We start from the raw sequence: 71633 nt of genomic DNA, 5'->3' as shown, positions 1-71633 counted from the left end.
AAGGGTGCTCCGTTCCAGTAAATAGAGGAGTGCGGGGCGAGCTTTCAGAATCTCAAGACAGCTTTGACTACAACCCCAATATTGATACTGCCTACAGGTTCGGGGTCTTATACGGTTTATTGTGATGCCTCTAGGGTTGGCCTTGGAGCAGTGTTGATGTAGGATGATAGGGTGATTGCCTACGCATCCAGACAGTTGAAGGTACATGAGAAAAATTACCCTGTCCACGACCTTGAGTTAGCTGTCATGGTTCACGCCCTGAAGATCTGGCACCATTACTTATACGGGGATCCTTGTGAGATATATACTGACCATCGGAGCTTACAACACTTGTTCAAGCAAAAGGATCTAAATTTGCGCCAGAGGAGGTGGTTAGAGTTGCTGAAGGACTATGATATCACTATTTTGTATCACCCGGGCAAGGCCAATGTGGTGGCCCAGGCTTTGAGTCGTCGTGCAGATAGTTTAGGGAGTTTGGCTTATTTACCAGCATCGGAGAGACCTATGGCGATGGATGTTCAGGACTTAGCCAGCTAGTTTGACAGATTGGATATTTTGGAGCCCAGTCGGGTTTTAGTTTGTGTGGTTTCTTGGTCTTCCTTATTTGATCATATCAAGGAGCGTCAATATGATGACCCTCATTTGCTTGTCCTTAAGGACAAGGTTCAGCACGGTGATGCCAGAGATGTAGCTTTTGGTGATGATGGTATATTGAGGATGTAGGGTCGGATTTGTGTACCCAATGTTGATGGGCTTCGGGAGTTGATACTAGAGGAGGCCCATAGCTCGCGGTATTCCATTCATCCGGGTGCCGCGAAAATGTATCAGGATTTGAGGCAGCACTACTGGTGGAGACGGATAAGAAAGATATAGTTGGATTTGTAGCTCGGTGCCTCAACTGTCAGCAGGTGAAGTATGAGCACCAGAGACCGGGTGGGCTACTTCAGCAGATAGAGATTCCGGAGTGGAAGTGGGAGCGAATCACCATGGACTTTGTAGTTGGGCTCCCACGGACCTTGAAAAAGTTCGACGCTATTAGGTGATTGTGGATCGGCTGACCAAGTCTGCTCACTTTATTCCTGTGTGTACTACTTATTCTTTGGAGCAGTTGGCGGAGATTTACATCTGGGAGATTGTATGTATGCATGGTATTCCAATGTCCATCATTTCAGATAGGGGTACTCAGCTCACATCACGGTTCTGGAGAGCCGTTCAGCATGAGTTGGGTACTCGGGTAAAGTTGAGTATAATATTTCATCCTCAGATGGACGGACAGTCCGAGCGCACTATTCAGATTCTTGAGGATATGCTCCGTGCATGTGTGATCAAGTTTGGAGGGTCTTGGGATCAGTTCTTACCATTGGTGGAGTTTGCTTACAACAACAGCTATCAGTACAGCATTCAGATGGCACCGTATGAGGCTTTATATAGTAGACGGTGTAGATCCCTGGTGGGTTGGTTTGAGCCGGGTGAGGATAGATTATTGGGCACAGACTTGGTTCAGGATGCTTTGGAGAAGGTCAAGGTGATTCAGGATAGACTCCGTACAGCCCAATCCAGACAGAAGAGTTACGCGGACCGGAAGGTTCATGATGTTTCCTATATGGGTGGAGAGCGGGTTTTGCTTCGGGTTTTACCTATGAAGAGCGTTATGAGATTTGGGAAGAAGGAAAAGTTGAGTCCGAGGTTTATTGGGCCTTTTGAGATATTGAGGCGTGTTGGGGAGGTTGCTTATGAGCTTGCCTTACCTTCCAGCTTGGCAGGAGTTCATCTGGTATTTCATGTCTCGATGCTCCGGAGGTATCATGGCGATCCGTTGCATGTGTTGGATTTCAATTCGGTCAAGTTGGACAAGGATCTATCTTATGTTGAGGAGCCAGTGGCAATATTGGACAGGCAAGTTAGAAAGTTGAGGTCAAAGAACATTGCATCGGTAAAGGTTTAGTGGCGGGGTCAGCCGGTCGAGGAGGCGACCTGGGAGACCGAGCAGGCTATGCACAGCCGTTACCCTCATCTTTTCACTACTTCAGGTATGTCTCTATGGTCGTTCGAGGATGAACGAATGTTTAAGTGTAGGAGGATGTGATGACCCAGCCGGTTGTTTTAAGAATTTACGCCCCGATCACCATTTAACTGCTTTCCCCAAGTTTATTTTTCCTATTTTTATTTTTCGAGATGTTCGGTTTTGAGTTTCGGAGAGTTTTGGGACACTTAATCCCTAAATGAGAGCTTAAGTGTTGGGAAATTGACCGTAGTTGGAACAGTGTGAAGACAGCCTCAGAATGGAAATCTGATGGTTCTGTTAGCTCCGTTGGGTGATTTTGGGCTTAGGGGCGTGTTCGGATTGTGTTTTGGAGGTCCGTAGCTAATTTAGGCTTGAAATACCGAAAGTTGAATTTTTGAAGTTTCTGGTTCGATAGTGAGATTTTGATCCAAGGGTCGGAATGAAATTCCGGAAGTTGGAGTATCTCCGTAGTGTTTAATGTGACGTGTGCGCAAAATTTCAGGTCATTCGGACGAGGTTTGATAGACTTTTTCATCGAAAGCGTATTTATAGAGTTTTTGAAATTATTAGGATTGAATCCAATGAAACATAGGTGTTTTGATGTTGTTTTGAGTGTTCTGAAGGTTGGAACAAGTTTAAATGATGTTTTAGGATCGGTTGGCAGGTTTGGTTGAGGTCCCGGGGGACTCGGGTGTATTTCGGATGCTCAACGGGTCATTTTTGGACTCAGAGGATTGCAGAAAATGCAGCAGGTCTCCAGTTTTGGTTTCCTTCTTCACGTTCGCGAGTAGGGTATCGCGATCACAAAGAGGAATGGGGCTGGTGGAAGCTTAACGCTTTGCGTTCGCGAAGAGGGTCCCGCGTTCGCGAAGCTGAGAGGTCGTATGCCTATGCGTTCGCGAAGAGGGTCTCACGTTCGCGTAGGAGGGGGAAGTTTGCTACCGCGCTCGCGACAGGGGGCGTCGCATTCACGATGAAGGACATCTGGGCCAAGCAAAGTTGTGCTTCGTGAACGCGAGGGTCCTTCCGCGTTCGCGAAGAAGGATTTACCTGGGCAGATATAAAATTTCAAAGTCGAGGTTTAGCCATTTTTGTGAAAACTAAAGCTTGGGAGCTCGGATATGAGCTAGGTTTTGAGGGATTTTCAGAGATATCAATTGGGTAATGATTCTTAACTCCTTTTTTCTTGTAACCCATTAATCCAAACATGAATTCATCATTTAATTTCGGATTGGAGATGAAAATTGGGAAAAAGTTGGAAGAAAGTTCTTAGACCTAGAATTCGACTTTTGATTGGGAATTTGACCTTAGATTTGGATAATATTGGTATGCATGAACTCGGGAGAGTGTGAGGATTCTGAAAATATAAATTTTACCCGATTCCAAGATGTGGGCTCGAGGGGCATTTTGGTCATTTTACCTAATTTCGCTTATTAGCTTAGAATTATTTTGTAGAATCAGTTACTTGAAGTGTTATTTACATTATGCAATTGAATTGAATAGATTTGGGCCATTTGGAGTCGAGTACTCGTGGCAAGAGCGTGGTTTCAGTTGATTTTGAGCTGGTTCGAGGTAAGTAGCTTGCCTAACCTTTTATGGGGGACTTTCCCCTTAGGATTGGTATTGTGATAATTAAAATGCCTTGTCCATGAGGTGACGAGTGCGTACTTGTGTTAATTTTTGAAAATTCGGTTTTCATTAAGTAACTTTAATTGTGCTTTCCCTCTCTATTTATCTACTTGCACTTTTAAACATGCTGTTAGTTAGAGAAGCATGTCTAACTGACTTAATTGTTTTATTTGCTTTAACTGCCTTATTTGTATTACATGAAGCATGCTAGGTTAGAATTGTCTGTGTTACCTTGTTATGGAGTTGAGTTTATTTGAGTATTCCTTGTGTCATTGTTGTGTGTTTTACTTTGGGACTACGGGACGATATCCCAGGAGATCCCTTGTACGCATTTACGATTTGAGCTGAAGTGCGGGATACCGAGAGATCCTCAGCACGTATATTTAGGATACCAAGAGATCCTCGGGATACCAAGTGATCCTTATCATATATTGAGGATACCAAGAGATCCTTGAGATACCAAGAGATCCCTAGCATACATTGAGGATACCGAGAGATCTTCAGGATACCAAGAGACCCCTATCATATATTGAGGATACCAAAATATCCTCGAGATACCAAGAGATCCCTAGCATACATTGAGGATACCGGGAGATCCTTGGGATACTGAGAGATCCCCGGCTTTTCCTTGTGATTGTTTTGCCTCTGTTTCAGTTATTAAATTCCTTGTTTTCCAGTATTAAATTTGTATTGTTAGCTTTCAACTGTATTGTTTATCTTATACTGTCATAACTTATATTTTTATTTTTATCTCAGTAGGGCCCTGACCTTCCTCGTCACTACTCGACCAAGGTTAGGCTTGACGCTTACTGAGTATCGATGTGGTGTGCTCATGCCCTTTCTGCGCATGTTTTTCATGTGCAGATCCAGGTACTTTCACTCAGTCTTATCATCCTTGAGGCGAGGTGCTTCTGTAGAGACTTTGAGGTATATCTGCCGCGTCCGCAGATCGAGGAGTCCCTTTCTATCTTCCTATAATAGTATAGTCCTTCAGTATTTCCCTTTTGTTAGAAAAATTCTGGATTTAGAGCTTCTTATGCATCTCTTAGCTTGTGATTCATGGGTTTCCGGGTTTTGGGAAAAATATATATTGGATTGGAGAGTTATATTTTGTATGTTGAGCGGCACTTTTTAAACGCTGTTTTATTATATTATTTCTGTTTTAAATTGTATTCTTCCGCAAATTGGTTTATCTTCTGTGTTTTAGGCTTACCTAGTCGTAGAGACTTGGTGCCGTCACGATGGTTCACAGAGGGCGAACCGGGGTCATGATAAAGGTGCACCAAGTCTAACTAACCCGTCGAGCAATCCGTACGATTTCCTTCAATCAATCTATAATCACATCATATCGATCTCGTATCAGTTTTTCTATTTAGGCTAATCCGTAACTAATTTACAATATCCAACTCTTGGAGTTTCACGTTGATTCTCAATTATTTTTCTTGGATTTGTCCAGACCATGGGATAATTATTTTATATCTTAATCATGCTCCTTAAGCCATATGTAAACTTTTGAGATTTGACTGTAGAAAACGTAATTCCATATTGTTTTTAAAAACTTCTAAAACTTGCTTAAGTTAAATAATTGCACTATGTCATCATTGAATCAATTTTCTATAAGGAGTTCTTCACTCAAATTCATCTATAAGCTGTCAATTTCAACCGTTTCATAAAATATATTCATCTGATTTTGAACCTGATAGGCGCAAAACTCTAAACTAAATAGAACTACTATCCATAGTAAAAAATTTCCCAACACCCTACAATGTTTCATAGGGAATGCAACTACTAAGACAACAACTCAAACAAAGTCCCGAGAGAAAATAAAAGATTAGTGAGGTAAATCAAAGAATACGGAAAACAAAACTATAGAGAAGAACTTACCATTCTTTAGTTGAAAGAGACCTACCACAATTTACTTAAGCTTGAAAATTTCTTGTAATTTGGTTTTGATTATTTGATGAATCTAAAACCTTTGCCGATAGGTTTAGTTGCGGCAGAAGCTTTGGCTTCGTTCCTTAATCCCCTTTTCTCTTTTTGTTTAGTTTTTTCTATTGGGCTTTTATCCTTATCCTTATCCTTATTATTATTATTAGTATGATTATTATTATTATTATTATTATTTTGTTAAACTATTAAATTACTAATATGTCCTAACTTAAATATGGGGTATTACATTTTCGATATCATTATATCAACTTATCTTGCTCTATAGTTTCTTACCCTTTGATTCTGCTACTATCTATTGTTTCTTTTACTTTGATTATTTTATTTATATGTGATAGTTACTGCTCCATTTTAGACTGTTTTATCATGACTTATTTATTCGCTTTCGTTACTTTTATTTTCATACTGCCTTGAATTGATTGTCTTTATCTGAACTTTTTTTTGTCATGCTTTCTCTTAAGGTGAGGGTCTTTCAGAAATAACCTCTCTATCTCCTAAGATAGAGGTCACTCTACCTGCTTAGACCCCATTTTCGAGTCAGAAATCAAAATGTGGGTCTTTTGGACTTAAAGAACCAAAATGTGTAGGGGAAAAATTAGTGACCAAAGCTAAAGGCGTTATACCTTAACAATCGTTTGCCCAACCAAGTATAGCGCCTTTATCTAAGGAGTTATATTTGAACTCAAACGGGCGGAAAATATAGCGCACTAACAAAAGGCGCTATAGTATAACGCCTTTTGTCAAGTCACTATATTAACATTTCATAAACAAACAAACAGCGAATCTCCATGGCAAAGAGCAAAGATCCCTTTGTGAAAGGAGAGATAAGACATGTCAAGAATCTCCATGGCAGTAGGTACAAGATTATATCATTATTTTGGTAAAAGTTTCAGAAAAAGGACCATGAGAAACAGTAAATGAGCTGTTGGAGTTGAGGTGATGAGATCATAAAGTTAAAATTAACATAGCAAAGAGGAGAGTGCATGACCATGGCGTGTGAAGTAGTAATTCCCTAAAAGAGGAAAAGTTTTCTCTTGAAAATTGGAAAGAATTTTAAGACATGATTTTGTATTAAAAAATTGAAAGATGAGTATTTTGAAAGCTGGAGTTTTGTGGAAGGAGACTTCAGACTTTGACCAGTTCTTAAAATTTGAAAATTGTGGGACACTCTAGTCTTTGGAATAGTTTTGCAAAATATAGTTGTATTGACAATACAGTAAAATATGGTTGAGTTGGGTAAAAAAAATCATAAAAAAATTATGCTATGCAACATTTATGACAATAAAATAACACTTGACTTTGATCTTGAATAAATAGATTTCTAAAGTTAAATTCAAAAATTGTGATAAATCATATAAATATTATGAAAATACAGTAGTTTCTCGTGTAACAAAATAAAATAATTCTTTGTGTGCTGAATCACAACTAATGCCTTTTTCCAGTACTGTTTTTTTGTTTGTCAAATCACTTCTGGTCCATTTCATATTTATGTTAGTATAGCACATGTCATGTAGCACATACAGGAAATGTGAAGTTATTAGAAGAATTGACACTGAAAGATATACTACATGTTCCTGACTTAAAATTCAATGTAATGTCAGTGCCTAAACTAACTAAGGAGTTGTCATATTGTGCTGCATTTTCCCCTCATTTCTGTGTGTTTGAGGGTCGCTACAGTGGGAAGGTTCTGGGGATTGGTAAAGAACACAATAGTTTATATCTGTTGAAGAAAGAGATCAATAAGGAATTCCCAACTATAGCAGGAAGTATTATGCAAGTGCGGGAAGATTCAGCACTATGGCACCTCAGATTAGGTCATCCTTCAACTGTTACAATGCAACATATTCCTCTACTGAAAAATAAGGTAAATGCCAAGATATAACACAGTTGTGAAGTATGTCTTTTGGCTAAGAAGAATAGACTTCCTTTCCAACTTAGTAGCAGTAAAACAGAATAGATTTTTCAACTATTGCATGTAGATATTTGGGGTCCTCACAGGATACCAACATATGACAAAAAATTACTTTGTAACACTAGTTGATGATTTTAGCAGATATACTTGGATATGTTTGTTGCAGTCAAAGTGTGAAGTATTTGTTGTGTTGAAGGACTTCTTTACTATGGTGCAAAACCAATTTGGCTTGAATATAAAAAGATTAAGATTCGACAATGGTACTAAATTCTTTAATTCAAAGTGTAATGATTTATTGAGTTCATTAGACATAGTGCATCAAAGTAGCTACCCGGATAGACCCCAACAAAATAGGGTGATGGAGAGGAAATACATGCATATACTGAAAGTAGCTAGAGCATTGAAATTTCAGAGATCTTTGCCAAATAGATTCTGGGGTGACTGTGTTAAGACAACAGTTTACTTGATAAACAAATGGTCAACCTCTGTTCTATCAGGGAAATCATCTTATGAGGTCCTCTATAATAAGCCAACAAGCATTGAGCATCAGAAGGTTTTGGATGTTTATATTTTGCAAGCACTCTACCCAGTGGAGACAAATTTTCTCAAAGAACTAGGAGAGCTGTATTGATAGGTTATTCAGAAACTCAAAAGGGTTACATATTATATGATTTGGAGAACAGTACATTTCTAACAAGCAGAGATGTTTTTAGAGAACAAGTATTTCCTTTCAAAGGAATGGCTTCAGACTTAGATGCCATATTCCCACAAGATCCTCCTGAGCTAACACCTATTGAAATATCCTCCAATCCCAATGCTTCTCAGTCTCATTCCCCTAATATCCTTGCACAAGCTGAAGATATATCTCCAAATATCACACATACAGAACCACAAGGGCATTTACATGAAGAATTGGGTGCAGAAAGTATTGATCAACTACCATCGCTGAATAAGGAAGAAGTAGACATCAACATGAATTCAGATCCTTTAGTTGCAGATGCAGTTGAGGAAGCTAAAGGCATATCACCAGAAGAGGATGCAGTGGATGTTAGAAAATCAGGAAGGATCTCTAGACCACCTATATGGCTGAAAGACTATATGACACCAGGGAAATTCACAGGAAATAGTTTATATCCCATTTATCAAGGACTCTCATATGCTAATCTCACTGCAAGATATCAGTCATATTTGAAGGCTTTCTTAGCATACATTGAGCCTAGTTCTTTTAAGGAAGTTGTCCAAGATAGCAGGTGGATTGAAGTAATGCAGTAAGAGATAAATGCATTAGAAGAAAATAACACATGGGAGCTGGTTGATCTACCACCAGAAAAGCAGATAATTAGATCAAAATGGGTTTATAAGATAAAACATAAAGCAAATGGAGGGATGGAAAGATTTAAGGCCAGATTAGTGGCTAAAGGCTACAATCAGAAGGAGGGATTAGACTACTATGAGACATCTCCCCAGTGGCAAAGATGGTAACTGTTAGAATTATCATTAGCATTGATGTAGCAAAAGGATGGAATTTGCACCAAATGGATGTGAATAATGCCTTCCTACAAGGAAACTTGTATGAAGAAGTGTACATGGGATTACTACAAGGCTTCCACAAATAAGGGGAGAACAAAGTTTGCAGGTTACTAAAGTCACTCTATGGGTTGAAACAGGTATCAAGACAATGGAACATTAAGTTGACAGATGCATTGGTTACATATGGTTATCTGCAAAGTAATTATGAACATTCCTTGTTCAGCAAAAGGCAGGGTTCAGATTTGGTCATCATACTTGTTTATGTAGATGACCTGCTGATCACTAGCAACAATCCTAAACTAGTTGATGATGCTAAGAATACATTGCAAAGTCTGTTTAAAGTGAAAGATTTGAGTGAGATAAGATACTTCCTTGGTATTGAGGTCATTAGATCACAAAAGGACATTCTACTGAATCAAAGAAAATAAGCACTTGAATTGATTTCAAGTGTTGGTTTGAGTGGGTCTAAACCTGTTTCAACACCTCTGGAGATGAATCAAAAGATCCCCATAGTAGAATATGATTCTCATATGGGAAAGCTGGGAGATCCAGATTTGAAGGACATTTACTTCATACCAGAAGCTAATTGGGAAGCTCTTATATTTGACAATCACACGACCTGACATTAGTTTTGCAGTACAAATATTGAGTCAGTTCATGCAAAGTCCAAAATATTCTCACATGGATGCAACTTTGAGAGCGGTTAAGTACATCAAAGAAGCACCAGGCCTAGGAGTTCTTCTACATGCAAGGCCAGTTGACAAATTAATTTCCTACTGTGATGCAGACTGGGCTGCCTGTCCTAATACTAGGAGGTCAGTGACAGGTTATATTGTCAAGTTAGAGAGCTCCTTGATCGGCTCCAATACTATACCACTATAGAATGACAAGAGTGGTTGATGCATCTTTTACCCGAAAAGTCGGGATCGAATCCACAGAGAGCTAATATTGGTTTGGAATTGGAATTCTATCTAATCTAGCTATGTGCGATGTTCTTAATTGCACTTTCAATCATGCTTTATTTTGGTTGCTATTCTACTTTTAATACTAATGAAGACTGAAATTAAGATAAGTACGATATTTTTGTAAGGATTTTCTCAATTGGTAAAAAGGCACTAGGGAAGTGACTTACACCTAGGTGGGTATCTAACGGGGTCTAAAACTTAGGGAAAACTTGTTATAATTGGGATCATGATATAACCATTGCCCATAATTACTCACTTTATACCTCTCGGTAGTTTGAGTGACTTTGCCCTAATTGGCCTTCTCAAGCCCAATTGGGTATTTACACAATACAAGCAAGATTGGTTCAAGTTGGGTATTACTATATCTAGGTTTAACCTTTTAATTGGGGCTATCAATCTCTTGAATGCACCCCAATTCCTTGTTAGCTTGAATTTCCTAGACTTAGTCTCTCTTTCTCAAGAAGAGCCTAAGTAAAAAAGGTACAAATCAGTGTTTGCAACCACCAATTCAACAATTAAAGCATGAATCAAGCTAAATATCATGGACCCATAAACATTTAAACCCTAAAATTGAATACCCATTAAATACCTACACTAGGGTTGGGCCACAACCCTAGCTAATGGGTTTAGCTACTCATAATCAAAGAAGAAATCAAAGATGGAGATGAAATATATGCCATAAAAAGTAATTACAAGAGTAAAATCTAAGATTAATTGCTAAAGATATTCTAAAATTACTCTAAAAAATAAAAAGAGGTTGTTCACGTGCTCCACAAAACAACAGATGCCCTAAAAATATGAAAAAGAATTATTTATACATAGCTACATTTTCTGGATAAAATTGCCCCTACATTCCGCTGATAGCGGAAAATGGGTCGTCTCAGCGCTTGGACAGCTGCGGGCGCGCAAAAGCAACGCGGACTGCGGTTCTTCTCCTCTAAACTTTGTCTGAACTCTGAGTCCACTGGGAGCGAAAAATGTACCATCTCAGCGCTCCTCCAACCGCGGCAGCGAAATATGTGCGCAAACCATGGTCTTCAATTTAACCTCCAAACTTAGTTCTCTGATTCTCACTTCCGCTGAGGGCGAGAATTTGACCGCGTCTGCGTCAGATGACACCGCTGCCATGCAATTTCACCGCGGGCAGCAGTAACTTGTTAAGATAAAAGGACATTCTCTGAATCCTCAATCCGCTGAGAGCGGCATCAGGACCGCCTCAGTGATAGACCCTGCATGTCACTCCCAAAACCTAGGGAGGCGTGACTGGCACCCAATGCCGAGATGGCTCGAGCGAACCATTCTGTAACTCATGATCATTCGACCAAAACTAGAACATACATAGGTCAAGTTGGCTGAACTCATTCCTTTTGTAACTATCATGGTCCAACATGGCCACAACTCATAATGTACAACTGTAAGTGGGCCAACACTATATCAATGAACCATCGTTCTTAAAGCTTAAATATATATGGGCCGTCAAGGCCTCTGACATACTGTACAAAATGAACCTCTTTCTACAAAGTATCTAAGATTATTTGATATCAAATGGGACAGGGTACCGACCTACCCATAAATGTGTAGCAAAATTCTGACACGTGACTCATAAACTCGGCTGCACTCCGAATGAGGTGGAGTCTTACCTATCCTTTGCTGAACTCCAATCTTATCTACTATGAGGGCTCGTCAAACTGATTATCTATACCTGCATGCATGAATGCAGCGTCCCCAATAAAATGATGTCAGTACGAATAATGTACTGCGTATATAAGGCAGAATTAACATAACAATAAGTCAACATTAATTAAAGACATACAAAAATCAACCTGAATCTCTGAAGTGCCACCATATATGCATACTTATCATACTCATATATATACAATGCTTCTCTTTGAGACTATTATCCATATCTTATGATGCATGACTGCCCAACTGATCAATGGTAACTTCTCGACCGACAGTCACACGGTGGTAAATGTATGACTGCCCAACCGGCGGTAAATAATAATACATAACTGCCCAACTGGTGGTAACTGACCGATTGACCGTAGTCGGGTGATAAATGCATGTCTGCCCAACCGGCCGTAGCACGATGGTAAATATGTAACTGCCCAACCGGCCGTAGCTCGATGGTAAATGCATGTGCATGAAGATGCATGTATTACTATATTATGAACATTGACATCTTTATCAAATACCTCAATAGAGACTTAGGAACATACTTAGACATGCTTGAATATTATTTTACAAGAACGAATAACATAGACGTCCTTAACTGCTAAGGGTATAACCACTTATGGAATAGTATTATGTTTACGTATCGTTTCTTGGATCATGCCAAAAGAAAGAAGGATTAGCGTTAACATACCTGAGCCGATTCTCTTGAGAATACCTCTAACATACGTCCTTTGAAAAACACGTAACGACGAATCAAAGTAGGAAAATATCCGTATTGAAAATCCTACAAGTGCCAGAACATTGATATAATTACTTGTTGCTCTCTTTTGCAGCTCTTTGGGTTGTTCTTTTGCTATATTCCCATTTCACCGAGATCCATCCTTATTAATATTCCTTAAATTGCTTTTTAATTGATGTTCATTGTCTCACTCTCAGGAACTAGAAATGGAGGATGTTCTAAAACAATTGAAGTATATAGAGACAATATATCATGAAACCTTGTTATTGCATTCTTTTCCTGTTTTGGCAAAGAAATCATCTTACTTATATACTTTCTTTTGAAAGAGGTGTAGTTATAACTAATGTTGCCAAGATTAGATCCAATCAGCGACAATTATATTTACTACAAGAAAAATTTGTTGTGCCATATTCTTCTAAAACCAAAAGATTTTTCAACTACAGTTGAATATCTCAAATATTTTCATTACACTATCTTCTTAGTATATGTGTTAATGCAAATTCATGGAACTTTTCTAATGTGTGTACTCGATGTGGTTTTTGCTAGCTATCATTTTCTGAATTCTGTTGTCTTATACTTAGCATTTTAGGTTGTCACCTAATCAAATGACTAAGAGTCATTTTCTTAAGATGTGGCTTTCTGCCACGTGGGGATGGGGTGGGGATTTTAAACATTATCTAAACTTATTAGTTAATTAGGTAATGTCCCATTATCCGAAAATTAACCAATTACCCACATAATTAAGAATTATCTCAAATTACTTAAAATACTACTCATTTTTAATACACTTTATATAACTTATTATCATGGTAATGTGATACCATATAAAATAAATACATACATTGTTATTTTATTAAAACGTCCATATAAAAATACATATATTTTCTCAATTTTTAATTTTTTAATCTCATATAAAGAGTATAAATTTTTCGTACGCTTAATTCTTAAAATGTAAAAATACCATATTAAAATGTATTTAACAGTATCAAGGTTGTTAAACTTACGGGGTCTTACGGTCACAAATCCTTTGTCGAAAAGTACGGGATGTAACACTCCGCGTCCGTTGCTATTTCTTGTTGTCAGTGCCCTTTGATTTCAACATTTAACTTGTGTAGGTTCCACTCTTTTTTGAGTTGATTGTGACTTCCTTGTCTCTTTTTGACCAAACACCGCAAACAAGCACAAATAGTTAGCTTTCAGGACTACTTGTACATACTTTTAATCCAAAACTTAAGCAAAAAGGAGCATAAAATAGGGTAGAATCCCTAGATATCAACTCTCCCAAACTTAAGCTTTTGCTTGTCCTCAAGCAAACAAAGTAATTCCCACATCCTTAAGATAAAAGAAAGGAAAATTTCAGCTTTCCTAATGTAACCTCATCAAGAATCAATTGGGACTAACAATTACCCTCAACTCAAATGCATTATTAACAATACACAACCTTTTTAGCACCATGGCTTTAGTGCGACACAGAAGTATCAAGAGTTGACTCAACTCATCAAGGAAACTCTTTCTACTACTTTGGTAATTGTGGAACCCAAACTCATACTCCTCGAATCTCCATATGCAAACCTAACTTTTAGATTGTAGCACTCAGAACGAGGATTGTGGAAAACACACTCATCTCTCTCAAAGAAAGGTCACAAGTTTGGCTCTAAGTACCATAAGCTTGCCCCTCATGTGAGTCACTACTAATGTAATCTCACTCAACTCAAGATCATATAGGACTTTTGCGGGAATGTAATGAAGGCTTTTGGTTCAAGGTATGATATATTAGTCTATGAAGGTTTCATCTTTCCTTAAGCACTTTATTTTCTTCATTTTGGCTCACATTTTCTTGACTCTTTGAGTCATTTACTTCTTCCTTAGGGGCTAGAGAGACACACTATCACTTTTTCTTGTTCATTTCAATTCTTTTTCTCCTTTCTAATCTTTCCAAACCTTTCATCTTTGCTTTTATTGAATCCCTTCATTTCTTCCACATTGTTCACTTTCTTTTTCTTTTCTTTTTTGACTTTTTGGCTTTTCTTTCTCTTTTTTTTTCTTTTTGCCTTTCCTTTTCTTCATTTTGTACCCTTTATCACTTTTGCATTCCTCGTCTCTCTATCCAAGCTTATGCTTTTGCATTGTGCTAAAGAAAGATCAGGTGCCAAATATATTGCCGCACTGCTAGGGGTAACTTGATTTGTCCTCGTCCCCTACACCGGGAGGACTATGCTTTCCCTTTTTATTTGTCCTTGCCACCTTTTGTTTTAACCATTGTCTGCATATATAATAAGTGAAAGATTGTTAGTACTGGTGCTAGAAGAAGAAATGAAGAACAACAGAGAATAGATGACAGTATTTTAAAAACTTGCAGACCCGCTGACAGCGGATAAAGAGGCGCGATCGCGGAATGAGCACCGCTGACAGTGGAAAACTGGGCGCGACTGCAGAGGTATGGGGATCAGTCTACCCATCCTTTGATTCTATGGTCCCGCTGAGCGTGGAAAATTCGGCGCGATTGCGGAAGTTACACCGCTATCCGCGGAAAAACAACCGCGGCCACGGACCCATATTATTACTTCTATGAACATGCGCACTGTTGATCGCGAGAAATGCAGCACGACAGCGGAGGTTTGGCTGTTGTCAGCAGAATTTACCACCGCTGACCGTGGTTCTCAAAGCTTCTAATTCAGCTTTTGCACAAACGCTGACCGCGGAAATACATCTGCGGCCGCGGAATTCAGAAAACGACTAAGTTAACCTAGGGTTTCAATTTTTCTTGCCATTAGCAGATAACATCTATGCTCTTAACCCCAACTAGCTATTAATTGATCAACCTTATCTATTTAAGCCTAATTTAATTAATACAAAAGAACCCTAAGTTAAAATTAAAAGAAAAAGAGGAAGAAGAGATTAAAACTAACAAATAAAAGAAAAACAAGTACAAATCAAAGAACAATTAGGAAGTGAGATTACCATATGTATAATGAGTAACGGGAATAAACTTTAATCTTATGTTTGTGTAGATTAGGGCTCAGATGAACAGTAAAATTTTAGCTTGAGAGTGAAGAGATCGAAAAAGGTAAAAGGTCTCTAGACCTTCTCACAACCAGTTAGTTCAATACAAATCCTACACTAAGAAGAAAATCAAAAAGAAGAAAAACACATGGGTTGCCTCCTAAGAAGCGCCTGATTTAACGTCGTGGTACAACACAGGTTACTATCAATCATTTGAGATGGATCATTGCCACCACGTAGCTGTCATCAAACTTGCCAAGATGATGTTTCACTCTGTGCCCACCAACTCTGAAGATTTCACCATTTTTGTTTTTCAAATCAAGAGCACCAAATGGAGTTACAAGCACCACCTCGAAAGGTCCACTCCATTTTGACTTGAGTTTTCTCGGAAACAGTCGTAACCGAGAATTGAATAAGAGAACCAAGTCACCTTCCTTGAATTCCTTGCTACAGATATACTTGTCATGTAAGTACTTCATCTTGTCCTTATACAAGAGTGAACTGGAATAGGCATGAAATTGGAACTCATCAAGCTCATTGAGTTGCTCTACCCGGAGATTTGCTGCAACATCCCATTCAAGATTGAACTTCTTCAAAGCCCATATGGCCTTATGCTCTAACTCAATCGAAAGATGGCACGTTTCCCAAACACCAACCAGTACGGAGACATACCAATTGGAGTCTTGTAAGCAGTCTTGTAAGCCCACAAAGTATCATCTAGTTTCTTTGACCAGTCAGTCCTATTTGTATTGACAGCCTTTGACAATATGCTCTTAATCTCCCTGTTGGAGACCTCAACTTTCCCACTAGCCTACGGATGGTAAGGGGTTGAAACCTTGTGATTGACACTATACCTTGCAAGCAAAGTGTCAAATGCCTTATTGCAGAAATGAGAACCCTCATCACTGATGATTGCTCTAGGAGTACCAAACTGAGTAAAAATATTCTTCTTGAGAAAAGCCACCACACTCCGGGCCTCGTTGTTGAGTAAAGCCACGACCTCAACCTACTTGGAAACATAATCAACGACCATCAGAATGTACGTATTACCACATGAACTCACAAAAGGTCCCATGAAGTCAATGTCACACACGTCAAATATGTCAACCTCTAGAATAGTGGTGAGAGGCATTTCATCCTTCTTTGAGATTCCACCAGCTCTCTGACACTCATCACATCTCTTCATAAGCTCACCCGCATCCTTGTACAATGTATGCCAATAAAATCCATAGCTAAGCACCTTTGAAGCCATTCTCGCACCACCATGATGACCATCGTAGGGAGAGGAATGACAAGCATCAAGAATACTTATTTGCTCCTCTTCCGGAACACATCTCTGGATCACACCATCATTAAATATTTTGAACAAATAAGGCTCATCCCAGTAGTAGTCCAAACTATCCCGTTTAAGCTTCTAACTTTGGTTAGAAGAGAGCTCACATGGAAAAATGTCGGTCACAAGAAAGTTGGCAACATCCACGAACCAAAGCATGCTATTCACATATACGGAGAGGATTTGCTCATTAGGGATTAATTTTGAGGCCATCACAGGGCCTTCCCTCCTCCTCCAAGCGGGACAAGTGGTCTGCCACTTGGTTTTCACTTCCTTTTCGATCAACAATCTCAAGGTCAAACTCTTGAAGCAATAGAACCCATCTCATCAACCGAGCCTTAGAATCCTTCTTTGTCATCAAGTAGCATAGTGTTGCATGGTCAGTATGAACTATCACCTTGGCACCCATGAGATAAGGCCTAAAATTCTTCATTGCAAACACATTCGCTAGCAACTCTTTTTCCGTCACCGTGTAATTTACTTGAGCATCATTCATTGTCTTGCTTGTATAATACACCGGGTGAAATATCTTGTTTACTCTTTGACCCAAGACCGCTCCTACCCCAACATCACTTGCATCACACATGAGCTCAAAAAGTAAGCTCCAATTGGTTGCGGTAATAATGGGAGTGGTTGTCAATTTGTACTTGAGAAGTTCAAAAGCTTTCATGCATTCATCATTAAACACGAACTTTGTATCCTTTTCCAATAATTTGTACAAAGGATTCACTACCTTATAAAAGTCTTTGATGAATCTTCGGTAGAACCCCGCATGCCCAAGAAAACTTTTAACCCCCTTGACTGAAGTAGGAGGAGGAAGCTTTGAAATCACTTCAATTTTTGCCTTGTCCACCTCAATACCGTTCTTTGAGATCTTATGGCTAAGGACAATGCCCTCCTCGACCATAAAGTGACATTTTTTCCAATTAAGCACTAGATTTGTCTCCTCACATCGAGCCAATACTTTGTCAAGATTCTTCAAACACTCATCAAAGGAGTTACCCACAACACTCAAATCATGCATGAACACTTCCAAGAAGTCCTCCACCATGTCGGTAAATATAGCCATCATACACCGCTGAAAGGTAGTCAGTGCATTACACAAACCAAATGGCATCCTAGAAAATGCAAAGGTGCTATACGGACATGTGAAGGTGGTTTTATCTTGATCTTTCGGAGCAATAATAATTTGGTTGTAACCTGAGTACCCATCCAAAAAGCAGTAGAAGGCATGCCCAACAAGTCTATCCAGCACCTGGTCAAGAAATGGCAATGGAAAATGATCTTTGCGGGTCACTTTATTCAGCTTTCGGTAGTCCATGCACACCTCCATCTAGTGACAGTCCTGGTGAGAATCAACTCATTTTGCTCATTGGTGACCACAAGCATACCACCTTTCTTCGACGCACATTGCACCGGTGAAGTCCAATAACTATCCGAGATGGGGTACACAACCCCTGCATCTAACCACTTGATCACCTTTTTTTTGACAACCTCTTACATAGCTTCATTCAATCTCCTTTGATGTTCCACGGAGGGCTTGGAATCATCCTCAAGTATAATCTTGTGTATGCAAAAGGCGGGGCTTATACCCCAAATATCAGCTAGAGTCCATCCAATTGCCTTCTTTCTTCTTTGGAGCACCTCCAGTGTGGCATCTACCGGCACGTTAGTAAGATAAGAAGAAAGAATAACAGGTAAAGTTGAATTAGGGCCCAATAATTCATACCTGAGGTGTGAAGGCAAAGGCTTCAACTCCATAATGGGAGGTTCCTCAATTGAGGGCTTTGTTGGCGGAGTCTTTCTGTTCTCAAGATCCAAAGAAAGCTTACGGGGCTCATAAGAATAAGAACCCATTCCGTGCAAAGTATTGACACACTCCACCCTGCCTTCATCCTCATTCACATCAATGTTCAATAATACCGCTTCTAAAGGATCCTCCATATTGACCATGGCACTAGTATCATCAACTATCACCTCTGTGACAAGATCCACAAAAGAGCAAACTTCAGTACTATTCGGCTGCCTCATTGATTTGCACACATGAAAGACAACTTTTTCGTCACCCACCCGGAAGGTGAGCTCCCATGCTTCCACATCAACCAATACCTTCCTAGTTGCTAGGAAAGACCTTCCCAATATTATAAGCACCTCCTAGTCGACTTCGCAATCAAGAATCACAAAATCAGCAGGCAAAATAAACTTGTTCACCCAGACAAGAACATTATCAATAATACCAAGCGGCATCTTCATTGTTCTATCCGCCATTTGCAATCTCATTGAAGTAGGTATTGGTTGACCAATACCCAAAGTTTTGAACACAGAGTAAGGCATCAAATTGATGCTTGCTCCCAAATCATGCAATGCCTTTGCAAAATCGCACTCCCAATGGTACATGGAACGGTGAAAGAGCCAGGATATTCAAGCTTTGGAGCCATCGAGTGCACAATTGCACTTACTTGATGAGTCATTTTGATGGTCTCACAATCCATAGATCTCTTTTTAGTCACCAAATCTTTCATAAACTTGGCATAACCCGGTATTTGCTCAAGAGCTTCCATCAAATGAACATTGATCGACAAGCTTTTCATCATCTCAATAAACTTCTTAAATTGGTTTTCATTCTTTTGCTTCACAAGTCTTTGAGGGTAAGGTGGAGGAGGCCTTGGCAAGGGAGCCTTAGCCTTGGGTACTACTGTTTTCGGCATGTCTATCATGTGTTCCCTAGATGGGTTCACGTCATTTTGAGTCTCCACCTCACTATCAGAATATCAATTCTCACTTATGCATTTAAATTCTCTTCATTCACTTGCTTATCAACTATAGGAACATCATCATCTTGTACTTCAACCTCATCACTCACTATTTCCCTTTGCTTGAAGGTATTCACTTCACCACCTCTACCACTTTTTGTGATCACCGTCATTACATGCCTGGTATTATTCCCACCCTTCAAGTTTACTACCGTATCACTAGGTAGAGCCCCCTTGGTGCGAGTATTCAAAGATTGCGAAATCTGGCCAAGTTGAACCTCCAAGTTTCGGATTGAAGTATTATGGGATGCCAACTGAGTATCAGAGTTGGCATTCTTATTCATCATTTGTTCAAACATCATCTCGATCCTTCCTACCTCATTGTTTGACGAGCTAGGACCTTGGGACGGAAATGGAGGCGGGTTGTTTGGTTGTTGATACATCGGAGGTCTTTGAAAGCCTTGCCCCCGATTCCCTTAATTGCCCTTATTCTAACCCCCTTGATTGTTGTTTCCTCCCCAGTTATTGTTTTTGCCACTCCAGTTGCCTGGTTGTTCTGGTTGCCCCAATTCTGATTATTGTTCCCCCAGTTGCTATTTCCCTGTTGGTTTTGATTCCCCCAGTTTCCTTGGGATCTCCACTGTTGTTGTTGGTTAGGAGCATTGGCCCTTTGTCCTTGGTAATTGTTCACATACTGGACTTCTTCACTTTGCTCATCATACCCATCATCTTGGTTGAAACCACTGCTACCTTGCTCATATTGATCCAGATTTTCTTGACTTTGTTGACCTCTTTGCCGCCTCTTTTTGACCAACATCTTTACACCTTCCATAGCATTTACTTGTCTCGGTGCTTGAACTTACTGCAATTGAGCTTTAGCCAATTGGTTCATTGTTGTAGTTAACTCTGCTATTGCCTGGCCATGGTCATGGAGCTCTTTGTGTAGGTGAATGACAGTGGGATTACCCTATGGCATATTAGCTCGACTTTGCCAAGCTGAGGAAGTATCAGCCATCTCATCAAGAATATCACAGGCCTCAGCATAAGGCAACTTCATAAAATTACCCCTTGTTAACTGGTTTACCACACATTGATTGGTTGTGTTTATACCCCGATAAAATATCTGTTGAATCATTGCTTCAGTCATATAATTGTTGGGGCATTCCTTGACCATAGTTCTAAATCTATCCCAGATTTCATGAAGGGGCTCATTTGGTTCCTGTTTAAATGCTAAGATTTCATCCCTCAATGTAGCCATATATCCCGGTGAGAAAAACTTGGCTATAAACTTATCGGCCAACTCATCCCACGTAGTGATGGAATGATTGGAGAGTCTTTAGAGCCAGTCCAAAGCTTTCCCTCTAAGTGAGAAAGGGAACAATCTCAGTCTCAATGCATATTCCGACACATTAGTTTGTTTGCTTCCCCAACAGGTATCCACAAAGCCCTTTCGATGTTTATATGCATTCTGATGGGGATCACATGTGAAGTACCCTTGTTGCTCCAATAAAGTCAACATCACATTTGTAATCTGGAAATTGCCTGCCTGGATCCAAGGTGGGACAATTGCACTTGTGTACCCTTCATTTGGAAGCACCAGAGGAGCCACTCTTGGAGAAGCTGGGGGAGGGTATGGAATATTATCATTGGCCTGACGGCCTCTTCTTTGAGCTTGAGGTACTAAAGGTACCTCATCTTCACCATTATCATCTACCTCCTCCCTCGGGATAGCATTTCCGATAGGATCATTGTTTGCCATATTGTACCTGGAACGATTAACTCACACAAGTTAGTATAACAAAAGGAAAGAAAAATAAGACATAAAACTAGTCAGATAGATAGCCAAAACTGTATAGCTCCCCGACAACAGCGCCAAAAAGTGATCGGCTCCAACCCTATACCACTATAGAATGACAAGAGTGGTCGATGCAGCTTCTACCCGAAAAGTCGGGATCGAATCCACAGAGAGCTAATATTGGTTTGGAATTGGGTTTCTATCTAATCTAGCTATGTGCGATGTTCTTAATTGCACTTCCAATCATGCTTTGTTTTGGTTGCTATTCTACTTTTAATACTAATGAAGACTGAAATTAAGCTAAGTATGATATTTTTGTAAGGATTTTCTCAATTGGTAAAAAGGCACTAGGGAAGCACCTAGGTGGGTATCTAACGGGGTCTAAAACTTAGGACAAACTTGTTGTAATTGGGATCATGATATAACCATTGCACATAATTACTCACTCTATACTTCTCGGTAGTTTGAGTGACTTTGCCCTAATTGGCTTTCTCAAGCCCAATTAGGTGTTTACACAATGCAAGAAAGATTGGTTCAAGTTGGGTATTACTATTTCTAGGTTTAACCCTTTAATTAGGGCTATCAATCTCTTGAATGCACTCCAATTCCTTGTTAGCTTGAATTTCCTAGACTTAGTCTCTCTTTCTCAAGAAGAGCCTAAGTCAAAAAGGCTTAAATCAGTGTTTGGAACCACCAATTCAACCATTAAAGCATGAATCAAACTAAATATCATGAACCCATCAACATTTAAACCCTAAAATTGAAGACCCATTAAATACCCACACTAGGGTTGGGCCACAACCTTAGCTAATGGGTTTAGCTACTTTTAATCAAAGAAGAAATCAAAGATGGAGATGAAATATATGCCATAAAAAGTAATTACAAGAGTAAAATCTAAGATTAATTACTAAAGATGTTCTAAAATTACTCTAAAAAGCAAAAAGTGGTCGTTCACGTGCTCCACAAAACAACAGATGCCCTAAAAATATGAAAAAGAACTATTTATACACAACTAAATTTTTTGGACAAAATTGCCCCTACGGAGATTCTACTGACAACGAAAAATGGATCGTCTCAGCGCTTGGACATCCGCGGCCGTGCAAAAGCAAGCGCGGACTGTGGTTCTTCTCCTCTGAACTTGGTATGAACTCTGAGTCCGCCGGGAGTGGAAAATGTACCACCGCAGCGCTCCTCCAATCGTGGCCGCAAAATATGTGCGGGGACCGCAGTCTTCAATTTAAGCTCCAAGCTTAGTTCTCTGATTCTCACTTCCACTGAGGGCGAGAATTTGACCGCGGCCGCGTCAGATGACACCGCTGCCACGCAATTTCACCGCGGGCAGCGGTAACTTGTTAAGCTGAAAGTACACTCTCTGAATCCTCAATCCGCTGAGAGCGGCATCAGGATTGCCTTAGCGGTAGATCCTCCGCGTCCGCTGCTATTTCTCGCTGTCAGCGCCCTTTGATTTCAACTTTGAATTGTGTAGGTTCCACTCCTTTTTGAGCTGATTGTGACTTCCTTGTCACTTTTGACCAAACACTGCAAACAAGCACAAATAGTTAGCTTTTGGGAATACTTGTACATACTTTAATCCAAAACTTAAGCAAAAAAGAGCATAAAATATGCTAGAATCCCTAGTTATCACTCCTTAATCTCATGGAAATAAAAAAAGCAACAAACAATTAGTATGATAGAAGCAGAATATAGAAGTATGGCAGATGTGACAGCAGAAGTTGTTGTTATTAGGATTTCTAGAAGAATTAGAGATACTAATTTCTAAACCAGTCCAACTGTTCTATGACAACAAAGCAGTCGTTCAAATTATTGAGAATCCTATTTTCCATGAACGAACCAAGCGCATAGAAATAGATTGTCACTTTGTCAGACAAAAAGTCAAATCTGGGCTCTTCACACCACACCATGTCAGTTCTGCATTGCAACTTGCAGACTTGCTCACCAAAGGTCTATCTGTAGCTCAACATCACTCATTAGTTTCCAAGCTTGGAGTGTTGGATGTCTTCTACCCTCCAGCTTGAAGGGGAGTATTAAAAACTTGGTAGTTATGTTAGTTAACAGGGGTATTTTAGTCTTTTTACCCTTATCACACGCGTGACTCGTATGAGAGATTTGTATAAAAGCAGATATTCTGCACTAATTGAGTTAGTTTTTACAGAATAACAGAATTTATCTTCTTCCTCATTTCTCTTCTTCTTTCAGCTATGTTCTTCTTCTTCTTCATTGCATGCAATTGCGATTTAGTCTAGATCTCTACTCAGATTTTGTCAGCGCCTTAACAAAAGGCGTTATACTATAGCGCCTTTTGTTAGGGGCGCTATACTTTCCACCCGTTTGAGTTGAAATATAACGCCTTAGCTGAAAGCGCTCTACTTAACTGGGCAAACGACCGTTAAGGTATAGCGCCTTTAGCAAAGGCTTTATATATATTTTGGTCACTAATTTTTTTTCCACACATTTTGGTTATTTGAATTTAAAAGAATCACATTTTGGTTCCAGACTCCTCCCACATTTTGGGTTTTCACTGGGTATGTTGTTGTTGTATGTCAACTTATCAAACTATTGGCCGATTTTATTATTCTACCTTTATTTTATACTTTTTCATTGCAAATTTATCTTTGATATTCTTATTTAGCGTCTCTCTTTAAAATTTGGCTTTAGGCCCCAGTCTCGTTGAGACGTTTAAGTATTCTTATTTGCATGTTAGGTATGAAAAAGAAATAAAAACAAAATAGGATTTGGAAGGTACGTACCGTATAAGGGAAAAAAAGAAAAAAAAGAAGAAGGTAAAGTTAGAAGGTGCGTGGGAGGCATCATTAAAATTTATTGAGATTTGAGAGCAGCAAAATGGGTACGTAAAGCACACCCCGCCATTCACAAGATCTCCACCATATCTCACCCCATATTTTCTTTTGTTCACACTTCCCACTTCCTCTATTCCGTTACCATACTCTTTATTCTGATTCTGATTCTCTCCACAACCCCACCCCCGCGATAGTCCGACCCGTATTTGCTTCTCCATCGGACTTGGCACTGCGGTGGGCAGAAGGGCGAAATCTTATTGAATTTGGAAACATTGGTCGAATTTAGATGTGGATTCATCACGTTGTGCGATTTTGGTTATCATTTGGAAATTGAGGTTCTAATCCTCTATTCATGGACTCGATTTGGGCGAACAATGCTGCCCCTGCCCCTTCTCATTTCTTCTATGTCATTTACTTCGCTTTTGGTTTCGTCGGAGCCAGATTCATCCTTGACAGATTCATTTTTCGTGTAAGCTTCCAACTGCTTAATGTACCTCATTAAATGCTTCTAGTACTATCTTTGTTTTATTGATTATTTAATTATTAATCTTTAATTTGCAAACATGGGTAAAGTTTTTTATATTAACTATTGTAATTAGTGGATTGCGTAAAAGGAAGTAGTGTGAAAATGGACGTCATTTTTCAACCAATAAAAATTAGTACTAACATTCTTAAAACGAACGCATAGGAATGTGCTGTTTCTTTCTGCTCAATGCTCTCGTTATTATAGATCCCGTCTAATTTGTTTGTCTGGGCGGAACTTTTTGGAAGACATCCTGATGGAAAAGTTTTAGGCTTAATTTAAGACTGTTATTAATTGATTGAATTAAATCGGATTTAATAATATTCATGTGCCTGGATTCTGGTGTAATGGTAAGAGCTACCTGTTTAGTAGCCTAAGCTTTACCAATATGGGATTACATCATTAACTTTCTCAATGGCACACCTTCGCAATAATGCCCCTTCTGAAAAATTTATGGTAAACGTTATTGGTCCTACGTCGGGAATACTGAGATATAATTTGGAACTTGCCATCCATTTGCATAGTGGTAAAGATTCATGGACTCATGTTTTGATGAATACCACTTTATAACTTGTTTTGGATAGTGACGTTATTTCTTTTTACCCTCGTTTAGCAAACAATAAGTTTAACTGCTTGAAAGTAGTGATAATAAGGAACTAAGATTCAGTTACTGCTTTCTTGATGTTGTTGAGTATAGATGATAGAAAGTGAATTTTACTCACTGGCAGCTACCTGGTAGTTTTGGTTAAGTTGTTTATTTTACTCCATCTTTCTGGCATATCTATGTTTCTTACAGTTCTTCACCTTGTTTCCAGAGACTGGCAATTTGGTTGCTGCATCTGGGAACCGCCCATCTGAAGAATGATGAGGCTACAAGAGGAAAAATTGTTAAATGCTCTGAATCCATGTGGAAACTTGCTTATTATGGCACTATTGAGTGTTGTGTCCTGAAAGTTGCATATCATGAGCCATGGTTCCTAGATGTGAAGGAATATTTCAGGGGCTGGCCAAATCAGGAACTATCGTGAGTATCACATCCCAATCGTGCTATGACCTAGTATATGACATATGGAAGTCAGCATGTACTGTCTGTTTAAAGGTCAAATTGGAGTTGTTACTTTAAATAATTGAGTAAGCAAGAAAAGAAATAGTTCCATGTCCTATTTGAGGGAAACATCATAATGCCAGCTATATGTTCAATTCAAATTAGTATAGTTAGTGGTGAAATCTGTTGCTAAGTTCATATATTAGGATTAAATAAGCTGACGTATGCTTTTCTTATTAAGTTTCCACCATTGAGCCTCACATTAGAGTTGCGTTTCTTAAGTTTTGCAGTATCTTCTTTTCTCCTATACCAAATGTTTGCTGCTTTTTATAATGGGAAAAAAGAGATAAGAAAATTATATGTCGCCACCGTACTGTCAGAAATCTCTTCTCAAGGCTTTTGTTCTTCTTATGTTTGGTGATTTGCTAATTTCTCGATTGAGTGCTGATTTCACTGGGTTTGATTGCACTGATGATTTTCCCTTTGGTGGTTATACAACGCTAAAATTAGGACCCTCTTTGTTCCTATCCCATGGATGATTTCTTGAAGCTTCATATAGTGTGGATAGGGTATCATCACTATGCGATGGATAGAGTATCCACTAAAAAATACTTACTTTTCGTAGTCGATGCCATATTGCTTAATTGTTACCCGCAGGGCCCTAGCCAATTTCTGTTTTCAGTTATACTGGCCATTCTTGTTCATAGTTGTTGAGAGAGTCCTCTTCATGCCACTAGATCAAGAGTCCGAGGCTGGTAGGCTGCCAAACAAAAAAAATATCGCTTAATTGTTACCAGTATGTATCTTGTCTAGTACTTGATAGTTCTATTTGCAAGAGCGTTAAGGGGCTACACACACATATATAAAGAAAGAGCCAAAAAGGCAAAAAGACCTTGTTGTGGCAACTATCAAGACCAAGCAAAAGGAGTCATCTCTACCCCTCAAAGAACCGAAATAAGTTCTGGAAGGGGCAACCCTGTATGCTAGGATTTGTTCTCAATGGTAGTAATATTATTAAATTTCCTATGGAATGCCCCTCTTTCCCCTGATTATTAAACCCAGTACCTTTTATAATCCCAAGTTTATATTTGCTCATTCTTCGCTGTAAGCAGGCCTTTGGTTGCAGAGAACTCATCAAACTATTTCTAATTGGATACAAGCACCATCTAGTTGAACAAAAAAAGGAAATAGGACTTCTTAAGACACTAGATTATTGTCTAGGCTAGACTTCTACTCTGATTTAACATCACGCTTTGTTGCAGTCATTTTAATGCGTTAAACTCTGTTTTTGTTGTGAAAATAGAAGTTCAACTAGAAATGCAAATCCATGTGTCCGTTTTTGAGAATGCAAACTTTTAATGCCCCCAAAAGTTGATTTTTGCTAGAATCATTAGAACTGTGGGCAACATTTTGCACTTCATACTTGCCTGTGAGAATGGAAAGATGATTTTTCGGCTATGTTGCGTGGACTCTCCAAAATGTAGCCGCACCCATGTCGGATCCTTCAAAAATGCACTACTTTTGGAGGATCCGACACGTATCCGGCCACATTTTCGGAGAGTCCGAGCAACATAGTTTTTTCGGGCAACTTTTTTTTATAGGCATCTTTTAATAGAAGGTTCACATGAGCCTTTAATAGAATTTGACATCCTATGTTTCATTTCTCATTTTAGGTCTGGCATAAAACTTATCTATATGTGCCAATGTGGGTTCTATGTCTATTCCATTGCTGCGCTCCTTGTTTGGGAAACACGACGGAAGGACTTTGCTGTAATGATGTCTCATCACATAGTGACAGTTATTCTGATTTCATACTCGTATATTTCAAGGTAAGGTTTACTTCACCGGAGGTGTACTTTTTATTTCTTAGTTATCACTTTCCTCCTTTCTTTATTTTCTTTTTGATTTTGGGACTTACCCTAGTTTGACGTGAAAATACGCATATGATTTAAGTATGCAGTTAGCAAAACTCTTAAGGTCTCTATGTCTATGTCAGGCACAATATAAGTAGGAATTGTAAATACGCTTGATTCCATGCAATTCTTCACATTCATTCAACCACCAACGACTACATTCTTTAACATACTTCGAGAGATGGCTTTTTCCTTTTGTTTTCAGTTGACGTAGGGGGAAGGGATGCTAAGTCAAAGTAGATGTTAAAATTGTGAAAAGCTGGTTCTTGATATAGAAGAGATTAAAAAAAGTATGTGAACATTTATTTCCAAAGGAGGAAAAATATATGCCAAACTTTGTAATAATATTCTGCCAAAAAAATTACCGTATTAATATTGTTTTGCATATTCATTTGTGAAGACATGCAATTATCAATTTTAAATGGATGCAGAGCATGTAACTTGTAGATGAGATAGAATTAAGAAAAGTGTATCTGATGTTTTTGTTAATTTGATGTTTTACTACCTTTGAGAATTGAAATAGAGCACGTGTTTCCAATGCATTGATATGCTTAATATGTCACACTATTTGCTTTTTTTTTTTTTTTTTGAAAAAGAAAAATTGCTGAGATTTCCTGGAATGAGGATGCTAAATTGGCTCCTTTCTTCTAAATGTTGATTCTTTACCACTTTTTCATTGTTGATTCATTTATTGAGTATGCATAAGCGCATTAACAGCTCTTGCACTTTAGATAATGTCTACAGCAGGCAACACTAGTTTAGTCAAATTTGACTTAGCCAGTACCATCCTTTTAGTCCCCTGCACAAGGATGCTAATAGCTGTCTTACTGAAAATAATGAAATGGTTGCTAGATATCAATCAAAACAATAAATAATAATAAATGTTTTCCCCATCTCCCCAAATTGGTCGAATCTGTAACTCAGTCTGCAGATACAGTTATTTAGCATTTTCGCCGGTCATTGGTTGATCAGAATATGGTCAACATTCTCCTTTACAGCGGAAAAGAGGTCCCAAATTAATCTTTGAAGTTGTTCGTGGGTAATCAAATAATAGTTATTCCTGACTGTCCATTTTGAATTCATCTGATGTATTCAAGAAAAGTGACCAACCTTGAACGTCTTATCATTTCCCTCTGTTTACTTAATCTGTTGATTTCAGGAAAACTGGATAACAAGTTTACATAACTTGGCTTTATAATTAGCCACAGCTATCTTGCTACTTTTGTTTGAGTTATAGTTTTGCTGATCTCTCAACATTGATTTCCCTTGAATCTATTAAGTCATTTCTTGAAGTTCGTCAACATTAGACTCAAACGCTGTTTTTATGCTGTAATTCCAAAGTTGAGCTAATTCTCCTAGTTGAAAATTTTCTTCTAGAAAAGGCTGTCTTCTTATGAGGAAGAAAGTATGTGATGGAGGAGTACGGCAGAATATTTTCTTTCCTCGTATTGAATGTTAAGACATAATAGATGTTCCTTCTCTAACTGGTTTCGATGAATTGGCTGCAAACACATTTGAGAGTTCATCATTCTGTAACCGCAATAATTTAATGATGACTTGTTGTACGTCATCTGATATGTCCACTTCATTCAATGGCATAAAAAGAATCTAGATTCTCATATTTTCATCTGTTTCAATTTGTGTTTTAATTTTACGTGTTTTTGACATCTGTAGCTTCTTTCGGATCGGGATAGTTATTCTTGCATTACATGATGCAAGTGATGTCTTTCTTGAAGCTGCCAAAGTGTGTAAATATTCGGAGAAGGAGCTTGGAGCTAGCATATTATTTGGTTGTTTTGCTGTCTCCTGGTTCATACTTAGGCTGGTTTTCTTTCCATTTTGGGTCATACGATCCTCAAGGTTAGGTCCTTGTTAGATTTTCTACTCATATGATGTTGTTCCCCTTCTTTTTCCAGTTTCCCCTAATTAATTCAATGTGTTCATTTCCCAGCTATTATTTATGTGAGGTTTTGAAGTTGTCAGAGGCATACAATATAATGCTATACTACATCTTCAACACAATGCTCTTGACCCTGCTTGTGTTCCACCTGTATTGGTGGATTCTCATATGTTCAATGATCACGAGACAGTTGAAAAATAGAGGGAAAGTTGGGGAAGATATAAGATCTGGTAAGCGTCTTAATTGTCATTTTGAATTTAGCACAAGCACACTATGTTGTTGAATTTGTGCTGATATACGCGTTGTTCCCTTTTTATGTCTTTTTCCTACCCCAAGACAAAATGAGAATGAAGATGCATAATGAAAGTACCTTTTCACGCTAGCATATTCTTGTAGATCTTAAACTGATAACGACTGTTCCTCTTTGTTTAATTGAACTAATGATATCTGTTCTTTAACACATTTATACTGAACTGGGCTAAAAGCTGACCTTTTTTTGGGGGTCCTTCTGAGTACAGATTCGGAAGATGACGACTAATTTGGATACTCAGATTGTTCGGCAGAAACGTGCTAGCTTGGAAGATTGCATATGAGTTATAGGTTTTGGTCTGCATCTGATTCTTTTTCCCAATAGACTTAGCTTGACATCCTTCTACGTTTTATAGTCCATTAATTTTTCTTTGTTTTTGTTTGACTATAGAAGTAGAACTAGTATGATTAGATGCGGGGATATTATCAGTTTAACTTGTCTTACATTTTTGGTGTACAAAATAATAGGTATCTCCTTGTATAATTGTTCCCTAAACAAGTATATTCAAAACGATTCAAGCAATCAATCTTCAGTTTTTCACTTATGATTGCCTTGTCCTTTGTTGCTGCTGGATGTTTTCATTTACTAGCGAGGATATGAGTACGTACATATAAGGAATGGAGTAATTTTTGCCCCTGAATGCATTTGGGTGTGAATGTTTATTGGAGTAACTATTTGTGAACGAGCAATTGGAACTTAATTTTGTGACGCCGTGTGCCTATGTTTGTATATACGATCGTTTTTTGGGAAAACCTATTTGGGGGATGTTGACGAAATATGTTATTATAGTCGATAGATTTGGTTAATAGATTTTTAAAAAAGAAAGAAAAGATACAGCAGTATAATACTCTATACAGATAAATCTCGAGGGAAAAAGTGTGAAGGGTGTGGCCTCGGCTCAATGAAATGGTTTAGGATCATAAGAGGTTAGGGCTTAAATTTCCACATGAGTGAAAAATGTATAAGAGTTTAGGGTTCAAATTCCAGTAGAAATAAAAACATTACTGTGATTTGTTTCCTTTTGTCTATTCCTTCCTGGGTGGCAGTTGATACCCTATGGAATAATCGAGGTGCATCAAAGCTGGTACCATTAAAAGACCCTTAAAGGAAAAGAACAGCAGCAACTTGAAACGGAAAGGAGGTAGATGGTTAAATTATGAACATGCTCATATGTAAGATCATTCTACATTTTTGTTTGTTGTGCGTAACTCAACGTCCTTTATGAGGTGTCAGTTATTCTCGACGAAAACTTAGTGGCTGTTTGGACATAAGAACTGTAAAATTCCAAAGTGGGGTGAATTTTTTTTTCAAGTGAACATAGTATTTGAAATTTAGAGTTGTGTTTGGACATGAATATAATTTTGGGTTGTTTTTGAAGTTTTATGAGTGAAAATTTTGAAAAACAGTTTTTTGGAGTTTTTCAAATTTTCAAAAATTTCCAAAATGCATCTTCAAGGGAAAATTGGAAATTTTATGAGCAAACGCTGATTACGAAAAAAATTGAATTTTTTTTTAGAAAACAGAGATTTTTTTTTAATGTCCAAACGGGCTAGTATTTTTTAATAATTGTTTCGTTTCATTATGGTGCAAAAGTCAAGCCTAAAAGCTTAGCTGTATTTATTTAAATGGAAATCATGAGTTGAAAAGTGTTGATAAAATAAGGAGTTGAATTTATTTACATAGAGTTGACTTTTCTTGCCACTTTTGATAGTAGGATACAAGAAATGCATTAAATTGGTGAAAAATATCTTTTTCTTTTAGGAAAATTGATGAAACAAACAAAAAAGATATTTTAGTAAGATTGAGACATAAAACGTGGTCCATCACGGTGGAAGTTAGCCGCATATGTGCTTTGAGTGACATAATGAAATAGCCATTAGAGAGTTCGACTTGTATGCGCTCATGGGACTGAAGACTCAAACTTATGCTTTATTATTGGTATATATTCATATTGTAAAAGAATTTATACGCTATCATATCATATAAAAGTAAATGTAGGTGCCTGTTCATTTTAAATGAAATTAGTAAACTTTAAAAAGCATAAGCAAAGTTAATAATCTAAAAAATAGATTAGCTTAATTGTATAATGGACCAAAATTACATTAAAGTACATATATCTTGAATTGTAAATGTGTGTAAGTTAAATCCTATTTTGAAAACCAGATGAGCTGATGACTCAGCCAACTATTACTAAAACTGGAAGCCATATGCGGCCATAGGAGAGCTTTTAGGGTTAAGGACGCGACCACAGGAGTATCAAAATGTTGTGCATTTTTTCTTACTAAATGCGATCATCGGTAATAATTTGTTCCATCAATATTTTATATCAAATCAATATATATATATATATATATATATATATATAACTTATGCATTACTAAGTGTTATATATTCTCACTTCAATTTTAACTCTTAAAATTATCGGTCTAAGTAAGTTCTTATTGCGACCATTTATGCTAACCATTTAAAAAGGAATTGGAAATTGCAATAATCAAGTTGCTATTAAGGAATCTCTCGAAGTGTTGACCAAGAGAACAACTTTAGATATACATGTGAAATTTGATATTTACTTTCCACAAATCTATCAACTATTCAATACTCCCTCCTGTCCACATAAGTGACCAATTTATTTTGGGCACACCCATTAAGAAAATACTAAATTTTAAACAAAAACAAGTAGTGTAACTAAACTACCCTTAATTAAATGTTGCAGCATAATTTAACGTGAGGAGTAAAAGTCTTTTTAGGGATACGTATATAAGGGTAATTTTGGAAAAACAAATTGAATTTTTTCTTGATTATATAAATGGACACTTATTTTGGACCAAAATAAAAAAGCAAATTGATGTGATGACCCAAAAGGTCATTACTTGATTTACGAGTAAATTTTGTGTTTCGAGGCCATTGAATCCTCCTTTTCCTCACCTCGATTTGCGTACGCGGTCCGGGCGTATATCCGGAACGCTTTTATGTGGAAATGTGATGAAAATGTCAATTTGGCATTTAAAATTTAATTTAAGTTGACTTCGGTCAACATTTTGGGTAAACGGACCCGGACCTGTTATTTGATGGTCCCGGAGGGTCTGTACGAAAATATGGGACTTGGGCGTATGCCCATAATCGAATCCCGAGAAATGAATATTCAAAGGAAATTATTTTCTGGAATATATATAAGAGTTTTTAGAAAATTTGATTATATTTGGAATTTATGGTATCGAGCCCGTATTTTGGTTCCAAAGCCCGGTACACGTTCAATATGACATTTAAGATGCGTCTGTAAAATTTGGTAAGATACGGAAGTCGTTTGATGTGATTCGGACCCGTAGTTATAAAATTTGATACTTTGGAAGTTTTGAGATTTTTCCTTGATTTCTATGCTAAATTCGTTGTTTAAGATATTATTTTGGTAATTTGATCGCACGAGTAAGTCCGTAGGATGTTTTTGAAGTAGTGTACATGTTTGGTTTGGAGCCCCGAGGACTAAGGTGAGTTTCGGATAGCGTCGGAGTATTTTTGGACGTAGAAATCTGGTGTATCTACTATTTTCTGGTGTCCACACTGTTACCCTATGCGAACGTGTGGTAACCCACGCGAACGCACTGGACAAACGGGAAGGGGGGCTGGTATACACTATGCGAACGCACTGACTGGGACGTGAACGCGGAGCTTTGGGTATGTTGCTCTACACAAACACGTCTAAGTCCACGCGAACACACTGCCTAAGGGGGAGCTGGGGAATGGGTTGGCCATAACACTGTGCGAACACGGCCAATGGCTCGCGAACGCGTAGGCCAGGAGGATTAAGCCTATGCGAACGCGGCCAAAGTCACGCGAACGCATAAAGTACCTGTCTAGTCCTTGTAAAAACAGTAGCAAAATGGGATTTCTTCAAAATTTCATAACTTTTTCACTTAAACTCAAACTTGGGCGATTTTTGAAGGGGGATTTCACCACAAAACCATAGGTATGTATTCTTAGACTTGTTTTCTTCAATTTTCATTAACACCCATTAGATTTCTAGGCCTAAATCATGTTCTTAAGGGTAGAAAATTGGGGATTTAGGTAGAGTTAGAGCTTTTTGAATAACTGGAATTTAGACCTCGTTTTGGGGTCGGATTCTGAAACTAATTACATATTCGTGCTCGTGATGAATGGGTTTGGTCCGAACCTCGTATTTTGACCAAGCGGGTCCGGAGTCGATTTTTGACTTTTGGGAAGAATGATAGAAAACCTTTAATTTAGCATTGGGGTTGAATTATTTAGCATTTATTGATATTTGTAAATTAATTTGGACTAGATACAAGTAATTTGGAGGCGAATTCAAAAAGAAAAGCGGTGTTTGAGGCTTAAGTTGGTCGTGGAAGTTTGAGGTAAGTGTTTAGTCTAACCTTAGCTTGAGAGATTAAGAGTTGTGTCCTATTTACTATGTGTTATTTATTAAGTACGACATATAGAAATGGTGACGAGTATCTATACGTTGGTGTCAAACACGCCTGTGAGTCTTATACTATGATTAATGTGACTCCATTTGTATTGTTCATGCCTTGTGTGATGATTTCTATTGTTGAGCAAAACTTGTGGAAGTAATATTGGTATTTGAATAATAAAGAGTGTTGGCTCAAGTTGTAAAATGATTTGTGGAAGTATAATTGGCAATTGAACCTTATAGAGCATTGGCTCAAATTGTGAAGTGAGTTGTGAAGTAACTGTGATAAAAAGAAGAGGGTTGTTATATTGTCTCACTTGCCGGGATGTTGATGCTTTTGATATTGTTCCCTTGCCGGGATTTGATTGTTGTACTATTGTTCCCTTGCCGAGATTTGATTGTGATTTTATTTATTTCCTTGTCCTTATTGCTTGTGATTGTTGTTTGGGTGAGGAAGAGTATTAAAGCACAAAGGGTAATGCCGTGAATTGTTTTGGTGAGAGAGTATTAAAGCACGAAGGGTGATGCCATGTATGATTTGTGAGGAAGAGTGTAAAAGCACAAATGGTGATGTCGTGCCGCACGATGTACAATTCCGTGCCGATTATATTGATTTTTATGGTGAGGACGAGAGTAAAAACACGAAGGGTGATGTCATGTAGATGATATTGATTCTTATGGTGAGGACGAGAGTAAAAACACGAAGGGTGATGCCGTACACTTGTTTGATTTATGATTCTTGTTGATAATTGAGTTATGGGTTCCTTATATTCACGTGATGTCCTTCTGTTATCATTTGATGTTTCCCCGAATCATGTTTCCCTCTCTTATCCTTAACTGTACATTCCTGCTTTTATTTTCCGTTGTATATGATTTAACTGTACACGTTTATTTGGTAGTCTGGTCCTAGGCTCGTCACTACTTCGCGAGGTTAATCTAGGCACTTACCAGCACTTGGGGTCGTTTGTGCTGATACTACACTCTGCACTGTGTGCAGATCCCGCTGCAGCAGCTTTCGGTTGCTGCCTTCAGTCCAGTCGGAGATTTCGAGGTAGTCCTGCAGGTGTCCGCAGGCCTTGGCGTCTTCTACTATCCTTTTATTCTGTTTCTTTTATATATTTCAGAGATAGTGTTGTAATAAATCTTTCGGATCTTTATTTATAGTATTCTTAGACAGTCTGTGAAGTTTTGACACCAGTCATGGGCAGTTTATGTATGGATAGATATTGACATCTTTATTAATATGATACGCTTCAGTCTTCCACTTTTAATTTGCACTGTTATATAATATTGGCTCTTAATTTTTAAAGGATTAAAAATGGGAAAAAGGTAGATAATTCAAACGGTTGGCTTGTCTAGTTTCCACTAGTAGGTGCCATCACGACTCCCGAGGGTGGAAAATCCGGATCGTGACAAGTTGGTATTAGAGCTCTAGGTTACTTAGGTCTCACAATTCACGGACAAGCTTAGTAGAGTCTGAGGGATCGGTATGGAAACATCTGTATTTACCCCCCAGAGGCTACAAAGTTAGGAAAACCCGCACATCTGTTCTTTCCTGTTGTGCGGTTTGGTTTCTCAATACTAATTGAATTTTTACTCTGTTCTTTCGCAGATGGAAAGAACACGCATTTCCTCATCCACTGATCAACAGCCTAAGCCCCCAACAACATCTCTCATGAGGGGCAGAGGGCGAGGCTGGGGCCGTGTTAGAGGCCGAGGCAGAGCTCAGCCTAGAGCAACAACACCAGTGGCGGAGCCTCAGGTTGAGTTTGATGATGAGGTTCCGCCCCAGGCAGTTTCGGTAGGCCCAGCTCAGGTCCCAGAGGGATTCATTGCTACCCTAGTACTCTAGGATGCTCTAGCCGTCTAGTAGGCCTTATGGAGAGTGTCACCCGGACAGGCTTACTTCCTGTAGCATCAACCATCTCTCAAGCTGGAAGAGGAGCCCAGACTCCTGCTACTCACACTCAGGAGCAGATTGATCCCCAGTTTTAGACTCCAGCAGCTCAACCAGTTGGAGCAGTTTAGCCGGGTGTGGTAGCTCAGACCGGTGATGGAGCAACTATGTCTGCCGATGCCTTATGGAGATTGGACAGGTTTACCAAGCTCTCCACTACCACTTTTAGGGGTGCATCTTCTAAGGATCCCTAGGATTATTTAGACAACTGTCATGAGTTTCTCAGGAATATGGGGATAGTGGAGACCAATGGAGTCGACTTAGCTACTGTTCGCATGTCTGGATCCACCAAGACTTGGTGGAGAGATTATTGTTTGGATAGACTAGTTGGGTCACTAACTTTGACTTGGGATAAGTTTTCTCAGCTATTTCTGGAGAAATTTCATCCTATCACTCAGAGAGAGATCTATCTGAGGTAGTTTGAGCGTCTTCAGTAGGGTTCTATGACTGTTACTCAGTACGAGACCAGGTTTATTGATTTGGCCCGTCATACTCTATTTATACTTCCCACTGAGAGAGAGAGAGTGAGGAGGAGGCTTATTGAGGGATTCATTCAGCCTATTCGACTTCAGATGGCGAATGAGACGGGGAGTGAGATTTTTCTCAAGAGGTGACCAATGTGGCCAGGAGAGTTAAGATGGTTCTATCACAGGGAGGTGGTCAGGGGTCTGACAATAGGCCTCGTCATTCAAGCAGATTCAGTGGCGCCTCATCTGGAGGCAGGGATTCGTATGGTAGAGACCATCCTCTTAGGCCTTTTCAGTCAGCACTTCAGGTTTCTCACGGTTCTTCAGGTAGTCGTGGTTCTCATATGCAGTATTCTAATCAGCAGTCTTATAGTGCACCACCAGCTCCTATCAGTGCACCGCCGCTCCAGAGTTTCGGGGTGGTCATTCAGGTCGTTAGGGCCAGTAGTCTCAGCAGTCGAGGTCTTGTTATACTTGTGGCGATATGGGGCATATTACAAGATTTTTCCCTCGAGCATCGAGCAGTTCTCAGCATCAGGGTTCCCGTGCCATGCTTTAGACACCGAGTGTTCCACAGCCCGCTCAGCCAGCTAGAGGTGAAGGTAGAGGTGCTAGAGGTGGAGGTAGAGGAGTTAGAGGTGGAGGTTAGGCCGCTAGAAGTGGAGGCCAGCCAGTAGCAGGCCGTCCCAGAGTTGTAGATCAGAGTGGTGGGGCTAGCCCCGATGTTATGCTCTTCCAGCCAGGCCTAAGGCTGAGCTTCCGATGCAGTTATCTCAGGTACTATTCTGGTTTGTAGTAGAGATGCTTCAATTCTATTTGATCTAGGGTCTACATACTCCTATGTGTTATCTTATTTTGCACCGTATCTTATCATGTCTAGTGATTCTTTGAGTGCTCTTGTATATGTGTCTACACCGATGAGTGATTCTATTATGGTAGATCGTGTCCATCATTCATGTATAGTTGTGATTGGGGGTCATGAGACTCAAGTAGATTTGTTACTTCTGGACATGGTTGATTTTGATGTCATATTGGGGATGAACTGGTTATCTCCTTACCACGCCATCTTGGACTGTCATGCCAAGACTATGACCTTAGCCTTGCCGGGTTTGCCTAATTTAGAGTGGAGAGGGACTCTGGTCCTTCTACCCATAGTGTTATCTCATATATGAAGGCTCGGCATATGGCCGAGAAGGGGTGTTTGGCTCATTTGGCATATGTTCGTGATTATAGTGCCGAGGTTCCTTCTATTAATTTTGTGCCTATTGTTCGTGAGTTTCCTGAGGTAATTTCTTCAGACCTGTCAGGTATGCCACCTGACAGGGATATTGACTTCTGCATTGATTTGGCTCCGGGCACTCAGCCCATTTCTATTCCGCTGTATCATATAGCCCCGCCTAAGTTGAAAGAGTTGAAAGAGCAATTGCAAGACTTGCTTGATAATGGAATTATTAGACCTAGTGTCTCGCCTTGGGGTACGTCGGTGTTTTTTGTTAAGAAGAAGGACGGATCGATGAGAATGTGTATAGATTACCGGCAGTTGAACAAAGTTACAATCAAGAATAAGTATCCATTGCCGAGGATTGATGATTTATTTGATCAGCTTTAGGGTGCCAAGGTATTTTCGAAGATTGGCTTGAGATCTAGCTATCATCAGTTGAGGATTAGGGCATCCGATGTCCCTAAGACAACTTTTCGCACTCGGTACGGGCATTATGAGTTCTTGGTAATCTCATTTGGGTTGACAAATACCCCAGCAGCTTTTATGGATTTGATTAACCGAGTGTTCAGGGCTTACTTGGATTTGTTCGTGATAGTCTTCATTGATGACATTTTGATCTATTCCCACAGCCGGGAGGAGCATGAGCATCATCTAAGAGTGATTTTTCAGACTTTGAGAGACAGTCAGTTGTATGCCAAGTTCTCGAAGTGTGAGTTCTGGTTGAGTTCAGTTGCATTCTTGGGTCATGTTGTATTAGAAGAGGGTATTCAGGTAGATCCGAAAAAGATAGAGGCAGTCAAGAACTAGCCAAGACCCGCATCAGCTATAAAGATCCGGAGTTTCTTGGGTTTGTCAGGCTATTATCGTCGGTTTGTGGAGGGGTTTTCATCTATTGCAGCCCTGATGACCAGGTTGAACCAGAAGGGTGCCTGGTTCTGGTGGTCGGACGAGTGTGAGGTAAGCTTTCAGAAGCTCAAGACAGCTTTGACTACGGCGCCAGTGTTGGTTTTGCCCACAAGTTCAGGACCTTATACAGTTTATTGTGATGCATCTCGTATTGGACTTGGTGCGGTGTTGATGCAAGATGGCAAGGTCATTGCCTATGCTTCTCGGCAGTTGAATATTCATAAGAAGAACTATCTAGTTCATGATTTGGAATTAGCAGCCATTGTCCACGCGTTGAAGATTTGGAGGCATTATCTATATGGCGTGTCATGTGAGGTGTTCACGGATCACAAAAGTCTGCAATATTTGTTCAAGCAGAAGGAGCTAAATTTGAGGCAGAGAAGGTGGTTGGAGCTATTAAAGGACTATGATATCACCATCTTATATCATCCGGGAAAGGCCAATATAGTGGCCGATGCTTTGACAAGGAATTCAGCCAGCATGGGCAGTCTTGATTATATTCCGGTTGGTGAGAGACCGCTTGCTTTGGATGTTCAGGCTTTGGCCAATCAGCTCGTGAGGTTGGATATTTATGAGCCTAGTCGTGTGTTAGCTTGCACAGTCGCTCGTTCTTCTTTATTGGAGCGTGTCCGAGATCGGCAATTTTGAGGTGCCAAGCGGGTTACCTTAGGAGATGATAGAGTTTTGAGACTGCAGGGTCGAGTTTATGTGCCTAATGTGGATAGGCACTGGGAGTTGATTTTAGAGGAGGCCCATAGTTCCCAGTACTCTATTCATCCGGGCGCCGCTAAGATGTATCAGGATTTGCAGCAGCATTATTGGTGAAGGAGAATGAAAAAGGACATTGTTGCGTATGTGGCTCGGTGTTTGAATTGTCAGCAGGTTATGTACGAGCATCAGAGACCTGGTGGTTTGTTCCAAAAGATTGAGATTCCTGAGTGGAAGTGGGAGCGTATCACTATGGACTTCGTTGTTGGACTCCCACGGACTCAGAGGAAGTTCGATGCAGTATGGGTTATTGTTGATAGGCTGACCAAGTCAGCACATTTCATTCTTGTGGCAATCTCCTATTTTTCCGAGAGGCTAGCTGAGATCTATACAACAATTCATTCTCATACGGACGGGCAGTCCGAGCGTACTATTCAGATTTTGGAGGATATGCTCTGAGCTTGTGCCATTGACTTTGGAGGCTCATGGGATCAATTTTTGCCTGTAGCAGAGTTTGCCTACAAAAACAGCTACCAGTCGAGCATCTAGATAGCTCCTTATGAGGCTTTATATGGTAGGCGATGTCGGTCGCCGGTTGGATGGTTTAAGCCGGGCGAGGCTCGATTGTTGGGTATGGATCTAGTACAGGATGCCTTGGACAAGGTCAGGATCATTCAGGATAGGATTCGTACAGCTCAGTCCAAGCAAAAGAGTTATGCCGACCGTAAGGTTCGTGATTTGTCATTCATAGTCGGTGAGCGGGTATTGCTTCGGGCGTCGCCTATGAAGGGCGTGATGAGATTTGGGAAGAGGGGCAAGCTTAGCACTAGGTTCATTGGCCCGTTTGAGATTCTTGATCGAGTGGGAGAGGTGGCTTATAGACTTGCATTGCCGTTGAGCCTATCAGCCGTGCATCCAGTGTTTCATATGTCCATGCTTCGGAAGTATCACGGCAATCCATCCCACATGTTAGATTTGAGCATTCTCCAGTTTGACAAGGACTTGTCATATGAGGAGGAGCCGATAGCTATTCTAGACCGGCAGGTTCATCAGTTAAGATCGAAGAGTTTCCCTTCTGTTCGTGTTCAGTGGCGAGGTCAGCCTGTTGAGGCATCGACCTGGGAGTCCGAGTCCGATATGCGGAGTTGTTATCCCCGTCTTTTCCTCGACTCAGGTACTTCTCTTTCTTATGTCTGTTCGAGAACGAACGGTTGTTTTAGAGGTGGAGGATGTGATGACCCATAAGGTCATCACTTGATTTACGAGTAAATTCTGTGTTCCAAGGCCTTAGAAGCCTTCTTTTTTCTCACCTCGATCTGCGTGCATGGTTCGGGCGTATATCCGAAATGCTTTTATGTGGAAATGTGATAAAATATTAATTTGGCCTTTAAAATTTAATTTAAGTTGACTTCGGTCAACATTTGGGTAAACGGACCCGGACCAGTAATTTGACGGTCCCGGAGGGTCCGTAGGAAAATATGGGATATGGGCGTATACCCGAAGTCGAATTCTGAAGTCCCAAGCCGAGAAATAAATATTCAAAAAAAATTATTTTCTGGAATATATATAAGAGTTTTTAAAAAATTAGATTATATTTGGAATTTATGGTATCGAGCCTCTATTTTGGTTCCGGAGCCCGGTACACGTTCAATATGACATTTAAGATGCGTCTGTAAAATTTGGTAAGAAACGGAAGTCGTTTGATGTGATTCGGACTTGTAGTTGTGAAATTTGATACTTTGGAAGTTTTGAGATTTTTCCTTGATTTCTATGCTAAATTTGTTGTTTAAGATGTTATTTTGGAGATTTGATCGCACGAATAAGTCTGTAGGATATTTTTGAAGTAGTGTACATGTTTGGTTTGGAGCCCCGAGAGCTCGGGTGAGTTTCAGATAGGCGTCAGAGTGTTTTTGGATTTAGAAATCTGGTGTATCTGTTGTTTTCTAGTGTCCAGAATTTTACTCTATGCGAACGCGTGGTAACCCACGCGAACGCACCGAACAAACGGGAAGGGTGGCCGGTATACACTATGCGAACGCACTGACTGGGACGCGAACGCGGAGCTTTGGGTATGTTTCTCTACGCGAACGCGTCTAAGTCCACGCGAACGCACTGCCTAAGGGGGAGCTGGGGAATGGGTTGGACATAACACTGTGCGAACGCGACCAATGGCTCACGAACGCATAGGCCAGGAGGATTAAGCCTATGCGAACACGGCCAAAGGCACGTGAACGCATAAAGTACCTGTCCGGTCTTTTTAAAAACAATACCAAAACGGGATTTCTTCAAAAATTCATAACTTTTTCACTTAAACTCAAACTTGGGCGATTTTTGAAGAGGGATTTCACCGCAAAACCATAGGTATGTGTTCTTAGACTTGTTTTCTTCAATTTCCATTAACACACATTAGATTTCTAGGCCTAAATCATGTTCTTAAGGGTAGAAATTTGGGGATTTAGGTAGAGTTAGGGCTTTTTGAATAATTAAAATTTTGACCTCGTTTTGATTGTTAGTGATTTGATTGTTGTACTATTGTTCCCTTGCCGGTATTTGATTTAGGTAGAGTTATGGCTTTAACACTCTCTCACAAAGGGTGGTGTCGTGTATGATTTGTGAGGAAGAGTGTAAAAGCACGAAGGGTGATGTCGTGCCGAACGATGTACAATTCTGTGCCAATTATATTGATTTTTATGGTGAGGACGAGAGTAAAAACACGAAGGGTGATGCCGTGCAGATGATATTGATTCTTATGGTGATGATGGGAGTAAAAGCACGAAGGCTGATGTCGTGCGCTTGTTTGATTTCTGATTCTTGTTGATAATTGAGTTATGTGTTCCTTATATTCACTTGTTGTCCTTCTGTTATCATTTGATGTTTTCTCGCAACATGTTTCCCCCTCCCATCCTTAACTGTACATTCTTGCTTTTATTTTTCGTTGTATATGATTTAACTGTACAGGTTTATTTAGTAATCTGGTTCTAGCCTCGCCACTACTTCGCCGAGGTTAGGCTAGGCACTTACCATCACATGGGGTCGGTTGTGCTGATACTACATTCTACACTGTGTGCAGATCCCGGTGCAGCAGCTTTCGGACCATAGCTTTGGGTTGTTGCCTTCAGTCCAACCGGAGATTCCGAGGTAGTCCTGCAGGCGTCCGCATGCCTTAGAGTCTTCTCCTATCCTTTTATTCTGTTTCTTTTACGTATTTCAGAGACAGTGTTGTAATAAATCTTTCGGACCTTTATTTGTAGTATTCCTAGACAATCTGTGAAGTTGTGACACCAGTCTTGGGTAGTTTATGTATGGATAGATATTGACATCTTTATTAATATGATACGTTTCAGTCTTTCACTTTTAATTTCCGATGTTTATATAATGTTGGCTCTTAATTGTTAAAGGATTAAAAATGAGAAAAAGGTAGATAATTCAAATGGTGGCTTGCCTAGCTTTCACTAGTAGGCGTCATCACGACTCCCGAGGGTGAAAAATCCCGGTTGTGATAATTGATCACTTATTGTTGACCGGAGGGAGTATATATATATATATATATATATATATATATATATATATATATATATATATATATTACCTACTTTGGAGTTGATTTTATTGCTTAACAAGTGATGTCCTATTTTTTCACATCCTGACCATCAGTTTTAACAATTTCCCAACTAAATACACTTAGGCCTCATTTGTTTTTTCTAAGATTAAGACGTCTGAATCCGAATACACATTTGAATATCAAGATGTGTATTAAGATTTGAATAGAAATAATTAAGACTGTTTGATTTTTAACATCTGAATGTATAAAATCTATCTCTATTTGAAAATTAATAAACATAAAATTCAAATGGCATACTAACTAATCTAATATTCTATCAATAAAATATATAATTTTTTAAAATATGATAGTTGTTGGTGGTGATGGCTAACGGGTGAATGCCGACTAGAAGCGGTGGTAGTTTTGGTTGATAATGGTGGTTCATGCTAGTAGCTAGTAGTGATTGATAGTGGTGACGATTATGATTGATGATGGTGGTGGCGGGTTGTGATAGTTAATAATGGCGGGTGGTGGTAGTAGTTGTGACTGAGAAAGGTGGCGGGTAGGTGGTGGTATGTTATAATAATGGACAGTGTCGACTGTGGTTATTGATGGTGATAGGGTGGTCAATTGTGGTAGTTGAGGTGAATGAGTGTTGATTGTGGGTGAGAATGATATATGGTGGTTGGAGTGGTGGGGATGGTGGGTGGTGATGGTCGATAATGGTGACGGCTATGATTGAGGATGATGATGGCGTGATGGTGGTGGTGGTGGTTGAGTATGGTGGTGGTGGTGGCATGGTGGTAGTTGATAATGGTAGGTGGTAGCGACAGTTAATAATGAATATGTGATAGCATTTTAATGAAATTATGTCTCTGTTATAGATCTTAATCATACAGACTTATTCAGACCCATTAAATACACTTAATGATTAAAATCTGAATAATTAAGATTCAGACTTTAAAAACAAACGCACTTAATATCTGAGATCTGAATAATTAAGATTCAGACCTCCATTAAATACAAACAAATGAGCTCTTAATCTATTCAAAGGCGAGGAAATTAGAAGAGTAATAATTTGGTCCGATTAGGCTCAAGTCAAATGGCGAGAAAACAATGTGACTAAATCTATTGTCGTAGTCTTCCACTCAGGCCAATGTCAATTGTCAAATACGAGTGTTATCCAATTTCTTTATTTCTATTTCTTCCACTACTTGTGAGTTATTTTTGAAACTATTCTCCAACTTCAATTTGCTTGTTATCCACATATGTTTATCGTACTCATTGCTTTTCTATGAATAATTCAATACTTCTGACCTAAGATTAGATGCCAATTTTTGGGCCACTTAAATTAGGGCAAGAGAAATTGCTTGTCCACCGCTACTCTTTTTTGCATTATAAATTGCATAGATGAGTCGTGGGATAATATGAAATGAAAGGAACGAAATGAAATTTTGATTAGAAAAACTGCACACCGACCTTTGTTTTAAAAGGGAACTATCAATTACAGAAGGATGTGGTGCAGCGGATGAGATTGTTCTTTCTTTAACTATATGTCTTCGAGCTTTGAGTATGAAAAAATTCTTAGTAGAGAACGTTTTTCTCAAAATGGGTCCTATGTGGCACAAATTCAAATATAATTGGGCTACAATATGGATACCGAACAAGAAATGAGAGACCAAAAAAAGGGAACTATCACATGTTTTGAATGAAGTGAAGTTTTTGAGTCAGAAGGAAACTAATCATTGTTTGAAGAGAAATACAAATAGAGAGCGACACTTAAGAATTTAAAGGTAGATGGATATCGACCCACATTTATCCATATCTTGGTTTGTCTTATCTTTTGCACTACGTCACCTATGTACAAATATCTCTTCAAATTAATTAAGAGTATTAAGATAGGACGGAAATTTAAGGATAAAAGAGCTCGCTTGTTACATGTAAAATGTAAAGTGACATATTCAACAGAGCGAACTATATGATATTTCATTCTTTTCGGCGGCATAACATTAAAATTTGATTTCAATTGGTTACGAAGAGTAGCGGAGGCAGAATTTTCGCTAAGATGGTTAAAAAAAGAAAGTTAGAAAATTAGAAAAAATATGATCAATGAGAATTGAACTAATTACCTTACAAAATTTTTGAACCATCTTGACTATTGAGATATATGTTTGACTCAAAAGATTTCGAACTCTTTTTAATCAAATCAATCAATGATGAAGGGGTAAATCGTAGCCGAAGATAATAAACTCTAGGATGACAATAGTAGAAAGATGATAATAGTTCAAGGCCAGCGGTTCTTTCTCCAAAAACTCCCCCTTTTACAAGACTTTCACCCTTCTTATATACTGAGAGGTTTTCCCATAATCGTATGGACGACAAATTAAGAAATATCTAATGAATATTCCCTAGGTCACCTAACATGCCGAATCTACTGTCGATGCGGTGGTATCTCTTCTCCCTTCACAGGGTCGTATCCCTTTGTCGACTCATAGGTTTTTGGTCGTTTGTCGTACCCATCATAGGTCGTGGTCGATCAAATTCGGACCCATACAATATACTTTTTGATTGTGTTAAGGAAATTCAAAATATAATATATGGAGATGCAAAATAAATTTTACCTTATATATATACAGTTTAATTTTATGGCAAATAACCAGGTTGGATGTCATATGAATTTTTTAATGCTTCTTGTCCTTGTATACCTAAAAGTGAGATCAATATAAAGCTAAATCCAAAATAACTTTGTGTTTCGAATTGAAGAATGATTCGTAGCCTCTCATATCTAACTCATACTATGATTAAAGGGGAATCTTCTCTTTAATTGCCGACCTAAGGTGCACCACACTATATTAAGACTTATTACCTAAACATCTAGTGTGTGTAATATGTGAAAATGAAAGCTTAAAAAACTCACGTTGGGTTGGATCCCACAAAATGACAACCTTATGATTCCATGAAAAGTCTAATCGAAGTGAAATCCTAATAAATAGTTTTAGCTCATTCATTCCACATTTGAGTATCATTTGTACTAACTTTTACCTTTTTCTCATTAGCACGAGTTAATATGTTCAAATTTTTAACGTCAAAGCAATAGAACTCTTTATAAGTTCGTTGAGAATATGAGTAAAGTATTCGCTTTGTCTCATTTTTTTTTTTTTTTTTGAGAAATAAGTATGCTAAATCTTGACACGTTAATGTTAGAACTCTTTTTTTTAATAGGAAAAAAGTCCAAACTTATGCCTGAATTATGTGAAATGGTCTAACTTGCCCTCCATCAATAGTTGGGGTTAATGGTGTCGTTGTCGTTACCAAATTGAGCTAGACTTGTCCTTATTGGCTAACTGAAGCTTTGAAACTAAATAGTTTTTGTTAATAGTCGGACCATTTTGCATAGTTCGGGGATAAATTAGACCTTTGTCCTCTTTTATACATTGAATATTTAGCATTAAAAAAATTTAATTTTTCTGCTATAAGTATAATTTAACTAGTTATAGAAGATTTCACTCTATTTTTCAAGATGGACCTTAGAATGCAAATTAATAAAATTAAAGATCCAAAGATGATGTATGGATTGGTCGAGCTCCTAAAATAACATGAAGGTAGGGGTGGCAAATAGGTGGTGCGAGTCGGATATGAGCGGGTCGAAAACGAGTAATTCAAAAAACGGATAAATTATCCGACCCTACACGTATTTAAGGCGGATAAAAAATAGGTTATCCAACCCAATTTGAGGCTTTATAAATGTAAAAGCTAAGCTCATTAGTTATTCATTGGTTATCCATTTTCTGAGCGGATAATATGATTTTTATCCATATTCGACCCGTTTTTAAAAAGTTCATTATCCAACCCATTTTTAATTGGATAATATGGGTGGAGTTTGGACGATCAAATCAACAGTGTTCATTTTGAGTTATTGCCCTATGTGAGTATATCTGCAAGTGAAACAATTTGATTTAGTTTTCACCTTAATTTGGGTAAATCGCCTCAGATCGTCTTATTCATTTTGTTAATGAAGAATTGCCTACTATATGATGAGACATTATTGGAATACTATGGTGGTTTGCACTTTAGCCAGATGTCGTAAATGTAGAGGACTAGAGGTGGTTTCGGGAGTGGCCTTATAACAAATTTAATATTTATTATAGGTCCTTTCTCAAGAAATTGATTAATAAAACTATGTGAAGTTTTTAATTAGGGCACGAAGTTAAGGAAATTAAAAAAAAGACTTTTGACGTATAAATCAAATACTATATGCAAAGTTATACAAGCATCATATTAAATGAGTGGTAGTGAGAGTCCTAATAAGTTATATATATCATTAAAGGAAAAAATTAGGCATGTTAGGACTAAATAAATTTTTTTTAAAAGATATTTCATTATGTTTGAAACAAACTAAACAAAAAATTATATATAGTAGTACAAAAAATCGATAAAAAAAAGTACGCAAAATCTTTATTGGGATATTTTTTTTCTATTCAAATTATAACTAGTCAGAGCATTTATGCTCTCGTATTTTGGTTTGGTTTTTCACTCAGTGTCAAGTACCTATATAATTGAGGCTCGACTAATACAGCTTTATGCATAAGACTCATTTAAAGGCTTCTTCATTGAATTTTTTCAAACCAAAGGCTTGAATATGATACCTCTCATTAAATGTGAAGGAAATTTATTCATCTCCCTATAACTCTTGATATAGAGGGGAGAACTAGTAAAAATAGTACGACCTAATCAGTTTTTGGATTATTAATAAAAAAATAGTCATGGTTTGCAAAGTTATTGAAAAATAATCATTGTATTGTTGAAATACGAAAAGTTTCAGCATAATATGCTGGATTATGGAGTTCTTACGTATAAACTTCCAGCATATTGGAACTCCGGCACGAAAAATTTCAGCATAATATGGTAGATTATGGAGCTCCTCCATTTAAACTTCCCGCATATTATGGTGGAACTCCAGCATATTATATTGAAATCTCATATGTAAAGAATTAGATTCCAACATATTATGCTAGAATATTTGCGGATATTTAAGGATATTTTTGTTCAAATTATATCTTTACATAAAAAAAATTAAATTTCGGTTACTTTTATACATTTAGCTATTTTTCAATTATTAATTATAAATCAGGCTAATATATTTTTTCCGGAAAAACTGTATTAAGTGGCTAGAGGGACCCGAAAAGTATCTTCTACACAAAATGTAACCGTCAGAGCGATCCAGGCCTCAACCCACAAAAAAGTAAGGTGTGAACGCGCCCCACCAGATCAAGTCATCAATTACATCACCTGATAAACTGCCAAAGAATCACTTATTACTATGCCAGCTAAGCTCAAAATGCTACTCCGTGTTTGAAAAGTGTATGAGCTGTTCCTCCACGTAGGATCTTCCCGCGTATATAAATAACTCCCCCTTTGACCTCTCTCTGTATTTCAGAACTCAAGTCAAAAAAAATTCTAAGTTTCAAGATTTTCAACCATGCAAAGGTCAAATAAGAGATTTAGAGAAGACGGAACGTCGAATACAGACCAAAATAACCAACAGTTTCCGCACTTTCCTCGGCTTACTGGAGAAGAAGAGTATTCTGTTATGGTTTCAGCTTTGAAAAATGTCATCAATGGTAGTATTCCCATGGAAAATACTCAACAATTTTATTCATTTTCACCTTTTCAATATTGTACTGCCACTTCTACTGCCACGACTGTTACTGCGTATTCTTCGCCTTCGAACAGCATGTCTACAATTGAACAAGGAAATGTGGTGTCACCTATTTTAGGTGTCCCAGCAGAACAAGAACCTTGTCCATTTTGCAGAATCAAAGGTTGTTTAGGCTGCGATATTTTCGGAACAACATCTAATGCTGCTGCTGTTGTCGCTGCTGACGATAACAAGAAGAATAGTACTACTACAACTGCAGTAACTAAGAAGAAGAAGAAGAATTACAGAGGAGTGAGACAGAGGCCATGGGGAAAATGGGCAGCAGAAATTCGAGATCCAAGGAAAGCTGCGCGTGTTTGGCTTGGAACTTTTAATACAGCAGAAGATGCAGCCAGAGCTTATGATAAAGCCGCTATTGAATTTAGGGGTCCAAGAGCTAAGTTAAATTTCTCATTTGCTGATTATACTGAGATTCAAGAACAACAGAGTGCTTCATCTTCTTCACCTCAACAATTGCCGGAGCCACAGTTGCAGCAAGGGAATAATACTGAATTTGGAAATGAAATTTGGGATCAACTGATGGGGGATAATGAGATTCAAGATTGGTTGACGATGATGAATTTCAATGGTGATTCTTCTGACTCTACTGGCGGGAATGTTCACAGCGTTTAAGTTTCAGTTTTTTAAAAAAATTACTCGTATAGTGTATTAGGGTGCTTTGCCCTATAGTATTTTAACAAATTGGGCTCTCGCACATAAGGAAAAACTAGCAGTAATTTTCTACTCATTTTCGGGTTGTGCCGTATGTAATTCGGCATATTAGTCGAGTGAAATGTAAAAATTATGAGGAATTAATGTGAATATATTTTTGTTTTTAAAATTACTTCCCCTATTTCAAGTCATATAGAGCTACAATATATTATAATATAACATAATAATTGGTTCCGGAAAATACTTGACTTTTATATTGAATGACTGTTATGTACAACTGTTGTTTCACTGTATTTGATATTTAACATGAATATTTCAATAACTACTAAATTTTGAATCATAATTTAAAAGTAAAATGCATTAATACAGACTGATTAAATTTAAATATTAAATTTGCTTTTATCTAAAGTTTAAAAAATTGAAAAGTGGGGTCAGAAGACACAGATACAAATCACCTGGTGATTTTGATGGCAAGCTAGATAGTCACGATGGCCCACAATACTTGACAAAAGGATTTAAAAAGATCATTTTTAATGTCGACAGAAAGAAACCACGTGCATAAATTAAAAATGTGGAAGCATATTTAACATGTGCTGATTTATGAAAAGAAATGTGCCCACGAGGGGAAATGTTATCCAATCATTAGTTTATTATAGTACATACCAAGTTGGCAAAAACAGTGAAACATTCGACCGACTCAAAATAGAGACACCAATTAATAACGTGCGTGAGATTTGATGGATTCAGCGGGAAAGACACAGCTGAGTCAGTTACTCGGTATTGTTGACGGCACTAACTTGACGCGTACGGACTTGGTATTTTTGATACTCCCAGGTTCTAGACTCAAGTCAAATTATAGTCTTTGCCTCTTTGGTACCTTTTGGTTGACCCTCTGCCTAGTAAGCGGATTTGACACTCATAACTAAAATTTGATCTTTATGGATTTAGTTATCTAATTCTTTAAATTACAAAATTTTAAATTAATAATTTATATATAACTAAATAATTTTTAAATATAAATACAAAATTTGAATAAAAGTTACTGAGTTCGGTCAAACCCGTATCCGAAAGACTACCTCCCCTGGTATGTCTTATATTTTTTGGTTAGCATTTTCACGAACTCTCATGCAATAAAGATTCTTCTATTCTGTTAATTAAAGAGGGAAAATGCAAATTTATTTTTTATTATACGAAATACTTTAATTTTAATTTTTATTATATTTTAGAGTTATTCATTCCTTTCTTATTATTAAATCATCTAATATTCGCTCTTGAATTTAGCGTAAATTGGTTTGATCTCACATGTTAATATATGTTAAAGAAACATCCAAATTCACCCATCTAATTCTTATTTTAGTTTAAAGTTATCATTCGTTGTACTAAGGTTAAAAGCAAATACGAGAAGATTTGCTAGTGATAAGTGTATGAATGACCAGAAGACGGATTTAGATTCTGAAGTTTGAGTTCGGGATGAAGTTGAATCCACTTACCATTTGGATTATTGTGTTTTACTTTCAATATTTGTACATATATAATATATTTCTTGACATATATACAGAATTTGAGTCATCACTAATGAATCGGCCATACTCGTAGTAGCTCATATCCAACCCCATGAATAACTCCAATGCATAATAGTAAATAAAATTAAGATATGTCGCATTGGCTTTCTTTTTACCCCATTTTGCCTAATTAAAAAGAAAAAGAACTTATATATTCCTATAGGTTTAGTCGTGTGACACATAATAGGTTCTTCCACCTTATGTCTTTCTATTAACGGTATCTTTTTATAGTTTTAAACCAATTTAAACAAATGAAAAATTAAGTGTTGAAGGTTTGTAAGAATTGACCTTACTCATATCGCGTGTAACACTATTACCGTTAGAACTAGGTTGTAAGTGTTGAAGGTTTGTAAGAATTGACCTTACTCATATCGCGTGTAACACTATTACCGTTAGAACTAGGTTGTAAGTGTTGAAGGTTTGTTAAAAATGACTTATTTTGACAAAGTGCATTGTACTAACTGGTTAGGTCATAGGTGTGGTTCATAAAACTCAGACCAATATAAGATGGTTCTAGCTAATGTGGCCATACTTTAAACAGATTTTGAATTACCACAAAAAAGTAATAAATGTTCTCATTATTTTCTATCAATCCCTTTTGGCCTTTGTGTTACAGTTGTCTTATAGTTAACTGGAGATGACTGATGACATGTGCCCTATTTACATGTACATCTTCTTATTCCAAAATAACAAAAGACATATACACTAGCAGCTAGAATCAAATGTACTTTGTTTAATTCATATTATTCAGCAATCAGCATATATATAATACAACTTTAAGTGCAAAACACCTCAGTGCACCAATGCTTTGGCTGAACCCACTTTTCCTACAAAGTTCTGATTGTTGAAGGTACACTTAATCTGAGTATGTACAAAACGAATATTTGAAGGCACTACTATGAATCGACCAGATTGGTTGTACCAAACAAAGTGAATCACAGGGAATATAAATTTCATGAAAAGTGTTAAGAGGCAATTGTACCATATATGCAACATTACAGGTCTCAAAGTCAGTTTCAGAATCATTACGTGGTATCTTTTCATATAGCATTCTTAAAAGGCATGTCTAGTTTTATATGTTTATTTTAAGCATTTTCTAGAAACACAAGCAAGATGCTATTCCGCTCGATGAGCACCCGAGAACAAATAAAATAGATGGTAAATGGCTGGATTTTCCGTCCTACATTGTAATCTATATATAGTTATCATATGTAACTTATAAGTCTTGTAAACAACAAAAAGGAAAAAAAATGTACATAGTGTTAGATAATGCACTTATCTCACATGTGGTATATCGAGGTTTAAACGTTCATTGTGACAGAATTTGGGAGTAATCGGAGGCATTTGCCTTTATATCCGCTTTTTGGGTCACGTTTTAACTTGTACCCGCTTTGCAAAAAAAAATAAAAATTGAAAGCGTACCCACTTTTTTGCGTAACTTCAGCATACGGGCCTGAAGTAGCAAAAATTGCTGAACCAAGTATGTTAAAGTTTTTGTTTGTTAGCTGAAGTTTTGTTCTCTGTTTGCTAAAGTTTTTGTTTGTAATTGCTGAATTTAAACATTCTAGTAGCTAAAGTTTTGTTCTCTATTTGCTGAAGTTTTTGTTTGTAATTGCTGAACTTCAACATGTTTTAGCTGAAGTTTTTCACGTAAACTTAGTGTTGGCTGAAGTTTTGTTGGTAATTGCTGAACTTAAGCATTCCAGTAGCTGAAGTTTTGTTCTCTATTTGCTGAACTTCAGCATGTTTTAGCTGAAGTTTTGTTCTATATTTGCTGAACTTCAGCATGTTTTATGCTATCATGTAATTGATTTTTTGTACAGATAATAAGTTTATCATAAGTAGAATTAGTAACTTAAAAAACTAGATAAATGATTTAACACAATAGGTTAAAATGCATTGATCGATAATGGACAAAGCCGAATCCAACAAGTTACTATCATCTTCTTCACAACTTACTTTAGAAAGTTATTTATAATTTATTTTTAAATAATCTGGTAAACATACTTATGGCAATCATCCCCATGAACTGAAGTTTCATAGCAGCACCAACAACAACACAGAAGAAGAAAAAGGAGGAGGAGGAGGAGGAGGAGAAGAAGAAGAAGAAGAAGAAGAAGAAGAAGAAGAAGAAGAAGAAGAAGAAGAAGAAGAAGAAGAAGAAGAAGAAGAAGAAGAAGAAGAAGAAGAAGAAGAAAACGAAGGAGAAGGAGAAAGGGGGCTGAAGTTGTTTAAAAAGTGGATACAAGTTAAAAAAATTAAAAAAAGAGTATAGGTTAAATGGGGGCGACCAAATAGGGCGCCCCATGCAATTTTTACGAGTAATCGGGTATAATTGTACAGTTTGACTTTCTAGAACTTGGTAATGTTGTAAATGGTTGGAGCACCAATAATTAAGCCTCCAAATGAGTTGGTCATAAAGGTAACATAGTTAACTTCTTTGTACATAATTGGATTCCTAATCCACGTACCCTAAGAAGCAACATTTGTGGACATTTGAACAATTAAATAAATAAATATTTGAAGGTGGACAAGCTGTTTTTGATAGACCTCCAACTCAAGAGAAAATCGTGAAAATGTAGACAAATGAGCTGGTTCGTTTCTATCTTCTACCGAAGTAATTTTACATTCATGATCATGTTAGGCGAAAAGTAATATTAAAGAAATAATTTTTGAGCTTAAAAAAGTGAAGATTTGACCTAAATAGCAGCCCCCTTAACTACTTAATTTAAAAATAGCCGGTGAATATATATATATATATATATATATATATATATATATATATATATATATAGATAGATAGATAGATAGATAGATAGATAGATAGATAGATAGATAGATAGATAGATAGAGAGAGAGAGAGAGAGAGAGAGAGAGTATGTGTATAATTATGTATAATCAATGTATAGCTTATGTATATCGGTTAGGAAAAGTAAACAGTGAAATATGCTATTTGTGTAAAGATCCCCTTAAAAATCTCTTTAGCACGAGCTAGCCAGTTTTCGGATTAGTAATTGAAAAATAACCAGCGTTTGCAAAGTCATTAAAAATAGTCACTGTTTTGCTGCAACACGGAAAGTTCCAGCATAATATACTAGAAATTGGTGCATCTGTGTATGAATTTCCAGCATATTATGCTGGAACTCCAGCACACGAAAAGTTCCAGCATAATATACTGGAGATTGGAGCACCTCTGTATGAACTTCCAGCATATTATGCTGGAACTCCAGTATATTATGCTGGAAGTTCACATGTAAAAAATTCAAACTCCAGTATATTTATGCTGGAATATTTTTTGGATTTTGAATAGTGTTTCGTTCAGATTTATCTTTACATGAAAAGTGGCTAAATTCAATTTCTTTTGAAACTGTGACTATTTTTCAATTACCACTTGTAAATCTGGTTATTTTTGAATTACACCCTATTTTACTTGTAAAGCTATACTGAACCCAATTTACAAAGGAAAATAGCAGCTATGTCCATTATAAGTAGCTTATTATAAAAATTGGTCAATTCATAAAATATTATTAGTGTTAGCGAATTAGCTATTTGTAGCCAAAAAAGGTTAAATTTTTGCTTTCTTTTGAGTGGGTGTTATTAGAATAAACTTGATACATCTTAAGGAGCTTGAATCTCAATTTTGAGACGATTTAGTGGAGTTTTGAGGTGGTTTGAATTGAAAATTCGAAGTAGAAGATGAACATGAAAAAATAATATGTGTATCACTTGTGTATCACATATGTATCATATCTGTATCATATTTGTATCAAATGTGTATCACATGTATATTCATGTATACCTGCGTGTGAGATCCATGCATGATACATGTTTGATACATGTGTCACAGAAGAATTTTTTGAACTTGCTTTTAACTACAAATTTTGATACCAAATCAATCTAAATTACCTCCAAACTTCCTTGAATTTTATATATTGATTCATTTATATGTTTTCAATGAATCTCAACCATACCATTGAAAAAAGTCCCTTTTTCCTTAGATTTTTGGAATCTTTTATATATGTTTTTTTTGTATTTCATCACTTTATTTGTTACATCATCCATGAATTTCCTTTCCGTCTTGCATCTAATGTTACTAATAACGCTTAAAAATATAGAAGGAGATCTTTGTGTGTAATTCTTCGAGAGAAAGAACTTTATTCCTTTGGGTTTTCAATTTTTATATGTGTTTGGCTAGTTTTGATAAGTCTATGATCAATGGCTAGAGATTGATAAGTGGGAATTTTTTGGGATATTTCTGTAAGATTCCCAAAGAAATCCAGACCAATTCGTTATATGAGCCCAATATTCTCCTTGGAAAGTTGGCCCTCAAAGATTGGATTATGGCCGAGTAAGCCCATAGTTTTTTACGCGCAATAACGGAAAGAGTGCCGCCATTTACTTAACGACTAAGCGACGTGTAACCGTCAGATGTACGCCAACTCGAAAATATAAACATCCATTTTCTTCATCTTTGATTTATAGTTATACTCTTTCCAAATAAAGCAAATAAAATTCCCTATTCCGGATTTACCTTTTCCACTTTTCCCCGCTTCTGAATTTCAATTTTTGCGATTCTGAAACAAATTCAAAATCTACTTTTCCAGCGATCATTTGCTCGGAACACCGTAATCATGGGAGCTTCTCACAGTCGCGAAGGTCTAGAACTTTCCGACGATTCAGATTACGATGACGAGGAGGAAAGCACCAAAACGGAAAGTGAAGAACAGTACGATGACGCCACCGACGATCACTCTTCAACGAGGACTCCGCCGGTGAGTAGCAAAACCCTAGACGAAGTCGATTCTAAACTCAAAGAACTAAAGCTTAAGTACGGTTCAGCTGAAACGCCGTCAAATCTAAAAAACGCCGTTAAATTGTACTTGCATGTCGGCGGTAACACGCCGAAAGCCAAATGGATAACCTCTCAGAAGCTAGCGTACTATGAATTTGTTAAAACATTGAAAATCGACGGTGATGATGAAGACGATGATTACGAATTGTCTAGTCGAGAGGGGTTTTGGGTTCTGAAGGTGGGGAAGAAAATTAGGGCTAAGGTTTCGACTGATATGCAGTTGAAAATGTTTGGAGATCAGAGGAGGGTTGATTTCGTGGATAAAGGAGTATGGGCTTTGAAATTCTTTGCGGATGAGGAGTACAGGAGTTTTATTAGTGAGTTTCAAGACTGTTTATTTGAGAATGTGTATGGAATGGAGGCTACAGAGGCAAATAAAGTGAAAATTTACGGAAAGGAATTTATTGGATGGTTAAGACCTGAGGAATCAGATGATGCAATGTGGGAAGATGCAGATTCTGGAATGTGGAAGGGTAGTGGGAAGAGTCCCATGACGCCGGTGAGGGATAGCCAAGATTTGCTGGAGGAGTTTGAGGAAGCTGCTACTGGTGGAGGAATACAGAGTCTGGCATTAGGGGCTTTGGATAATAGTTTTCTTGTGAATGATTCAGGGGTGCAAGTTGTGAAAAATTTCAGCCATGGGATCCATGGGAAAGGTGTTTATGTTAAATTTGATGAAAAGGATAAGAGGGGAAGTTCAACCCCAAAGAAGGCTCTTTTGATGCGTGGAGAAACTAATATGATGCTAATGAGCCCTTTTAAGGAAGGGACGCCTCGATCTACGGGGCTTCACCAATTGGATATTGAGACCGGGAAGATTGTCACTGAATGGAAGTTCGAGAAGGACGGGACCGATATTACCATGAAGGATATAACAAATGATACCAAAGGGTCACAATTGGATCCTTCTGAATCGACATTTTTGGGCTTGGATGATAACCGACTGTGTCAATGGGACATGCGTGATAAGAAAGGAATTGTTCAGACCTTAGCCAATACGAGTTCTCCTGTGTTGCATTGGACACAGGGGCATCAGTTCTCTAGAGGGACAAATTTTCAATGCTTTGCCACGACTGGTGATGGCTCCATTGTAGTTGGATCACTTGATGGGAAGATTCGTTTGTACTCGAAGACCTCGATGAGGCAGGCAAAGACTGCATTCCCTGGGCTTGGCTCTCCAATTACACATGTTGACGTTACTTATGATGGCAAATGGATACTTGGCACGACGGATACATATTTGATCTTGATATGCAGTTTGTTTACTGATAAGGATGGGAAGACCAAGACGGGTTTTACTGGTCGAATGGGAAATAAAATCCCTGCCCCAAGATTGTTAAAGCTGACTCCAGTTGATGCGCATATGGCTGGGGCAAATAACAAGTTCCATGGTGGCCATTTCTCATGGGTAAGCATGCTTAATTTACTTAGCTTCTTAACATATAGTAATTTCTCTATAGGTAATTGCTGTTGGGTCATGTTACTTGTTTGTTGAAGAGGCTATACATTGTTAACTCCATGAAAGCTTGAGTTCATATAAGTTGGTTGTTGCTCCTTCCGTATAGCTCTTAAGCAACTTTAGTAAATGCAATGACCTTGGACAGTAATGACTTTATCAAAAACAAAAACAAAAAAGGGCCTTGGACTGTAATGATTTGTATGGCATACGTAATTGCACTTTCGCACTGGTTATTTTTTCTTCTTGATTGCCGGAGAGGCTATTCCTCAAGTGTCTCATATATTATAAGTTTAAAGCTTTACTATAGCCTCTTACCTTACAGCTTTACTATAGCTTCTTTTTGTTGCCTCTTGCCATAAAGTTATGGAAGTTTAGCATACGTGATGTTCGCAACCTGCTTTCTGCCATAGCTTGGAGGTTACTGAATCCATGATGATTGCTCATTTTCCTTGTATACTATATGTTGCTTCTTCGAAATATGATTTCCTAATCGGCTTTTCTCACTTCAGATTCCACTATGCTGCAATTTAAATCTCGATCCTTTTAGTCATCAGCCTCAATTTATTCTTTATAGTGTCTGTAATCCTTCTTTTCTTTGTATGTTGACCAAATTATCTGTTCTGAATGAACCAGATGATTAAAAGTTTTCTGCAAAAAAAGTTAGATCTCTTTCGCGGGATGATTAACCAATGGGAAATATTTTCAAACTTAATGCCTCTAGCGTAGGAGTGCTAAAAATCTTTACTTCTTGGTTGGTGAAAAAATGTATTTTCTCCAATAAAAGCTTATGTATTCAAGGTGAGAACTCGGCTGCTGAAACCCTGAAACTAGCAATTTCTGAAATAGTTGACAGTTCAATATCTTCTTTGCTTCCATTTTTTGTTAGGCTATGGGATACTTGTTTCTATATTCTGAATATGGAAATTGGCAATAGAGTGGTGGACTGTTGCACTTCTTTGTCTTAGCAAGCTTCTCACATTTGTCTATACCACTGGGAGTCCTCTTCTTTAGCTGCCTACCATCTTTTGTTACCGTGCTGCAGCAGTTCATTGGCATGGAATGACTTCTCCCACAGCTGTCGAATGACAGAAGTATAACTTGAATTTGACTGTAGTTACAACTTGCACCAGATCCACTGAAGATCTGGTTAATGTTTGTTGCATGAGAAATTTGTTTGTCCTGACAGGTTTTACACTTTTATGTTTTTATATCTTCTCTGATGTAGGTCTATACTATAGTAACTGTGCATGCTTGTGTTTTGCTCTTCCTTAAGCCGAAAGTAAGTGAATAACCTGACCTGCCTTGTATGTCATTTTCCAGGTTACTGAAAGCGGAAAACAAGAACGCCACTTGGTTGCAGCAGTAGGCAAATTTAGCGTGATATGGAATTTCCAGCAGGTGAAGGACAGTGCTCACCGTTGCTATCAGAATCAGCAAGGGCTAAAGAGTTGCTATTGTTACAAGATAGTGCCAAAGGATGAGTCCGTTGTTGAGAGTCGTTTCATGCATGACAAATATGCCGTCAGTGACTCACCAGAAGCTCCTTTGGTTGTAGCAACTCCAATGAAAGTTACTTCCATCAGCATGTCTGGCAAGAAGCGGGGGCTGGGAACTAGTTGACTGGTGATTTGATCAATGCGTGCAAGAAAAACTTTCTATTGTGTATGTAGGGAGGTCCGACTTCATTTCTTTCTTTCTTTTCGATTTTTGTATTGTTTGATTGCTTCTTTGTTTGTGTGTGCGTTTTACAAATTGCTTTTTAAACCGCATACTATAAGTACGAGTGGAATTCTTATGACGTGCAAGATATTGTATCAGAAAATGTTTGGATGAAGAAGTGTGTGCATATCAATCCAAGTGACGTGATTTTCTGTAGACATATAAATTCAATCCCTATGATTTTCCGTTGGCATATCAATTCAAGCCCTCCACTGTGTATGAACAGTACAATCCCAAAGGGTCTTTGCACACTCTTACTTCCCAGTGCTCTTAGGTCGAGTCGTGATGCAAGATTAACTGAAGTGTCAAATTAAGTAATAAATTCTGGAATAAGTTTTAGAACTGAATCTGGCAGCTAAGTTGTCAGGACTATGGAGGCCTTTGTCTTGGTCAGGAGGTGATATCAGTTAATTCTTCGAATTTTTCTTTTGAAATGCCAGAATAGGCATCAAGTTAATTTAAAGTATAGACACTGCACTTTCCTGACTATAACCATACAGTTCAAAACTATTTTTGTTACATTAAAGTAATTGAACTTTACTCACTGTAACATAAAGTTCAAAACTATTCCGTCATATTAATGCAACTTAATTTTTGCTATTACAATAGTAAAGCCACGAAACTTAAAGTCAAGAAAATTTAACCATTTAAGAGTAAAATCATCTTGATAGGATGTTTTTGTTGTCATAGTAGGTAAAATTTTGTAACTTTACTTTTGTAGTAGATAAATTTTAGTTACTTTAACGTGACAAAAAAAAATAATTTTATTACTATACTTTTATAGTAGATAAGCTTTCGTGACTTTATTCTCCAAAAAAAAAAAAGATACGTTGACTTGACTTTTAAAATGAGTAACATTCAATTAATTTAATTGACAAAAATAGTTTTGTGACACTAAAATTATATGTAATTAAACCATTAGCCATCACTAGTTCCTACAGAATCTCTTAGACATTGAACATAATCAAACCAAACGAAATACAACATTAGAGAATGTTTATCAGGGACCTAATAGCGCCTATGAAGCAATTAGAGTAGCAAAATGGTATTTTCACACAAGGTTCAGGAAGTTATTTCTCAGACAATAGTTTACATATGAAAAAAATGAAATAAATAGTGGCGTAAGGCGTGCAATTCTCACAAAGCATCTCGGGCAGCAATTCTGCAGGTTATGGCATCAGCAAGTGATGAAATCTCCAGCTCCAGATTAGATATCTTGTAATGCTATCAAATTACAAATTATTAATTCATAATTAAAGAAGGAAGCATGACCATACTCCCCAAACCACTTTGAAAGATAACTATCCACCCACCTTTTGAATCTGAGCTTGGTTTATTCTTTGTTCCAATTCCTTCAAGTCAATCTCCTTGCCGTTTATGAGTTTTTCTATGGCCACCATCTAGTTGCAAAGTAAGAACACATCATTATCACCAAGAAAAAGAAGTCAAAAAATCAACTCGAGTGACATAAACAATGTTGCCTCACCTCATCAGCCGAAGCACCAAAGCGTGCTGCAAGGATGTAGCTTGTGTTATCTGCAATGCCACATCTTTTCAAAGACTCTGATATCTACTACGATCAAGCAGAGCTAAAGTCAATGAACCACAAAAGGATAAAATCCATTCAATCATTAGATTAGCCTTATATCTACTTACATGTTTAGATCCTGAATAGTTGTAAACAAGCTCAGAATGAAGGGTCCGTGTAGTCAGTGAATCCCGTGATTTAGCTACAAGTGCCTTGTGTGCAGCTGCCAAAACAGGAAATACATCTGGAATCTGTTGAAATATGCCCAAAAATGAAATCAGCTTGAAATGCACAAAGCAAAAACTAGTGACCTCTGAACGAGAGAGTGAAGAATGTACTTACAAGTGATGCATTCAGAAATGCTACTTCTGGCTCCAAAGTTGCAGACTGCATTAAATCCAGTAGTTCTCTGCAAAAGATGAATTCTCTTAGGTTTGTTTTAACTTTAGCCAGTAATGTACTTTTGTCTTATGCATAACTTATTTTCCGATTCTAATTATTCACATTTGCTGATATTATCTTTTACTTCAATTTAGAACTTAATGAGCATTTTCCCTTTTTGGCAAGCAAACTTTTCCATGTTGGCACCCAAAAATTGGATCATAGGAAACCTAAGATTGCACAATACGCATAGTTTTCAAAGATTTTTCAATAAAACACAACAGTACAACAATTTCCTTCTAGGCAATACCCCTAAAAATTATACTTCCAGAAGATGCACACTTTTTGTCTACAGATTTTGTCTCTTCTTGTTGCTCTTTTTGATCTGTGAATTAGCTTAGCTCATTGGTGCCACATAGGCTCAAGGGTGGTCAGCTGAATACCCTTCACCCAAAAATTAATTTGTGTACATGATGCAGACGTAGAGGTTAAGCTTGATGCTCAAGTTATCCCTAAGAGAGCGAGTTTTAAGTATCTCGGGTCTATTATCCAGGGTGACGGGGAGATTGACGAAGATATCGCACATCGTATCGGAGCGGAATGGATGAAGTGGAGGCTCACTTCCGGTGTTTTATGTGATAAGAATGTGTCGCCACGACTTACACTCTGTTTGGATCATTGTTCCCAGTCATTTTATAATGTATTGTATTGTATTGTGTCGTATCGTTTTATAAATACAATGTTTGGATAGATTGTATTGTTTGCTATTATTAAATAATATTTTGCTGTTTGGTTTGTCTGTATCGTACTGTACTGTAACTGATAAGTTGACTAAAATACCCTCAATTGTTTAAATATTAAATTTATTAAAAATTATGCATAAAAATAATTTTAAAAAAACAAAATAAAAGAAGGCAAAATACCTTAAGAAAGCAGAACAAAGGAGCATGAAAGAAGAAGGCAAAACGAAGGAGCACAACTAATTAGTATTGAGTTAAAAGCAAATTAGGAGAAAAAATAAAACAGAAGGCGGCAAAACATCTTTAATGTTGGTGGCAGAAGTTCTTGAAAAAAACAAAGTAGGTTATAGATTGGAGATTTGGAGTTAAAACAGAAAAAAAGGTAAAGGGTAAAATAGAATTGTGGAGTAATAAGTTAGGGCATAATTGAAAAGAAAAATAGAAAACAATCCCACCACACCAAATCGGTTGTTTTAAAAAAGAGGACTTTTCATTGTTCCGGAACAATGAATTTAACAATACAATACAACCAATTTTAATGAAACAATCAAAACAAATATTGTTTTGGGATAACAATACAATACGATACAAAGGGGAACAACCATCCAAACAAGCTGTTAATGGTAAGTTTTATCGAGTCAAGAACTCCCATGTGCAGAACATGAAAGTAGCAGAGATGAGAATGTTGAGATGGATGTGTGGTTGTACCAGGAGAGATAGGATTAAGAATGAAGCTATCCGGGACAGAGTGGGAGTAGCCTCCGTAGAGAACAAGATGCGAGAGTCGAGGCTGAGATGGTTCAGACATTTTAAGAGAAGAAACATTGATGCTCCTGTCAGGAGGTGTGAGAGGTTGGCCATGGGGAGTTTTAGAAGAGGTCGAGGTAGGCCTAAGAAGTACTGGGGAGAGGTGATTAGATAGGACATGGCGCTGCGTCAGCTCACTGAGGACATGACTCTTGATAGAAAGGTGTGGAGGTCGAGGATTAAGGTAGAAGGTTAGTGGGTAGTTTTTAGTGTTCACCAATAGTTTTAGTAGCATGGATGTCTCCTCATATTCTTAGATTTTTATTACGTTATGTGGTTTTGTTCGCTTCAGGTATTGTATTCCCCGTTGTTATTATTTAGTACTACTTATCCTTTATCTCTCCCTTTTTCTTGTCTCTTCCTTCTTTCTCCCTTTCTTGCTTTCCTTTTCTTTTTCTTGCCCTTCCTGAGCCGAGGGTCTATTGGAAATAGCCTCTCTACCTGCATTAGGTAGGGGTAAGGTCTACATACAGACTACCCTCCCCGGACCCCACCTGTTGGGATCATACTGGATTTTTTGTTGTTGTGTTGTTGTATACAGATATACCCTTAGCAAACTTCCTGGCTTCACCATTGTTTCTAGATGCCTAATGCCGAGTAGAGTATAGTTTTCAGGTAAAACATGAATTAATGACATGTTGTTTCTAGTGCTGACTGCAGTCTTTTTTCTTTTAGCTGGGGTGGGGGGTTAGGCAGCGTAGGGGATAAGTTCTAGTACTTACTGCAGGTGAAGCTAGCAGAAGAAAGCCTGGAAGTGCAACTATGTAGTCTAGCAATTCTTGAAAAGCAAGCGCTTGATATTTTGGATACAACTGAATCAGGATATAAGTAAATCTACTGACAGTAAAAGTCATGGATCAGTTTCTTTCACATCTTCTTTATACTGTTGGGCTTTTGCAAGCTACTGCAGCATAGCTATGTATAGCAACAAGCCTCAGACTAGTGTTACAATTAGTATGATAAGTCCCTCATTCAACAAAATTGTGTTCATTTTTGTATCGAAAGATAGACAAGTTCTCTCCTGAACTTAGCACTGTTCATTCGGTTCACAGCTGGATTAATTTGGTCCTAATTACCCCTGATACTCGACTATTTGATAGTCTAGACCCCCCAAAGAGCCACATGGCACAACAAGTGGTATCAAATGATACAAGGCGGCGCGTGAGAGAGTAATTTTAATGACACATCAGATCATTTCACGGTAATAAAGGCTGAAATTACCATTTTCCTAAAAACTTTTTTCCATTCCCAATGGTTATTTCCCTTCTTCCTATTTCTTTCTCCTTCTTCTATCCTCTTCTTTTTCTTCCATAAAATTTCAGCTCTTACTATTTCTTACCTTCTCATATGCCAAAAGTAAATCTTTTTATAGGAAAACTACGTTCTCGAGGTTTCAATTTCTTCCCAGTAGTACCCCCACTGACTTCGGCTTTACCAATGACTAAATTGGTTTCACCAGAACCCATCATAACAACCATTTGCTGCTGTGTAAACCAATTTCAAAATGGGATAACCGCTCGATAGGGCATGAGTTCTAGTATCACAAGCATTTCCTCATAGAAACGTCAATGTTTCTTGGTCTCCTTTTTTATTAGATAACATTTTTTATCCCCATCTTCATTACCATGAAAACATCATGGACTAATGCAAACCTCGGACGAAGATTCTTCGATGCAAGCATTATGGCGTATTAAAGTCAGTTGTTTTATGTCTAGAAACTTCAATTTCGGCCTAATTTAGGATGTTTTCTTGTTGGGTCTTGTTTAGGATTCTGTTTCTGATTTAATTGTTTTGGATTTAGCACAGGCTAGATGTCAGAATTGCTTGTAGACATTTTCGATTTTTCAATAAAGCACATTTCCCTCTGCATCTTTAAGCCAGTTTGTTAACAGCCAAGCAACTTACATCCAAGCTATAGGGGAAAACCAAGTAAGGTCTACCATAAATTTTAAAAAGATAAGCCCTATAGTAATCATTCACAACATAATTACCAATAATTACTCAAAAGATAGGCATATAAAAAAATAATTCCAGCCTTAATTAATTGTATAAAGACATCAGAGAGAAAATAACGTACTTAGAATTAGTAACATCGCTGAAAAGGGTAAGACAAAGGGTGGTTCCACCAACTTCGAACGCCTTCATTGCTAACTGAAAACAAAAAAAAAAAAAAAACTAAAATAATCATATGAAATTCTGGTGGCAGAAATGAGAAGTGAGAAACTCGAGATGTAAAACTAATAGAGAAGCCAACCTTTGTTGTACTGAGCTCAGCTCGAAAGAAGCGATGAAGAATTCAAGCCCGTCGACAGGGAAAGCGGCGGCGCTGCACTGGTGTATTAAGGTAGATTTTATTCGGGTAAATTACACAATGGTCCCTGTATTTTGTATAATATTTTTTCCCCTGATAGTTCTTTACTATTGGTCTCTAATCATGTCAAATTTATTTCCCGGATTTAACCTCTCATTTGGAAAAATCCTCAAGCTAACTGCTAATCACATCTATATATAAACTCCTTAAGATTGATTACATATAATTTTGTCGACATCCTCGTATCTTTTTCAAATAATATCATATATGTATTTCAAGAGTATTCAATTAATTATCAAAGAAATATTACTCTTTGAGCAACTTTATCTTTTGTATATTTTGCAATCGCAACATTATTATTGTACCTTACTAATCTAATTAACTGGGATTCGTATTGGATAAGCCCTTAATAAAATCCTCCCTATCAACTACCAAGAAGTTTTCACTGCAAATAAAAATTAAATGCAACTTTTATATATATATAATGATATTACACTAATTTTAAGAATACTATATATAAAAAGATATCTACTAACATGTGTTTTTGTGGGTCGTCACTTGTTTTTAAAATGAATTATGTGCTCTGAGGCCTTAAAAACCTCTTTTAGCATCACCTCGATTTGCGTGCTCAGTCCGGGCGCATAGCCGGATAGCCTATATGCGAAAATCTGTGAAAAAAATGATAAATTTTGACTATAAGATGAATTAATTTGACTTCGATCAACGTTTTGGGTAAACGGACCCGGACCTGTCCCGGAGGGTCCGTAGGAAAATCTGAGACTTGGGCATATGCCCGGAATCGAATTCCGAGGTCCCAAGCCTATGAAATGAATTTTTAAAGAAAATTATTTTCTGAAATTGTTTAAAGGATTTGGAAATGAATTTTGATTAGAACATATTGGTATCGGGCCCGTATTTTGGTTCCGGCGCTCGGTATATGTCTTATATGTGATTTAAGATAGTTATGTGAAGTTTGGTAAGAAACGGAATCTGTTTGACGTGATTCGGACCTTAAATGCAAAATTTGATGTTTAAGGAAGTTATGGGAAAATTTCATTGATTTTGAGGTTTAATTCATAGTTGTTGATATTATTTTAGTGATTTGAATGCACGAGCGAGTCCATATGATGTTTTTAGGATGGTGTGCATGTTTGATTTGGAGCTCCGAGGGCTCGGGTGAGTTTTGGATAGGCCGCGGGGTGAAATTTGGACTTAAGGAATTGCAGGTCTGCACGCTTCGCATTTCCCAACCTCCCTTCGCAATTCCCAGTTCGCATTTCCCAACCTCCTTTCGCAATTCCCAGTTCGCATTTCCCAACTTCCCTTTGCAAGTCGGGGTTCGCAATTCCCATACCTAAGACCTACAACTTTTATACTTAGACAATTTTAAACCCATTTTTCATATCCTCTCAAAAAATACACTAGAGCAATTTTTCAAAGGCTTCTTATTCTCCAAATCAATTGTAAGTCATTTTTAACTAGTTTTCTTCAATCATTAACATCTTTTAACATGATTTCAACTTAAAATCAATGATTTTCATGGGGAAATTGGGTGTTTTGGGTAGAACCTAGGTTTTTCAAAAAAGAGGATTTGGACCTCGATTTGGGGTCCGATTTCAAAACAAATTATATATTTGAGTTCATAGGTGAATGGGTAGTCGGGTTTTGGTTCGAACTACGGGTTTTGACCATGTGAGCCCAGGGGCGATTCTTGACTTTTTGGGCAAAACTTTGGGAAATTCATTTTCATGCATTCAAATTGATTCATTTAGCGTTTATTGATGTAATTAAGTAACTTGTGACTAAATACGAGCGAATTAGTGGTGGAATCAAGGGGTAAAACTATAGTTAAATCGCGAATTGTGTTCGTGGCATCGAGGTAAGTGTTTGGTCTAACCTTAGCTTGAGGGATTAGGAGTTGAGTCCTATTTTCTATGTGGTAATTGTTGAGTACGACGTATAAGCATGGTGACGAGTATCTATACGTTGGTGTCTAGCATGTCCGTGAGTCTTTATATTGTGATTGGCATGACTTCATTATATCTTTCATGCCTTAGTGGTGGTTTGTATTTGTGGTATAAAGTTTGTGGAAGGAATTGTGACCTATGAATATTGAGGAGCGTTGGCTCAAGTTGTATAACGAGTTGTGAAAGTATAAGTGATAATTGAACCTCTAGAGCATTGGCTCGAGTTGTGAACTGAATAGTGAAGTAAAAGTGAGAAAGAGAAGAGATAATTATGTTGTCACCCTTGTTGGGCTATTGTTGATTTATTTGTTATACCCTTGCCGGGATGTTGATGTTATTGATGTTGTTCCCTTGCCGGGATTTAAATTTTTGAATTGTTGCTCCCTTGCCGGGATTCTTATTGCAAATTTCATTTATTCCCTTGTCCTATTGTTTGCAATTCTTGTTTGAGTGAGGAAAGAGTGTAAAGCACGAAGGGTGATGCCGTGTATGATTGTGAGGAATGAGTGTAAAGCACGAAGGGTGATGTCGTGTATGATTGTGAGGAAAGAGTGTAAAACACGAACGGTGATGCCGTGTATGATTGTGAGGAATGAGTGTAAAGCACAAAGGGTGATGTCGTGTCGCACGATGTACCATTCCGTGCCGATTTTATTAATTATATGGTGAGGAAAAAGAGTAAACGCACGAAGAGTAATGCCATGCACATTTTTATTATATGATTGCTTTGGTGAGGACGAGAGTAAAAGCACGAAGGGTGATGCCGTGCATTTATTGATTACTGATTCTTTGTTGATATCTGAGTTATATTATTTTCTTTCGTTTATTTGTTGTCTTTCCATTCGTAATTGATATCTTCCCCCGCAATATGCTCTCCCTCTCATACTTGACTAGTTATTTCTGTATTTATTTTCCGCTGTATATATATTTGAATTGCACAGGTTTAATTGGTAGTCTGGTTCTAGCCTCGTCAGTACCTCGCCGAGGTTAGGCTGGACACTTATCAGCACATGGGGTCGGTTGTGCTGAAACTACACTCTATACTATGTGTAGATCCTGAAGCAGCTCTTGGACCGTAGTTGGAGGCTACCCCCAGTCCACGCGGAGATCCAAGGTAGACCTGTCGGCGTCCACAGGCCCTGGCGTCTCCTCTATCTTTTATTTCCTGTTTCATCTTTTCGCTTCAAAAACAGTGTATTGATAGTTTCTTCAGACTTTCTATGCAACAAATCTTAGACCATCTGTGACACTGTGACACCAGGTTTTGGGTGATTAAGGCTTGAGTAATTGTAATAGACATAGATTTCAGATATTTTATCGTCGTCTTCCGCTTAAATTTTCATTTTTGTTGTTATCATGTTATCGCCTTATATTTGTTAAAAAGAAATAATCGGATAATGAAGTAATTAGTTTAAAGGATTGCCTTGTCTGACTCACATTAATAGGCACCATCACGACTCCCGAGGGTGGGAAATCTGGGTCGTGACAAGTTAGTATCAGAGCTCTAGGTTACATGGGTCTCACAGTTCAGAGACAAGCTTAGTAGAGTCTGAGGAATTGGTACGAAGACGTCTGTATTTATCCCCTAGAAGCTACAGAGTTAGGAAACATTCCACATTTATTCTTTTTTGTTGTGCGGTTTGGTTTCTCAATGCTAATTAAAATTCTACTCTGTTCTTTCGCAGATGGCGAGAACACGCGTTTCCTTATCCACTGACCAACAGGCCGAGCCCCCAGCAGCAGCTCCCACGAAGGGCAGAGGGCGAGGCCGAGGCCGTACTAGAGGCTGAGGTAGGGGCAGAGCTCAGCCCAGGGCAGCAGCACCCGCAGAAGAGCCTCAGGTTGACTTTGATGATGAGGTTCCAGCCCCAGCCGTTCCGATGGGCCCAGCTCAGGTCCCAGAGGAGTTTATTGCTACCCTAGTACTTCAGGATACTCTGGTCCGTCTAGTGGGCCTTATGGAGAGTGTCACCCGGGCAGGCTTCCTTCCTGTAGCACCAGCAGTCTCTCAGGCTGGAGGAGGAGCCCAGACTCCTGCTATTCGCACTCCGGAGCAGGTAGCTCCCCAGTTCCAGACTCCAGCAGTTTAGCCAGTTGGATCAGTTCAGCCGGGTGTGATAGCTCAGACCGGTGATGGAGCAGTTATGTCTGTCAATGCTTTATGGAGGTTGGATAGGTTCACCAAGCTCTTCACTACTACTTTCAGCGGTGCATCTGCTGAGGATCCTCAAGATTATCTAGACAGTTGTCACGAGGTTCTCATGAACATGGGGATAGTTGAGACCAATGGGGTCGATTGTGCCACTTTTCGTTTGTCTGGATCCGCTAAGACTTGGTGGAGAGATTACTATTTGGCTAGACCAGCCAGATCGCCAGCCTTAACTTGGGAGCAGTTCACTCAGCTATTTCTGGAGAAGTTTCTCCCCATCACTCAGAGGGAGGCCTATCGAAGGCAGTTTGAGCATCTCCAACAGGGTTCTATGACTGTCACCCAGTATGAGACCAGATTCATCGACTTGGATCATCATACTCTTATCATACTTCCCACCGAGAGAGAGAGAGAGAGGGTGAGGAGGTTCATTGATGGACTTATTCAGTCTATTCGTCTTCAGATGTCTAGGGAGACAGGGAGTGAGATTTCCTTCCAGGAGGCAGCCAATGTGGCCAGGAGAGTGGAGATGGTTCTGTCATAGGGAGGTAGTCATGGGTCGGACAAGAGGCCCCGTCATTCAGGTAGATTCAGTGGTACCTCTTCTGGAGGTAGGAATTCGTATGGTAGAGGCCATCCGCCTAGGCCTTTTCAATCAGCACTCCAGGTTTCTCACGGTGCTTCAGGTGGTCGTGGTCCTCAGATACAGTATTCTGATCAGCAGTCCTATAGTGCACCACTTGCTCCTATTAGTGCGCCGCCGCTTCAGAATTTCCGGGGTGGTCATTCAGGTCGACAAGGTTAGCAGTCTCAAAATCTGAGGGCTTGTTACACTTGTGGGGATATGGGTCACATTGCTAGGTTTTGCCCTCGAGCACCGAGTAGCTCTCAGCATTAGGGTTCCCGTGCCATGGTCCAGGCACCAGGTGTTCCATAGCCCACCCAGCCAGCTAGAGGTTAGGGTAGAGGTGCTAGAGGTGGAGGTAGAGGTATTAGAGGTGGAGCTCAGGCCGCTAGAGGTGGAGGCCAGCCAGCAGCAGGTCGTCCCAGAGATGTAGCTCAGGGTGGTGGGGCCCAGCCCCGATGTTATGCTCTTCCATCCAGGCTCGAGGCTGAGGCTTCAGATGCAGTTATTATAGGTACGGTTCTGGTTTGTGATAGAGATGCTTCGGTGCTATTTGATCCAGGGTCTACGTACTCGTATGTGTCCTCTTATTTTGCATTGTACCTGATCATGCCTAGTGATTCCTTGAGTGCTCCTGTTTATGTGTCTACACCGGTGGGTGATTCTATTGTGGTAGATCGAGTCCATCGTGCATGTATAGTTGTGATTGGAGGTCTTGAGACTCGTGTAGATTTGCTTCTTCTAGATATGGTTGATTTCGATATCATATTGGGAATTGACTGGCTATCACCTTACCATGCTATCTTGGATTGTTATGGCAAGACTGTGACCTTAGCCTTGCCGTGTTTACCTCGTTTAGAGTGGAGAGGGACTCTTGGTCATTCTACCCGTAGTGTTATTTCTTATGTGAAGGCTCGGCGTATAGTCGAGAAGGGGTGTTTGGCCTATTTGGCATATGTACGTGATTCTAGTGCTGAGATTTCTTCTGTTGATTCTATGCCCGTTGTTCATGAGTTTCTTGAGGTTTTCCCTTCAGACCTGCGGGGTATGCCACCCGACAGGGATATTGACTTTTATATTAATTTGGCTTCGGGCACTCAGCCCATTTCTATCTCGTAGTATCGTATGGCCCTGCCTGAGATTTGAAAGAGTTGAAGGAGCAGTTGCAAGACTTGCTTGAGAAAGGTTTCATTAGGCTGAGTGTTTCGCCTTGGGGTGCGCTGGTGTTGTTTGTTAAGAAGAAGGATGGATCGATGAGAATATGTATTGATTACCGACAGTTGAATAAGGTTACAATCAAGAATAAGTATCCATTGTCGATGATTGATGACTTGTTTGATCAGCTTCAGGGTGCCAAGGTATTTTCGAAGATTGACTTGAGATCTGGCTACCATCAGTTGAATATTAAGGCATGCGATGTCCCTAAGACAGCTTCTCGCACTCGGTACGGGCATTATGAGTTCTTGGTTATGTCATTCGGGTTGACAAATGCCCCAGCAGCTTTTATGGATTTGATGAACTGAGTGTTCAGGCCTTATTTGGATTCGTTCATGATAGTCTTCATTGATGATATTTTGATCTATTCCCGCAACCGGGAGGAGCACGAGCAGCATTTTATAGTGGTTCTTCAAACCTTGAGGGATAGTCAGTTATATGCTAAGTTCTCGAAGTGTGTGTTCTGGTTGAGTTCAGTTGCATTTCTGGGCCATGTTGTGTCAGCAGAGGGTATTCAAGTTGATCTGAATAAGATTGAGGCAGTCAAGAATTGGCCTAGACCAGCATCAGCTATGGAGATTCGGAGTTTCTTGGAATTTGCAGGCTACTATCGTCGGTTCGTGGAGAGGTTCTCATCTATCGCAGCCCCGATGACCAGGTTGACCCAGAAGGGTGCCCAGTTCAGATGGCCGAACGGGTGTGAGGCGAGTTTTTAGAATCTCAAGACAGCATTGACTACGGCACCGGTGTTGGTTTTGCCCACAGGTTTAGGGCCTTATACAGTTTATTATGATGTATCTCGTATTGGACTTGGCACATTGTTGATGCAGGATGGCAAGGTCATTGCCTATGCTTCACAGCAGTTGAATATTCATGAGAAGAACTATCCGGTTCATGATTTGGAATTGGCAGCCATTGTTCACACA

The 71633-nt window shown here is 38.4% G+C and overlaps 5 protein-coding genes across 5 annotated transcripts; 3 read left to right on the top strand and 2 right to left on the bottom strand.

Moving 5' to 3' along the window:
• Positions 1–15613: 15613 nt before the first annotated feature.
• Positions 15614–16656, bottom strand: LOC138877305 (uncharacterized). The gene is made up of 4 exons (XM_070156904.1): positions 16468–16656; positions 16259–16410; positions 16077–16144; positions 15614–15966 (listed from the first exon to the last, which is right to left on the bottom strand). Exons 1-4 carry the CDS (start codon positions 16654–16656, stop codon positions 15614–15616), a joined length of 762 nt encoding a protein of 253 aa, XP_070013005.1.
• Positions 16657–24084: 7428 nt separating this feature from the next.
• LOC104249006 (ceramide synthase LOH2) lies at positions 24085–30339 on the top strand. Its single transcript, XM_009805367.2, has 6 exons — positions 24085–24573; positions 25443–25651; positions 27346–27501; positions 29260–29445; positions 29537–29715; positions 30004–30339. The coding sequence occupies exons 1-6, from the start codon at positions 24457–24459 to the stop codon at positions 30021–30023; spliced, it is 867 nt and encodes a 288-aa protein (XP_009803669.1). The 5' UTR covers positions 24085–24456; the 3' UTR covers positions 30024–30339.
• An 18119-nt stretch (positions 30340–48458) lies between these two features.
• LOC104249005 (ethylene-responsive transcription factor ERF109-like) lies at positions 48459–49561 on the top strand. The gene has a single exon (XM_009805365.2). The coding sequence runs from the start codon at positions 48502–48504 to the stop codon at positions 49351–49353; it is 852 nt and encodes a 283-aa protein (XP_009803667.1). The 5' UTR covers positions 48459–48501; the 3' UTR covers positions 49354–49561.
• Positions 49562–55409: 5848 nt separating this feature from the next.
• LOC104222906 (protein CYPRO4) lies at positions 55410–59150 on the top strand. The gene is made up of 2 exons (XM_009774230.2): positions 55410–57214; positions 58586–59150. The coding sequence occupies exons 1-2, from the start codon at positions 55586–55588 to the stop codon at positions 58883–58885; spliced, it is 1929 nt and encodes a 642-aa protein (XP_009772532.1). The 5' UTR covers positions 55410–55585; the 3' UTR covers positions 58886–59150.
• Positions 59151–59916: 766 nt separating this feature from the next.
• On the bottom strand, positions 59917–64910 carry LOC104222907 (uncharacterized). Its single transcript, XM_009774231.2, has 7 exons — positions 64695–64910; positions 64518–64591; positions 60855–60921; positions 60641–60763; positions 60471–60554; positions 60298–60384; positions 59917–60208 (listed from the first exon to the last, which is right to left on the bottom strand). Exons 2-7 carry the CDS (start codon positions 64583–64585, stop codon positions 60122–60124), a joined length of 516 nt encoding a protein of 171 aa, XP_009772533.1. The 5' UTR covers positions 64586–64591; positions 64695–64910; the 3' UTR covers positions 59917–60121.
• Between the last annotated feature and the right edge of the window lie 6723 nt (positions 64911–71633).

This window comes from Nicotiana sylvestris, chromosome 1 (genome assembly GCF_000393655.2).
Source record: "Nicotiana sylvestris chromosome 1, ASM39365v2, whole genome shotgun sequence".
In the NCBI taxonomy this organism is placed as follows: Eukaryota; Viridiplantae; Streptophyta; class Magnoliopsida; order Solanales; family Solanaceae; genus Nicotiana; species Nicotiana sylvestris.
Note: the sequence above shows the minus strand (reverse complement) of the source record. Positions and strands in the feature narration are given on the sequence as shown.

Bases quoted from the DNA above. Each gene is read 5' to 3' on its own strand.
- LOC138877305 (XM_070156904.1), bottom strand. From the start codon at position 16,656: ATGGCTTCAAAGGTGCTTAGCTATGGATTTTATTGGCATACATTGTAC. The intron at 16,411-16,467 runs GTGAGTTCATGT...GTTTCCAAGTAG, and splicing joins TTGACTTCATGGGACCTTTT to GTTGAGGTCGTGGCTTTACT. The intron at 15,967-16,076 runs GTATGTCTCCGT...GGGATGTTGCAG, and splicing joins TGCTTACAAGACTCCAATTG to CAAATCTCCGGGTAGAGCAA.
- LOC104249006 (XM_009805367.2), top strand. From the start codon at position 24,457: ATGGACTCGATTTGGGCGAACAATGCTGCCCCTGCCCCTTCTCATTTC. The intron at 24,574-25,442 runs GTAAGCTTCCAA...CCTTGTTTCCAG, and splicing joins TTGACAGATTCATTTTTCGT to AGACTGGCAATTTGGTTGCT. The intron at 27,502-29,259 runs GTAAGGTTTACT...TGACATCTGTAG, and splicing joins TCATACTCGTATATTTCAAG to CTTCTTTCGGATCGGGATAG.
- LOC104249005 (XM_009805365.2), top strand. From the start codon at position 48,502: ATGCAAAGGTCAAATAAGAGATTTAGAGAAGACGGAACGTCGAATACA.
- LOC104222906 (XM_009774230.2), top strand. From the start codon at position 55,586: ATGGGAGCTTCTCACAGTCGCGAAGGTCTAGAACTTTCCGACGATTCA. The intron at 57,215-58,585 runs GTAAGCATGCTT...GTCATTTTCCAG, and splicing joins ATGGTGGCCATTTCTCATGG to GTTACTGAAAGCGGAAAACA.
- LOC104222907 (XM_009774231.2), bottom strand. From the start codon at position 64,585: ATGAAGGCGTTCGAAGTTGGTGGAACCACCCTTTGTCTTACCCTTTTC. The intron at 60,764-60,854 runs GTAAGTACATTC...ATATTTCAACAG, and splicing joins CATTTCTGAATGCATCACTT to ATTCCAGATGTATTTCCTGT. The intron at 60,209-60,297 runs GTGGGTGGATAG...GTAATTTGATAG, and splicing joins ACCAAGCTCAGATTCAAAAG to CATTACAAGATATCTAATCT.